This window comes from Alosa sapidissima, chromosome 13 (assembly GCF_018492685.1).
Source record: "Alosa sapidissima isolate fAloSap1 chromosome 13, fAloSap1.pri, whole genome shotgun sequence".
Classification (NCBI taxonomy): domain Eukaryota; kingdom Metazoa; phylum Chordata; class Actinopteri; order Clupeiformes; family Clupeidae; genus Alosa; species Alosa sapidissima.
The window spans coordinates 15,241,015-15,302,987 of record NC_055969.1 but is presented as its reverse complement, the minus strand read 5'-3'; the positions used below and the strand labels follow the sequence as shown (position 1 = coordinate 15,302,987).

At 40.8% G+C, this 61,973-nt stretch overlaps 1 protein-coding gene and 2 long non-coding RNA genes across 5 annotated transcripts; all 3 read right to left on the bottom strand.

Moving 5' to 3' along the window:
• Nucleotides 1-12,003: 12,003 nt before the first annotated feature.
• LOC121680396 lies at nt 12,004-18,928 on the bottom strand. 3 transcript variants are annotated; one of them, XR_006021679.1, is made up of 6 exons: nt 18,850-18,928; nt 17,846-18,112; nt 17,690-17,723; nt 12,577-12,757; nt 12,262-12,362; nt 12,004-12,123 (listed from the first exon to the last, which is right to left on the bottom strand). It is a non-coding gene; the product is annotated as an uncharacterized LOC121680396 (long non-coding RNA). The 3 variants fall into 3 exon arrangements; XR_006021677.1 differs by having other exon boundaries at nt 18,836-18,922; XR_006021678.1 differs by lacking the exon at nt 18,850-18,928 and adding an exon at nt 18,321-18,385 and having other exon boundaries at nt 17,846-18,145.
• Nucleotides 18,929-20,682: 1,754 nt separating this feature from the next.
• Nucleotides 20,683-51,295, bottom strand: LOC121680500. The gene is made up of 17 exons (XM_042059903.1): nt 50,993-51,295; nt 35,467-35,499; nt 34,399-34,750; nt 33,041-33,074; nt 32,189-32,387; nt 31,777-31,923; nt 31,282-31,459; nt 30,989-31,089; nt 30,755-30,905; nt 24,979-24,998; nt 24,430-24,579; nt 23,985-24,159; nt 23,745-23,845; nt 23,202-23,460; nt 21,862-21,899; nt 21,299-21,345; nt 20,683-20,989 (listed from the first exon to the last, which is right to left on the bottom strand). Exons 3-17 carry the CDS (start codon nt 34,694-34,696, stop codon nt 20,698-20,700), a joined length of 2,190 nt encoding a protein of 729 aa, XP_041915837.1. The 5' UTR covers nt 34,697-34,750; nt 35,467-35,499; nt 50,993-51,295; the 3' UTR covers nt 20,683-20,697.
• LOC121680399 lies at nt 28,859-29,400 on the bottom strand. Its single transcript, XR_006021681.1, has 2 exons — nt 29,203-29,400; nt 28,859-29,000 (listed from the first exon to the last, which is right to left on the bottom strand). It is a non-coding gene; the product is annotated as an uncharacterized LOC121680399 (long non-coding RNA).
• Nucleotides 51,296-61,973: the final 10,678 nt, after the last annotated feature.

Sequence of the window (61,973 nt, the reverse complement as noted above, 5' to 3'; positions counted from 1 at the left end):
AAATATGTTCAGTAAGCATATCTGGCATGGATGGGTCCTTTACACCTAATGATTATTTAAAAAGAGATAACTATACTAGATTATAATCATAAAAGTAAACTTTTTTTCTAAACTGGGTTGTTGATGAATCTGATGAATGTGGTTTTAGTAGAATTTCAGCATTTTGTAAACACCTGTAAAACTCTGAACTGAAATTGACTGGAAATGACTTGCGTTCTCTGGGGGATACCAGTATACAGGGACCTCTGCTGTTCCTTCGATCAAAGAGTGTATTTTCCACTCTCTGTGCTGCATTGCTACCATAAAACATTATAGTACAATACTACAATTGTGTTGGCAATTTTTTTTTTGTAATTTCCATATATTCATTTATGCTGCGATGAATGTAACATTTTACGATTAATTTGGGGTCAGAGTGAAATGTGTTTTGATGTTTTGTCTTGTAAGTATAGATTGCTGCAGTAATATTAAATTATTTGTTTTGCAGCCAACTCTTGGCATATATAGGGGCTATGGTTTAAAGAACACAAGCTGGACATATTGTCAACACTTCAGAATCAGAAGTATAGCAATTCTATAATTTATATTTATTTATATTTCACCAATATTGTCTTAAGGTGGCAAAAAGAAACAATTTGGGGCTAACAATCACTGAAGTAGAGACATGAGGTTATTTGAAGACAATTAGACAATTTCATCAAATCCCATTTCCATTGTATCTTGAAAGGTAATTCAAATTCAGGCTTATGTTGTTTTTCTTGGACATTTTGTTTACCTTTACACAGAAGTACAATGGAGTAGAAATGTCAACATGCTCTTTGTAACACCTGTTACAATCGTCTGCCTTTTTTCTTTTTAGTGTTTGCTAAATTATAGACTTCTACAAAAACAGAAATTCCATCTGTCCCCAGGGACAGAATTTCTTCAACAAGGCCCACCCTTCCAGCATAGATAGATAGATAGATAGATAGATAGATAGATAGATAGATAGATACTTTACTGATCCCCAAGGGAATATTCAAGGTCCCAGTAGCTTATTAAAAAATCCAAAATGAACAGTAAAAGACACTAAAGATACTAAAACAAGCATCCACATGAATGTTCAGCAAAAAGGTTATCAAAATCCCACCTTTTGTCTACTTATCTTGTTTGGTTTACACAGTTCTGGCTCTCTAACTGGGAAACAAATAGGTTTGGGCTAAGCCATACACTATTTCAGCCAGTCAGCACATTGCAGTGCATGGTAGAGAGAGAGAGAGAGAGAGAGAGAGACAGACAGAGAGAGTTGTATTTCATTTGGTGGTGAGCTCAAATATCAATGTTTCCCCATAATTGCGGACCGAGCCTGGTAGGCTGAAGACATCAGGCTCCTGGGAAAACTCCTTTAAGTGGCTCTCTGCTCTCCACCTGCAGCAGTTGTCTTTCCACACGGATGGAGGTGGATTGAGTGCCTGGTGGAGTTCACTTTGGCCGAAGCTTCGACAGTCAGCCAACACTACAGCACCAGTGTTCCTGTTGATAGACTACACACAGACATCTTTTCATATTCTTCTAAGTGAACACTGTTTGTGTGTTACCTTACTTCAGAGGGTGCAGTTCAATAAAACTGGCTTTAAGAAGGTCTATTTTGTGTGCAACTGAAAGTGAGATTTTGGGCTATTTTTTTCTTTTTTGCAAGTTGGATCATACAGTCTTTACATATAAACAACAAGTATGTGTCTTCATGGTATTGATAGTGTAATGTCTCTGTGATCTTACTGCACAGCACATATTCAGAACAAAATTCTACTGTCCACTTTTCCTCGATTCCTATTCCATTTATTATATAAAAAACAAATATGTTTTAAGGGACAGGGAAGAACAATGTAGGTTGATACTAGGGCAAATGAATCAAAAGCACAAAGGGTTGGCGTAGGCTGTCAATTGACTATAAGGAATGAAACTGCTCACTTCTGCCCTCTGGTGGGTACATTGATACTATTGTTGACAAAACATGATGCTGCCACCAGGTGAGTAACAACAGTATCACAGCTACTTTGGCGTTACAGTGCCTCCGGTGGATGACAGTTGTACTACTACACTTTCACTTGGTTGAACTCACTCTTGAGTATGGCAGTCTATGGCAAGCCAAATGAACATGTATTCCGATATCTTGATATCAAGCTACAGTGTCCAATACTAGTAGTGAACCTTTTCTGTCAACTAGTTAAAGGCGAACTATGCAGGTTTTTTTTTTTAGCTTAATTTACCTTCACTTAACAGCTTCAGAGTCATTGGAATGGTTATATTACTTTTTTCGGGTTGAATGGTGGCCGTCTCGCCATGAAAAGCCCCCTCCATTTGCATGTATTACTTGGAAAAGTCGCTTGTAATAAGAAATTGAAACTGAAAGAGGGAGTGTAAGGGCAACCTGATATTCATTTTAAAACATTAATCGTTCCTCCCAAAGAATAATTTGTCACCCTTTTTTTGTCTTGATCGCTTAATTATGTTCTGTTTATTAAGTATTAATTTTAGTGCACTCATGAACTAGGAGCATCAGTACATGTTAAATTATATAATATCATAAGATCTTCATTTTAAAACAGAAACCTTTCCAGCCAAAGAATAATTTATTACCCCTTCTGTTTCTTGATCACTGTATGGTGAGAGGTGCGACAACATGATTTCACTAAATTCAATCATTCAACACATTTCAGTTTGTCTAGATGAAGAATTTCGCTCATACAGTGGTTTCTACAGAATTGTGCTTGTACAGTAAGGATTATCTTAAATTATAAGGAATTATTAATTTTCACACCTTCCAAATCCAAGTGGCAAGGCCATTTTAAAGTCACTCCGTGCATATTGCACATTTCTTCAAAAAAGAATATTAGGCTGTACAAAATTGATCTGAACAATTAATTTATTTATTTATTTTCTCCGATTGAGATCTCTTTCTGTAATAATGTAAAGTGACAATAAGTATATCTATCTATCTATCTATCTGTCTGTCTGTCTGTATCTATTATCTAAGGAGAAATCAAAGTGAATTAAACTGTTGCAGCAGGGAGGTTAAGAACCTTTTTAGAGCCTTTATCTGTTTGGTCTTTCAAATGCAAATAAATAAATAAATCATCCTAAAGTGTCTGGGTTTTGTTGATATGATATCAATAATGCCAGGTGACAATGTTGTGCAATTTTGCTAAACAAATTAATTGCAATGACTTGGGTTATTTGGTTACAGTAATATGCTTTTATTCGCTATTTCTGACTAGACTTAGAATTTCAGCCACTTGTTTCGTCCACAGAAAAAACACAGTACACAAGGAATTACAGTAGGATTCATGAATGATGCCTTTATTTATACACGAAATGGCCAGTCCGCTGACAAGCGTGCTGCGGGTCCTTTCCATATAAGCTTTTTTCCCCTCCTCCGGATTTCCACGTTTAGCTTGAATGACTCCTTTCACCTGACCCACCTGGCATATATAGGGGCTATGGTTTAAAGAACACAAGCTGGACATATTGTCATCACTTCAGAATCAGAAGTATAGCAATTCTATAATTTATATTTATTTATATTTCACCAATATTGTCTTAAGGTGGCAAAAAGAAACAATTTGGGGCTACAGTACAATCACTGAAGTGGAGAAATGAGGTTATTTGAAGACAATTAGACAATTTCATCAAATCCACAGGAATTATATTCTAGAAGGACATTGTGGATAAATCTGGAGAATAAGAAGACAAGGGCAGAAACAAAAATAGCTAAGAAAGCTTTCATAGCAAATAATTATTACTGTTGTAATTTTCTTTATGATGATGTTGATAAGTTTTTAAAGGCCTGCTAATTCTTTTAAACTCAACTGTCAAGAAGGTGGTAAACATATGACATCAGTGATGATGTGTTCAGGTGCATCAGTCGATGTATCATTAAGAAAGGTGAAGGAACTTAAAAATGTTAAAAACTTAAAAAAAACAGAAAATCAAGAAAAGTTAATGATAGGTGAAATATGTATATTATGCCATTTTGTAGATGAATGCATTTAAAATATTGGGCTGGACCGTGCATGGACTAAATATAGACCTCATAGAGTAACCTCGTAGGGTACACTATGGGAACCTCTGAAAGAAAACATTAACATCAAGGAATCCTGGAGAGTGGAATAGAGGGAGCAACCTGATGGGAGACTCTGCAGTAACTCTCCCTGGTCCACCCAACCAGAAAACAGTGGACACAGGCAAATAGGCTAAGGGCAGGTCACTGCGGCCAACCTGTACTACGACTACCTGTACGACTATACCTGGGGCTAAAATGATCTATGGTTGTGCTGTCTGGTCACTGCAGTATACCGGCAGGATATGCTACAATCCATGAAGCAGGCAAGACATATAAATTGCCTACGACACCGAATTTGCAAGTTTGAAGACAAACACAACACACAACTACTACTTGCTCCATGCTTGCCCTTAGCCCACTGCATTCCCTTACACCACCAGTTTTACTTTGGTAAGACAATCTGTCTTACTTTGGTATGGAGTAGAGGGTATGCATACATGCATCCTGTTTGACCTGTTGAGAGACCCCACAGTATAACTGCTTGCTTCTACCACCTAAACAGAAAGCAGTGAAAACAGGCAAATAGGCTTAGGGCAGGTTACTGTGGCCAACCTGTACCAATGGGGCTATCGAGAAAGTGCATTATATGTCCAGGGTTTTAAAAGTCTTCTCAAGACACAGACTATCTACTGTTGTGCTGTCCAGTGCAGTACCAGCAGGATATGAATCCACAAAGTAGGTGTGTACATAAGCTGCCCATGACACTGACCTTGCAGGTGTGAAAAATACACAACACACAACTATTACTTGCTCCAGTACTCTGCCCCCACTTACACCACCTGTCTTACTTTTGTATGGAGTAGCGGGGTAAATGCATGCATCCTGTTTGACAAAGCACTTCAGGACCCTGGCCAAAGAAGTTGCCAAACATATTCTCCTCTGCTTGCATATCTTGGGCAACTTATGAAATATGAGAGTGTTATCAGAATAAACTTCAACTCCAAAAAGAACACACAGAAGAACAGGAAGATACCTACCTCCCCCCCCCCCCCCCCCCCAGGTTGACGTGTCAGATCGCAGGTTAAATATTTATTACGACAAATTGTGAAAAAGGGAGATTTACAGATACAGTATCCTATTGAAAGTTGGAAAAGCGTTATCAATTTTATGCAAAGACCAAGAGCTCAACAACCAGTTCTGCTTAAAAGTGCTGAGTGATTTTACAAGGGTTAAGGTTTTTTGGTAGCACTTTGTGTGTGTGTGTGTGTGTGTGTGTGTGTAGATATCAGATTGTTCTTTAATTGTTCTTCTACACCCAATTAAGATCAAACAAGGCATATAAGTTTATCATGTACTATTATATACTTCTCTTTCTTTTTTGAAATACCCTACCCTCATAACAATCCTTCTCTTTTTCGTGAGCATAGTATATGGCCGCACCTTCATAATATAATAGGGATGAATGTTTTCCACTTTTCCTACCCAAAACATCTGGGGGGGCATATAAAACATGCTGGCAAGCTGGATCTGGCCCCCGAGCTGTATCTTTTATACCCCTGTTCTACAGCATGTGAACATGGAATACATTATTACTAAAGGTGTATGTGTTTGTCTGTGTATCTCGGAATAATTACTTTGCTTTATATGTTTGTATGTATCTATTCAGAATACTGATTTTTCAGTCAATTCACACACACAATTCAATGGGATGGAAAGCTTTCTGACCCACTTTCCTGTGATGTGGACAGTGAAGGGGTCAATACAGGTAATATATGAATAGTGTCATGGTAATAAGGGTTTAATCATTATAACAACCCACAAAGTTATCAAGCTGCTTAGGAATGAAAAACCACTAACAAGTCTGGAAAAAGTAGTATTAAACAATTGTATGGTAGCAGAAGCAGGCTTCACTCAGGCATACTAAATTGCATACAATCTTTTTTATTGTTGAACTTACATGCTTTCTTTATCTAGAAGCCATTATAATGTGTGCGTAATAGAGGTGCATGAGTAAATGTTTTACACGAGCTCTTCATTCTGAAACTGACACTCAGATGAACTCTGAGTGACTGAGTGATACAATACAATACAATACAATAGACGGTCAGTTTGCTGGCCATGATCACATCACAAGGAACAATTCATTCCAAATATGAATGTATCAATTACATTCATGTATATATTTACAAATAAATGACAAATCCCAAGATAGATTTAGAACAATAGGCACACAGACGCTGAAGCGATGAAGGATGTATCATAACTAATAACCAAGTCATTGTGTGATTCTGTGGGATTGCTAAGAATACTAAAAGTTCACGTTGCATGTCCTCCAGGTGCAGCTGGCTTGGCCCTGGTTCTTTCATGAATGTAGATAGTCTATTTCCATAACCTCCAAACCTGGAGTTTTCTTGTACTTGTGGGGGTGATCAAGAAAGATAGGGAATGAAATATGAATAGTTTATTACCCCTTCTATGGTTTGGTCACTGTGGATGGAAATTCAGCAATTCAACGCTAAATTTGTTTCTGTGTTAAATTACATTTCTTAATATCTCATCTCAAAGATAGTTTGTGTCTGTAAACTATCATTTGAGTTATTTTGGAGTTTCTGTACTTCAGAGTTCAATAAGGTGTATGATGGTGGTGAAAAAAAAATCTCAAATACACAATCAGAAAGATTTTAGTTGAAAGTGCAGTGAGATTAGAGGAGCTTATAAGTTGATAAGAGTTCACTAGTTCGCCCTTCGGTATGATTGCTAAGCTAGACTAGAGCGTATGGGAGAAGTGCGTGTTTGGCAAGGTAGCTGGCCGTGGTCCTGGAGTGCCTGGAGCGGAGATCGCGATAGAGCGATGACTGCTTGCACCCCCCTGTGTAAGGAGGATGAGCAACGGGGCAATTTGGTGAAATGGAGGAATAGGGGGAGGAGGGGAGATGATTTCGCGAACGCCGGAGCGTGTGACGTAAGGAAAGGGAGGTCGGCTTAAATACCCTGCGGCGGCAGTGGGTGAGTTAATTGCTGTCAATCATCCCGAAGGCTCCACCCGAACTTTGTTTAGAAAACATCATTTTACTAGTTCGCCCTTCGGTATGATTGCTAAGCTAGACTAGAGCGTATGGGAGAAGTGCGTGTTTGGCAAGGTAGCTGGCCGTGGTCCTGGAGTGCCTGGAGCGGAGATCGCGATAGAGCGATGACCGCTTGCACCCCAAAAGATCACAGAGAAAGGCCGCTACCAACTACATTAGTGCTTGCTGAGCGAGTCGTAAATCCGCTAGATTGGAACGGATGTAAGACTGGTAGGCATCCGAGGACCAACGGCCCAGTATTTTAATTTGTTGCTCCGATAAGCCGTTGAGCGCAGCTGTTGTGGCAGCTCCTATCCTAAAGGAGTGTGCGGAGTAGCGATCCGCGGGAAAACCAGATTCGACTAGAATGTTTTTTAAGAGTGTCTGGAATCTGTGGCGAGTGATGGGTAGCCCTTCGTCTGAGACGAAGAGCGGGCTAGTAGACGAAGCTTGAGCTGACCGGTATGAGATATAGTGAGATAGGTATTGGAAAGGCTGAAGATCTGAGGCGGAGTTAAAAATTAATATGGAGTGTCCTTTTCGGAACTGATCGGTTTTACTCTGTTTGATGGTAAATCGAATGGTGTCTTGGTCTAGCTGCTCTAGATCTGCGATGCACGGGTGGACATCGGGAATGAAGAGAGACGAAGACGAACTCGCTACATCTCAGCAGCCCAAAAAAGGCCAGTATAAACATAACGGAGATGGTGAAATCGGAATGTGGTGATATGAACCCTTTGCGAAGGGTAGCAAGGCAGGTGGCGAGAATGCTTGAGGTAATGGGAAGGCGGGAGTCTTGGGGGACTGGCTGTTGCCTACGGATACCTTTGATTAACAAGCCTATCCTGGTGTCGGAGAAGGAAGGGCATTCGGAGCCGTGGAGGAGTTTGTAGACGAAATGAATGCCAGCTAGGTAGACTCTAATGGAAGAGACTTTGATCCCGAGTGAAGTGTGGGCGTAGGTGATAAATGATGATATGGTGACTGCATCGAAACTGGGAAATGGTAGTGAGTGCTTTACATGGAACTGTTTGAAGCACGACCAAGCAGTCCAGTAGGACTGCATGGTCCTGGTTGTGAGGGCTTGGAGGGCTAGGTCGGCCGTGATGGGCTGAAGATAGCTGAGGGGGTGGTTTATAGGAAGATGGTCTCCGAAAAGCTGGGGAGTGGAGTAGGGTACGGGTCCGCTTCTGGAGCCAAGCTTCTGAATCTCTGGAAATTAAGACGAGAAAGAGTCAGCAATTTCATTGTGGCAACCGGGGACGTGCGCGGCTCTTATAATGAACTGGTAGCTGGCTGCTATCCAGATTAGACGCCTAATAAGAGGGGAAAGCGCAGGCGATTTTGAGCGCGAGTTATTTATGACGTGCACTACGGCTTCGTTGTCGCTGTGGATTAGCACGCTCTTGGAGGTCCACTCCTTCCCCCAGAGTAGGGCCACAATGACTACGGGGTAGAGTTCGAACACGGCTGACGATTCCTTTTCCGTTATTAGCTCTCTGAACTCTAGTGGCCAAGGGGATGCAAACCAGCGCCCTTTGAAAAAGCCTCCGAAGCCTATTGAGGGGGCTGCGTCTGTGTACAACTGGAGGTCTTCTGGAGATGATTGGCAGTCGTCGTAGAACATGCACAGACCATTCCATTCATCTAAAAACATCCTCCAGAGTTTGAGATCGGCCAGGCACTGGGCATCTAGATATACGTCTTCGAGAGATGGGGTTGCTGAGGCGCAGTTTAGGAGATGCGAGATGAAAGGGCGGCCCTGGGGAATGATTCGCATGGCGAAATTGAGGTGGCCTAGAAGGGAGAGAACTTCTTGTTTGGTGTGAGATGGTGAGGTTATAAACTCGTTCAACAGTAAAGAGATTCTGTCTTTTTTCTCTTTGGGGAGAGATGAAGAGAATTCTTCGGTATCTAAAATGATGCCGAGGAATTCGAGTCTGGATAAGGGACCGCACGTCTTCTCTTCTGAGAGTGGGACTCCCAGTTTGTTGAATACGTCAATTAGCGTAGAGATGCCTAGGGCCGGTGGGTAGGAATGGGGGATAACTACTAGAAAGTCATCCAGAAGATGAACGAGAAATGGGAGCTTATAGTTATTTAGGAGAATCCAGCACAGGGCTTCTGATAGCGTATCAAAAATGTTGGGACTGCTGCGGCAGCCGAAGGTGAGGCGAACTGCAAAATAGTATCTCCTATGCCATTTGACTCTGAAGAGGTGCCAGAATTCGAGGTCAATGGGCATGACTTTGAAGGCTGAGGTGATGTCCGCTTTAGCTAGCCAGCAACGTCTACCTGCCTTTTTGATCAGAGCGATAGCGTCGTCGACGGAGTGGTAGTGCAGCGAGAACTCTTCTAGTGGAATCAGACTGTTAATGCTGGGAGTGGTACTATTGTGCGGAGCTGAGAGGTCGATGATAAGTCTCTTTTTTCCTGAGTATTTGCGCGTAGCTACGCCTATGGGGTTGATCCTGTAGACTGGGAATGGAGGCTTGGTGAACGGACCGATCATAAAACCAGATTCAACCTCTTTGCTTAGGAGTGAGGTGACTACCTCCGGATCTTTGACGGCAGATTGTAGGTTTTTACAAACGAAAGACTCTGTAGGTCTTGCTAAAACACCTGGATGGAACCCATGCGTCAACCCCAAAGTCAAATAGTCGCAAAATTCCCTATTTGGATTGGACTGAAGTTCTGAATGGAGAGCAGAAACAATGACTGGAGTAGAGAGGTACTTTTTAAACTTTTTATTTATGTTCTTGAGTGTGGAACAGACTGACTTGGCATGGGCGCCTGCAGCGTGAGGAGGCGGTGGCAGGGCCTGTGCTGTGGCTAAAGAATAGTTATGCAGCCGGAACGGGACGTCGTGGTCCGAAGCACTCGCTGAGTGCTGATGATGACCCGCTGCTGCGGGCTGGTCTAGCGCGGGGCCGGGGAAGAAATGGGAAGGGAGAAAAGGAGGGAGGGAGGGAGCGGTCGCTGACGCGACCGGAAGTGGAGCAACCTGGGACAGGGTTGCGGGAAGTGGGACGGGGTAGGAAAGAGGGTTAGGGGGGAGTAGCGGTTGCTATCGGCGCCAGCTGAGACCAGGTGCTCGCTAACTCATAAGAGAGATGGGGGATTAGCGAGGTGAATCTTCGAGCTGACGCTTCTTCGTGAGTATTGTGGCGTGCTGTACAGACGTGGCTCCCGGAATGGAAAGGGGAGGGGGGAAAGGGAGGGAGCAGTCGTCGGAACGACTGGAGGTGGGGCAGCCCTGGACCGAGTCCTGGCTAGGGAAGGTGGATGGGGGAGGCAAAGAAGGGGTGGGGGGAGTAGCGACGCGGTCGCTACCGGGGCCGTCTGGAGAAGTGGGGTCGGATCCGGAACTACGGCGGAGATGCGGCGGGAAGAAAGTCGGCGGGAAGGAGCCTGAGCCGCTGACGTGGCTGTGGCTGAAGCAGCAGAATGATACGCTCTGAAGCGTGTGGTGCCTTAAAGTGCTGTCGGCGTGCCCGGTTCGCGAGGTGGCTGGTGGTGTGTGCTTCATCCGGCTGAATGGCCAGCGGAAGGAACCGCGCGAGGATGCCAGAAGGAGCAGCCTGCTTCCTGGTCCGGAGAAGAAAACAAAGGGAGGGAGTGGGAGGGAGAAAAGACCGGGTTATCAGACTGCGTTAGAAGGCGAAGGAGGTGAAACTTCCTATATATCTGACCTACAGAACGCGATGCCGCGGGAATGGAGAGTGCTGCGGATGCGAGCCACTGTCCAGTGGATCAGGTCATCGTCTTGCTGGCGCTGGGTTCTGGTGCTGCCGCGAGATGAGGCTGCTGAGCGGGAAATGCTGCCCCGGATGGAGGCGGGAGAGGAGCGCCTTCTGTGACCCTGTGTCCTGGGTTCCCTACACTGGCGGCGAGGGGAACGAATAGGATTATTTTCGCCCGGCGGAGGGCCCTGGGTGTCGGGTGTTGGCGGGACGAAGTTGTCATCCAGATCGCTGGAAGAGGCGTGGATTTCCAGTTCCATGAAAGCTGTCTTGTCTATGAGAACAATACTCAGACTGATTTCTCGAACGCCGGAGCGTGTGACGTAAGGAAAAGGAGGTCGGCTTAAATACCCTGCGGCGGCAGTGGGTGAGTTAATTGCTGTCAATCATCCCGAAGACTCCTCCCGAACTTTGTTTAGAAAACATCATTTAAAGTTCTTGTGTGTGTCTGTGCGCCTGTATCTCTTGGAAAGAGCCCTTATTATGAGAAGTTGAAAGTGAAAATGGGAGCACATGGAACGACTTGATAAGAGTTGCTAAAGCTGAATTGATTTTAAAGGAGCGTTTCACCACTGGGAAGATGAATGTGTATTTAATTTGGGTCATTTATGTAGCAACGTGGAGTCATAATTGAAGTCAGTGCCTTCTTGACCGTGAAAAAGGCAAAAAACAGTTTTTGGCCCGTGTGTGAAAGCCAACAACTCCCATAATCCCCTGCCTTTCACCGCTCTTCGCCTGCTCTACCAAGCCACTCCCCCAGGAAGCCTAACTGAATTACAAGCACTGAGGGACTCATTAATTAATGTAACATTTTGGCATTAATAAGGATTCTAAAATTAAAATGATCATTGTTTTATGTTACACTCAATCTTGTGGTATTGAAGGTCCTGTTCTTCATATGGAAATTTTCAAAAATCGCTATTTTGCAAACGTCACCAGCACATAGTTAACGACAAAAACCCTTTACAAATTACAAGTTATGTATGTTTATTCATTTAGCAGACACTTTTATCCAAAGCAACTTACATTTGTCAGTTATATTACAATTCTCCTCAGAGGGTAAAGGGCTTTGCTCAAGGACACAACCCACAACTTTTCAGGCTACTGCCATTGCTGAGTTGCTCACATAGTCATCTGCAATATCAACAATGTGCTTTAGGGCATTCAGAATCAAAGAGTTCACATTATCATCTAGATCTATCTCCTCGTCGTAGTTCTTCACTGGGAATATGCAGTTCATGGGAACACCCAACTTGTTTCTGCACTCTTGCATCTGCAAAAAAACATATATATATATTAGCCATGTACAACATCAGGACACACACACACACACACACACACACACACACACACACACACACACACACACACACATACACACACAGTGTCAAAGAGCACCAAAATAACTCACTCTCCTCTTAATGACCTTGCTGGAGTAGGTGTTCTGCAAGCTTTCCTTCACAAGCGGACAAGCCAAGTCCACATGTGTCATGAGGACCACTTGTGGGATGCCTGTAGAATCAATCCACAAAACACACATAACTGCCCACAGAAACAGACACCAAAAACATATTATGCTCTAATCAGCCCTACTGTATACTGTATAGTTCTCAACATAGAGGTTTATCAAAACTATGGACTCAGCCTCCATTTCTATTAATGATTAAAAAAAGTGAGTTCTACCTCCCTCAACCCCCAATTTACTCTCAGAGTGGCGGATTCTCACCTATTTTACTAGCATGCTCTCTGACATTTCGCATTTTGTTAATAACTTCATCATTTTTTCTGTCTTCCATCAGATGGACGCTGTTTGCTGAGAGAACACTGACCAGACAGTGAATCTTATCATCCAGGGTAGGGTTACTGTTGTAGCATGCGTATTCTTCAGGTAGTGGGAATGAATTAAACTGAACAAACAAGAAAAAAAAGTAAGTCCCCTGCTGAGTCCCCTGGAACTCTCACACACAACAGTCTCTGAAATTGAATGTCCCTTATTTAGCGATCATTGCTTCCTTTCATCTTCCCTCTACTGGAGGAAATTTAGCCTGGCTAACGCCAAACCTCATCTCACTTAGATGGGGTCTGGGAACTACATGTACACTTTCTCGTATTTGAAACATGGTTTATGAATGCCCAGAGCCATTTATTGGACGCTATGAATGTCTATCAAATGCGTCTGTACGTAGGTCATAACCGCTTCGGTGTGTCATCATTGTCTTGCTGCCCCCCCTCTGTTCTGTGATTGGTTCCTTCGTTGAGGTGAAACCAAGTCCATGGAATCCAGGCTGCCTAGCAGTGTGAATAAATTTGCGCGCATAAGGCAGCATGGGAAAACCCAGGCTAGAGGAAATTAGTAACCTCACTAAAACATTATTCAGTCCTCCATCATACATACCCCTCTCACTCTCTATCTCTATTTCCCTCTCACTCTCTCTATTTCTCTCTCACTCTCTCTATTTCTTCCCTATGTGGTGTGTAAAACCTATAGGGTTAAAGATTATTGAAAAAAAAATTAACAAATTATCTGCATTTAAAGTGAACATGAAACACTGATTTTAACAGTCAAAGAAGCTGGATTATAAATAATAAGTAATCAAAAATATGCAATAATACATAATTGGCCTAATAAGTAAACCAAATGGTATAAGTGTGAGTGTAGCACCATCTAGAAATATAATCATATATAGCATGTCTTGTTAAACTCAAACTAGATTCATCAGAAAATCAACCATGCACACTGTGTACTGTGCACATGTGACCTATACACCTTTTAGTCCTACATTGTAATTGTCTTTAATGTGTCCCTTTAATATGCTGATGATGTCCTCGGTTAGTACTCCTCCATCTCCCGTCTCAAGACCCATGATGTCACTGAAGACAAACGACAGAATTCCCATCTGCGTGTCTTTGATATGCCAGGTTTTGTACTGAAATGTCAAAATATAAAATATTACTTCAAAGTCAAATATTTTAAATGACGCAGGTAAAGGCCAATTGACATCAAGGGCTCTATTTTGCACACCAGCGCAATTAACTTTGTATACTCGCGCTTTTGTCTTTCCTATTTTGCAGTCAGCGCATATTGGAATTTTCCCTCTACAGGTACATGTGCGCCCACGGGGGCGTTTCAGCGAAAAGAGGGGGCGTGTTCCGGCGCAAACTGTCCCTGTTGATATTTTGCAGTTTCAGAAAACAATTCCGCCACAGACCAGGAACCACCTGGTCTAAAGTCAGTGCCGCGAATTCAGATGCTATTTTAAGGGCGCATGCATGGCCACAGGCCTGCAGAAATGAATGCTATGCACACTGATCTACAGACATCCTGTGCACAGATGGAAACATTAGCCTTGATAATATTTGTCCGTTTCTCGGCTTTGTTCGTGCATTGGTCAACTAAAAATTTAGTAGCCTATATAGTACATCTACATGCAATATCTTTACAACAACAACGCCTAATTACGACCTATTAATTTGGACAACTTTATACAGCCCTATAAAGGCTAAAGTTACCTTTAGTTTTGTTCCAATTTACCGTTGTGTATGGCTTTAAACATCGTGTGCGCTTTAACATCAGCCTATAAGCATTATTCCAGCTGCGCTAAGGTTTTGACAAGCACCACAAATTTGCCTACCTTGTTGTAGCCCATCTGAAATAACTCCAAAACTTTGCTATGTTCCCTCCATCCTTTCGTTGTTTTCAAAAAACGTTTTATATCCATGATGGCCTTGAAGTCTTGAGTTTGTGAATTCGCTTAAAGGAGAATTCCGGTGTGATATTGACCTAAAGTGTGTTGAAACATGATACCGAGTGTGAACGTATATCTCATAGCCCATCTCGGCTTGTCCCCTGCACTCCAAAATCTGGCGCTAGTTAGCCGATGCTACCAACAGCTTTTTCAATGGTGGTGCTTCGGCATCGGGCTAGCCATGCAAATAAATCACTGTTTTACACCATTTACGAGGCTCAATGTATCTCCACACTTCATTGGTAGACTTCCGAGGGCCCTGACATTTAAAACGAGACATTGAGAACTTTGAAAAAGCACTGGTAGTTTACTTACAAGACGATTTATGCAGACAGTATCTTCACGAAGTTTAGCGTTTGCAGCCATCTTGAATTTAGTCACGATAAGTCAAGCGACAAGTAAGAATGAACAGGTATGATAAGGGATCAGATTCCAAAAATAATTCAGTGGAAATGCATGGATTCCAGTTGCTGCTACTGGAAGAAACTGGAATCCATGCATTTCCACTGAATTATTTTTGAAATCTGATCCCTTATCATACCTGTTCATTCTTACTTGTCACTCGACTTATCGTGACACACTCGGTATCATGTTTCAACACACTTTAGGTCAATATCACACCGGAATTCTCCTTTAAATAAGCTTATTATGTGCTGTTAACCAGCAACCATAGACAGTAAAAGAAAGCAGCAAGTAGCCTTCGCTACAATTTCTGTAGTTGCTGCGTCCATTCATTGTTATTCTCTCTCCTGCTCAAACAAAAGTTGTGCGTGCATTAAGTTGATGATAACGTGTTTACAAACTCTACTTTACATAAAATAAATATTGTAAATAGCCCACTGTCATGCAGTTAATGGGATACTGTGCAGAGTTGGAAAGTTATGTCAACTTGGAAAGTGTTTTTCTTTGCCTGTTGGTAAGGTACAGCCATAGCTTACACCTGCAGGAGCGCTTGCTTGGGCGCCTGTGTTGCGAACACATTTCCACGAATCACGGATGTGTTGATGACATAAATTAGGAAATATTAGAGGACTTAATGAGACGAACTGCATGCCGATTCCATTTAACCCAAATGCCCCAGCAGCAGCACGGAGAGCTTATCTGACAGATCTGCATTGTCTATAGTGAAGTAATGTTAGATTACATTGCAAAAATATCACCATGCATTCATAAGCTCGTGATTCAGTGAGAGTGATCCCAAAACATCGGAAAGTGACATTTCTGTATTACATTTTGTCAAGAGGAAAAATCAATAGCAAACTGTTCACAACTGACTGTAGCACTGTGAACCGTTCCTGGTTGCGCCTGGCAAATCCCCCATCATAATAGCAATCCGCTATGGAACAAGCGTGCCTGTTGTTAAAGGGAATGTGAGATGATGCTCTGATTGGTTTATTGCATGTTACGCCCAAACTACACCCATGAATAATGTAGCTGCTACAGACCACCCCATTTTAGATTTGCGTCGGACACAACAGTCAATTTTCCGCCGGTAAAATAGAAACAGCACCCAAGATCCGCCCACAAAGCGATTTGCGCGAAGTCAATTGCATTAAAGTGCAAGATATAGCCCCAAAGATTGCTAGCTGATGCAAGCTGTTTCAAAAGATTTGACATGTCAAATTGCAGTTGTCAGGTTTTATGAAAATAATTGACCAACTAACTCTTAAAACATGCGCTAGATAGATTAAATAGCCAACAACATAAAGGGAAAGTGTAACTTGCTGTTCATTTGTGCATTACAGATTATATTTCTTGAAGTTATTTTTCTATTTATTTATTTTATTGAAGTTATTTTCTATTTCTATTTATATATTGTTCAAACGACTGCTTTCTCTTTGCCCTCTGCAAATTACATGTAGTTCGGTAGAACACAATTTGAATACATTAAAAATAGGGTAGTGCTTAGTATTTTTATAACTCATAACACTTTTTTGTTAGCCTGGGTGAACCAAGACGGACTTGTTGGCAAACTTGAGTTTGCTCAGCAGGGCAGTCTGGAAATGATACCATTAACGCACATTACCGTATCACCAAAAACCCAGGATCCAAACACAATCCTGTGCAATCAACACACACAATGGCTGCACTGATGGCGACAGGGTTAAACAGATATCGATGTGGATTTGCGATTGCGCAGGAAGTCACGTTTGTTTATGTTTCTGTTCAGATTTATTAGCAGACACTTTTGTCAAAAACAATGTATATTGTAACGATTTAATAGCGACACACACAGTTGTCCAATCAAAAGGTTTATTAGCTGAGAACGAGAGCTCACAGACCAAGACCAAGACCAGAACACAATACACACGGGGCAGGTCAAGCAGACACACACACTACACATACAGGGGAGGACGCAGCCCCCCACACAAAAAGGATCACACACGAGGGAGAACTAAAAGGGAAACATGTTACAATAAAGACGCTAACATTACACTCAAAACTAAGGAGAAATACAGACATAAACCCCCCAAATGTTCGCTCTCGTATCCCAGCATGCCCTGCGTGGGAGAACGCTAACACTGTCTTTTGCGCCGACGTTACAATATTATATTTTAGTCAAGGGCCAAACAAAACCCACTAGAGAGGTAGCTCACACCTCCCTTAAGTTCGTCCACAGTTAGTGCTAGCTCAATCACAAGCCAGCGCCCCAGCTTTGACTTGTTTGTTACTTACAGTTTTCGTGAAAGTACTGCTACTTGAAGCCGCAGCCAGTACCCCCACTCTGACTTTGTCCTGGAAGATGCTGTTGATGGAATTGATGATGCTGGACTTCCCAGCTCCCACAGGCCCATGCAAAAGGAAACGTAGTTGTTTGGGTCCTTGGCCACTAGGTTTATACTCTTGCAGACTTTTCTTTATTGGGAGATTCTTTCTACCAAATGTGGCAAAAAACATGTTCACACATGTATCATCATTTTATCACAATAGAGTATAATAATAAGCACAGAGAGACGTGACAATTAATCCACACAAAGTGCCAAAAGGCACATCAATTACTTAAAATGCCACTTTAACTTATCTGCTATGCACTAAATGTAAATAATACAAGAAAATATTTAATTGTGATCATGATGTCCACAATGGACTTACCCCCAATTAATAGTCCTCCAATCACGGTCAAACTCTGAGAAACAAAGAAAACATTACTCACTCATAAAAACACTCCAGTATACATTGCAGTGTGTGTCACAGTATATTTAATATGATTGACTGGCGGTGGTTATGATGACAAATAAGGTCACATACGGAGTAGAGAGACTGAAGCGGACTCTGAGGCGGTGCCTTTATTATTCCTCAGGGTTATTGTGTATTTCCCTTCATTCTCTTCCTTGGCTTTGCTTATCGTGAGACTCAAGACCTTCCCCTTCTGGATAATGCTGACACGGTCACTATCATATAGCATTTGCCCATCCTTCTCCCACATGGTATCCAATTGGTCTGTATTTGCCTCACATATAAAAAAAATGTCTTTTCCTCTTTTCACCCCCTTGTCACATATGTGAGATTGGAATTCTGTTGGAAAGTTAGAGGACAGATAGATTTATACTTGCATGCTTTCTTAGGCTATTCCCATGTTTACAATCTGACTGCAAATGCTGAAATAAAAGGTGTATGATGTGTATATGTAACGGATGCCAGCTAGCGTAGCTGTGCGTGTGGAACGTTAGTAAACCTCACTCCCCAACGCCACAAGAGTGCTGCTGGCAGGCGAGCTAGTAACCTGGGCTTTTAGCTCAACTGTCAGGACACTCGTCTCCCGATCCAAGGTGCTGCAGTTCGCGGGTTACGCAGGTTATATATACACTGGATACCCCCTTGGATATTTCACCTTTTATTGCTTTAATAAATGGAATCTTTGTCAATTTAATTTGGCCTTTTTTTTAGCCTGGCTAGCGCCACCACTTCTTCAAAATTCTCGTATTTGAAAAAAATGCCCAGATCCGTTTATTGGGTGCCACGGATGTCTATCAAATGCGTCTGTGCATAGCTCATCATCATCTTGCTTTCCCCCTTGTTCTGTGACTGGTTCCCTATCTGAGGCAAAAATTAGGGCGGTAGTTTCCAGGCTGCCTTAGCAGCGTGAATCAAATCGCGCGCAAGGCAGCATGGGAACACCCAGGCTACCTTTTTTACAATAATTGACAAAAACCCCTCTGTAATGTCAAAGTGAAAGAAAAAATAATGTAATGAAAAATATATAATGCAAAATAAGCAATTGTATAAATATTCACCCACCCTGAGTGACTGACCTAAATCAACAGTGGTCCAGCCAATTGGTGACAATAGTCTAGCAATTAGTGAAATGGAGATCGCATTCATATTCCTATGTGAATTCGAGTGAATGTGAATAAGTAGCATAGTAATTAGGGATGTCAAACTATTTTTTTAATTGTGATTAATCGCTGAATTTCTATAGTTAATCGCAATTAATCGCATAATTTATCACATGATTAAAATTCTATTAGTTTGCATTTCTGAACTTTCCAGAAATCCATATTAACAATGTAAAACAATTCTTACTAGGGTTATCTTGATTGGGAATCAAATGAACGCAATGAAAGTTACTTTATTTAAAATCAATTTTCAAAAGATTTGCAGCGTTACACAATGTAGGCTATTCTTCATAAATATAGCTGATATAAACTGAAATAAATGCTACAGCAGAAGTGCATGCACGAAATGTACACACATTATAAAGGGCATATAACAAACAAAAAATACTCCAAATAGCCTTTATACAGTATATTCATTATCTTTGAGTTCAGTTGAAAATAAAGAATTTTTTATATGGAGAAATATGCACAAGTGCATATGCAAATGTAAGCTAGGCCAACAGCACCTTTCAATGAAGTGCATAACAAACAGAAATAGCCTAGTCCATATCACCATTAACTATGTTCAGCTCACGTTTAACAGCATATGATCGTAAACAATATTTAGCTCGTAGATTATAGCTTGAACTTGAAGTGTTTCGTGATATTTTAATTTCATGTGGACTGAGTCGAACACTGGCGCTGACATGAGTGCACTGTCACTTGCCTGTCACTGTCAAGTTTTTAACTGGCAAACACTGGATGAACAATGGATTTTATGATGCAGCACCCCCGACAAAATAAAACGGAATCGCAATTTACACGGCAGCAAAGTGCAATGCTGGTGTGCAGAGTTAATCTAATGTCTTAAATTAAAATACCGAAATTGTTACTGTATCGTTATTGTGGCCCACAAACTGCGATACATACAGAACCGTGGGCACACTATACACGGGTTTCCCGCTTACCAACAAAACTAGATGCGCGCGCAGCCGTGAGGCAGAAGACGCTTGGCGGCCGTCCACAACAGTTACAGTATACCCCTGTTGTCTCAATGATAATAACATCTCATTTCAGACTATATTTCAAAGTTTGACGTTCATTTGGATTATTAATATAACATCGTATTTTGTCATTTTTGGCGAAGACATGCATTCCATTAGGGATATTGAACATATTTAACATTCTCTAACCATCGTGATTTCGAATTGGTGCAGTTTTCAGCACAGAAACTCATTTTATTCTTTTGCTCTTTTGCATTGCTCTATGCTGTTCTATGGTGCTTTCTGCCTCTTGGTTGCGCACGCATGTTTTCGTGACGGAAAACCCGTGGATGGCGCTGTATTGATATTTTGTAACGAGTGTTTTGAAATAAGGGAGCCATCCTTCACAACAGTGGCACGAATGAGCCTGAATGATGGAGAGACCAAGAGATCACCTCAAACAAAGTCAAAAGTAGGCTAGGTCAAGTTAACCAACAATTGAGATATATTATGGCAATTTTAAAATCATATGATGATTAACGCGATGGCGAGCCCAGAAAAAACTGTGTTAAAAATGCAAACAGTCATCATCAAAATCGGTGGTCCTAAAAGCGGGCGTTTCCGACCGATTGATAGGAGAGTGTGTGAATATGTGACTGAAAAACGTGATGATGGAATGCCCATTACCAGAGCTGTCATACATCTGAAGGCTTTTGAGATGGCTAAAGAGCTAAACACATAGCCTGGCGGGCCATCCTATATCATTGAAATGTATAGTCTGGAATCGAACCATTCACCTCGCTTAATCCAAGGGGCGGGCAGAGAATTGTCTTTCAAACTGCCTAGGCATGCAATAGGCCAGCGCTACGACCATATCCGTATCCGGTCGGCAAAACAGCAAACTGATGCCAGACTCTGCAGCAACCAGAGCCCCTGCACAGATCTGGCCCTGAAAGACACTGTTGATGGAGTTGATGAAGCTGGACTTCCCAGCTCCCACCGGCCCGTGCAGCAGGATACGCAGGTGTTTGAGTTCGGAATTCAGCAGATGGAATTCTCCCAGTTTCTTTTCCATACTGTTTCTACTGCCGATGCTAGAGGTGGATGATATTAAAGGCAGAGTTCAAGAACCCCTGACACTTATTATGTAAAACTGTGTTGAAGATTTTACTAAACACATTCATCATTGACCTGACATAATCATCTTTCATTGATACACTGTCCTTATCCAGGTTATTACAATTATTAATTGCAGTATTTAAGTACACATTTAATTTACACATGATATGGTGATGGTCACATTTACAACCACTGCCTTCATCACTACCAATACTACCATCAACATCCTCGTCATCATCATTATCATCCTCATTGAAAAGAAAAACAAGATAAAAATAACTTACTCCCAGTTTATTTTCCGCCATTCAAGGTCGAATTCTCTATCTGCTGAGTATCACAAACACAACATATTCAGATACAAACAGACACACACTTACAAACACACACACCCACACACACACACACACCACACACACACACACACACACACACACACACACACACACACACACACACCCACAAACTGTCAACTCTTTTGAGGACAGGACGGCAGAGCAGTGAGCAAAACAGCCGACACACAAGTGCTACACACATAACACACTACACTGCCAATTTCCGTTTCAGCTTGTGTGTGTGTGTGTGTGTGTGTGTGTGTGTGTGTGTGTGTGTGTGTAGACACTCACCAGTAGATGTTAAAACAGGGTTCAAGTCCATTACAACTCCTGAGACAAAAAAAAAAAACAGTCATCATTGAGAGCACACATATACCACACAACAGCATAAACAGCACACATGCGTACACATTGACTAATATTGGACAAACAACCAGACAAGAGACATACAGACACAAACTATTACAACTCCAAAAACAAAACAAAAAACAACAGCCATCATTGAGAGCACACATATGCCAGTTTAAAGAATCCATCTCATCCTGAAGGCTCTCTGCAAAAAGACACAAAAATGTTTGCAGTGCTAAAATACACAAATCACAGATCACACGCACAAACCCCTGAAACATGAACATATATGCACATAATGGTATCAAAGAATCAAATCAAAGCACATTCTCAGGACAATGTGATAATCAAGAGGACAATGTGATAATCAGCCTTAATTAAGCCTTAAAGGTTGTATCAGCGATTCCAGGCACAAAAAAGGCCCAAACATAAATGATCACATTCATCTAATCTTTCCTAACGATCCGCTAGCTGTCTGCCCCATAAGCAGGCTGTAAAAAACGCATCTCTGTAGGCACCCTAGGCTCCGAGATCTGTACACAAAAACAATTGCTACCAACAAGGGTTGGCAACCCCTCAAAGGCAAAATAAAGTGTTTCAACCAATAACCGACGAGATGCACGTTTAGGAGAGTTTTAATTGCACGGGAGGGAGGGGGAGGGAGTAGCGAGCTAGCTCTCTGTTTTGTTTGAACATCAACAGAAGTGACGTATCCCCGCTATTGCTGATACAACCTTTAACCAAGGGTCTGTCCAGAACAAAAGGCAGGTGTCTGCTGTCTCGCTGCCTTCAGCTCTCTAACAAGTCACTTGCCGTAGCAGGCATCAAGGTACCAGCTATGAACTTTGTTTCGGACAGCCTAGCAAGATAGCGACACAGAACACCGTTGCCAGGATACAGAAAGCAGAATAACATAAAGTTCGACTGCAGCAACAGCTGATCACAATTAAATAGAAATTTGGACTTCGAAGGCAGCATGAAGGACACATCTACGCTGCCTTCAATATTCGGCAGCATTTCATAGAAATATTTGATTCGGACATGCCTCGATGCCTAGCTCCCCTGTTAGATATCCAAATGAAAAATAATGATTTTTTTTTTTAGTTTCGGACACAGCCAAAGTCTCCCAGCCTGTAAAATTACACTGATCCAGAATGCGGTGACACTATATGGTCTTTTACCAGAGCCGTCTATCTCTATCTTCAAAAACCTCTTGAAGACCCAGTTCTTCCGAGAGTTCCTCCTCTCCTAACACCATTAACAACCTAACACAATTTACCATGACCGACCCCTCTTATCTCCATCCCTTGAATTTCCCTCAATCAGAAAGGCTTTCTATTACAAAATGTGTGTTCCCTGTACCTGCAAAATTACACCAAAACGAAAATGGAATAGGTGTGTGACTGTGTATGCATCTTCAATTTGTTTCCTGTCCTTGTAAAATTACACCGAAATGAAACTCGAATAGATGTATGTATGTACAGTATCTTCACCGCAACAGACTTACCAGAACACGAGTCCTCGGACTGCTCATCAGCTGATGGCTCTGATGGCTCCTCTGACTCTGACTGCTGTGTGTGTGTCTCTAGAGGCTGGATGTGTGTCTCCAGGCTATCCACATAGTCACAAGCGAAGCTCACAGTGTGCTTCAGAGCATCCAGTATCAAACTGTCCATGTTACTGTCCAGTTTGTTCTCCTCATGGTAGTTTTTCACCGGGAAGATGCAGTTCATGGGGACCCCAAGCCTGTTACTGCACTCTTGCATCTAAACACACACACACACACACATTCTATTTGTCAGTTTAAATAAAAAAACAGAGCACATAACGAGAGCATGATGGATAAACAATGCTTGAATACAAAACAGTCAACAATATAACAATATAATCTATAGATATAATCATGCAGGTCTTAGATCAGTTATAAAATAAACACACATATGCATGCAGCTGCACATATTCTCTTGATTTCTCTCTCTCACACACACACATACATTTATAGATATACAGTATACTGTATGTATATAAACACTCAACCACAAAAACATACTTTCTGCTTTATGTGTTTGCTTGTGTAGATGCGCTGCAGGTCATTCTTAACGAGAGGACAGGCCAAGTCCACACAGGTCATAAAAACCACCTGAGGAATCCCTGTAGATGCAACATACCCACACAGGTACACATGACAATATTTCTCAAATTAATATACTAATCATTTTAATTTAAGACATTTTAAAAACAGAACATTTTTGCCATCCTATGACAGAAGTATATAAACAGGGGATCTTACCCATTTCACTTGCATGCTTTCTGATATCCTGCATTTTGTTAATAACGTAATTGTCCATCAGGGTGATTTTATCAGCTTGGAGCACACTGACCAAGCAGTGAACCTTTTTATCCACAGTTGGTCTGTGGTTGTGGTATTTTGGGTCTCTTTCAGACAGTGGGCATCTAGAGTTAAACTGAGCAAACCACAGCAAGCAACATGCACTCAGTTATTGTTTGTTTGGTGTGTGTGTGTGTGCGCTGGTTTGCGGGTCTGCAGGACAGCATGTGTCTGTGTGTGTGTGTGTGTGTGTGTGTGTGTGTCTGTGTGTGTGTGTGTGTGTGTGTGTGTGTTCACATGTATGTGGAAATCTGTGCTGATCATTCATTGCACTAACATACATGCAGAACTAGTCAAAGAATGTGTATCATTATTTATAGTTGTTTTAATGTGTGTGTGTGCATACCTTGTAATTATCTCTGACATGTCCTTTTAAGGAACTGATGATGTCATCAGGATGCACACCTTCATCATCTTCTTTCTCCAGACCCATGATGTCATTAAAGACAACTGGCAAAGCTCGGTTTTGCTGGTCTCTAATTTGATAGGTTTTGAACTGAAAGGCAATACAACAAAAACAGCAAAAAAATCAAATAAATGTATCTCTTTTCGAGCAATATTAATTTTTAAGAGGTGCAGTCTTTGACCCTTGCAACAGGTTTAAGCTCAACATACAATTTAATACACCCCTCCCTTCTGGGCAAATACAGTAAGTAACTTGGTCTCCAAATAGCGATGGATGTATGCACTTACGAATGTTCTCTAAGATTGATCTTTTTCCATGTTTCCCGAACATGCTTGTAGCGTCAACACGCATGAACTGCTCTTAAGAGGAGCTGTCCACATGAATAGTTGACATCAGGTGACGTAACGTGACAGTTGAACACAGTTTGAACTTCGGACCTACATATTAATTGACTTAAATACAAAAATATAAAAACATTGACATCTGTACATAACCATCCCCTGGTATGCCTACACATGATACACAGGAAGAGGTTGAGTAAGATAGCGAGGAAATTTGTAAATAATATTGGCTTACAACTGATTTTGCTGCAGCACAGATTGTGTAAACTAAGCCACATTATCCTTACTCTGCTCTTAGCTTTTTTATTTTAGAAAAGATACATTTGGAATCAGAAACTATTCTGCCAATGTCTCTTTTGATCATTTAAAAGCAAGTGTGTCCTTTTTAATCACATTTTTATGAGCATGAAATGCTATGTGTATGTGTATGTTTTTCAAGCTAAAAGCTGATTCGTTGTAATTTCCCTGTATGACCTGCTGGTGACCTCAGTGAGAAGTTACTGTAATGTTAGGATGGTCTAAGTCATCTACGACTAATTGGGATCACACATAAATGTTTTCGCAACGTTCTTAAGTAACGATGGTTTCGGAAAATGGTCTGGAAATTGAAGACATTTATAAGAGGGACTTTATAAGAGGGACTTTACGAACTACTTAGACTTGCGATGCTTTCAGGAAACTGGACCCTGAGCACCTGAGGAAACATTGTTGATTGGCCGGAAGAATGTTAGGAATAGCTCCGAGCTACTCGGTCCCTGTCCTCTTTTTTTTGAGCGCACACACTGGACAGACAGCTAAGTGAAAGGTGAGGAAAATCTCACTGAATTACAGTTTTTTCTCATTCGCTTTGGTGCTTTTCTCACATCACTATTAACATTTGCACAGTGGTTAGTGCATTTCTCAAAACAATTACCGGTAGTGCAAACTGCAAAAGCACGTCACTTGCTCAAAATGGATAGTCCATTCCTCAAAAGCAAGTATTTATGTCAATGAAACTGCCAGTGTCATCAAAATGAGTAGTCTTGACACCATCGTTTATGAACAAGATAGTCAAATGGCTTTGTCATGTTTTCATTATGGCAGTTTATTCTCTCAGTGTTTTTCCATACAAAAAAAGGTCAGAACTCGGTGACACTACCTGAATATACTCAAGACAGCACTATACTTGTACAGCCATTTGAAAACTACAGTAAAGTTAGAAATTGCTGGAGTTAAGAGAGTAAGTGAGTACAAGACACTGAATATGTACATTTCACAGTTTTACTGTATATGCTCTTTGCAATTCTACAGCATTGTGACATAATTTGTATATAACTAGTTCACCAATTTTGTATGTAATGACTCAAGCAATGAAATGAAGACTATTAGTTTTATTGGGAACGACTATTCAGCATCCATAATATAGTTCATTTTGACTTACATGACAAAGCAACTGATACATATCCAAAAGCATTTGCAATTTGTTCAGAGGAAGGAGAAATTGCTACTATGATGTGCACAAATGACTAAATGTTGTGGAGGTTGAACTAATAGTTATGAGAATTTTCATTCTGATCTGAGAAAAGCACCAAAGCAACTGAGAAAAACTGTAAACCAAAAGAGTGCTGATTTATACTTTTAAAAGTGGTTGGGAGATAGTAGGCACTTTAATACAAAATGACAGAGGCTCACTGTGACAGAGCGCAGTGCGTCTGTCACTGGCAAAGGCGGCTTTCCCGCCGCAACGGGAACAATGACTTTACAAACATTTGCACAAAGACGGCGCTATAAAATCATGTTGCGATGTTGATTTGTTTGATAACATGTTGTGAATGGTACAGACCTGAGGCGTGTCAAGACGGGGGTTAAGTTAAACTAGAAATTGGTTTTAAGTTGAACATACAGGGAATCAAAGCCGCGATATGCGGTATAGAGGTTGAAGCGTATCTATTTATCAGTAATGTAAGCGTTCTCTAAAACCGCGCATTATAACATCAATGCTTACTAGCTGGGAGATGGAAGTGCTTTGTCCGAGTGTATGTATGATTGTGTGTATGTACTTGCCTGTTCGCGGTGCTTCAGTTGCTTTCTGGGTGCAGGGGAGCAAACTGGAGTATTGGGCAAGGGACACTTTTCTGTGCATCTTTCGCGCCCAGACGTGGGAACGCTTATTGGCGCAGGTGTGTTTAGAGTGGTAATATTATTTGGTGCTTAGTGAGGTTTATTATGACATTGTATGGAAATATCATGAACGATTGTTAGTAATGTGTATTGCCTATGTCATGTGTTAACCAAAGTGTGGTGAATTTGAATTAATTGATTTGTTGCTATGCATGGTTTAGTCCAGTGTTTTAAATGGTGTCTGCATAGCGCAGTCAGGGGGGAGGATTCCTCCTCAGGAGTGAGAGGTCCTGCTGAAAGGCATTATGTTTGATGTAAACGCTGGGGGACAAGAAAGTCAGATTCTTACATTGGAAGCTGAAAATATTCAACTGGTTCTCAACTATTCGGTCAGGTGACTGAAATCAGTTTATGCTTCTGCTTCTGATTGTTATTTTTGATGGTGTAAGCACTGGATAAAAGCATTTGCTAAGCACCATAACCATATCTAAAACTAATATATAAAGTAGCCTACTATAGCCTTCAAAATGCTACAAAATAACATCTTAATATGTGCTACATTTCCAAATAATTCAGTTGTATTAATTTGTCATATTTTGTTTGAGAGAAATGTGATGCTTTAATGTTTCCAGGCAAATTCGTCCAATTAAGGTTTATCGATCTTGATATCATACCTGGTTTTGTACTGGATCCTCCCATGACTAATTCTGTGAAGATGGAAAAATGTCATTGCTTTAGAATGTTAAACAAACTCAACACACATTATTTAAAGCAATAGGTTAAGCATCTGATTGTGATCCCAGGGACCACTGTTCTGACCCAGCAACCTAAGGACCAGCGTTAAATAAAAATAGGCCAAGTGATTCCCAAAGTGAACATATTATTTAAAGGAGAATTCCGGTGTGATATTGACCTAAAGTGTATTGAAACATGATACCGAGTGTGAACGTATGTCTCATAGCCCATCTCGGCTTGTCCCCTGCACTCCAAAATCTGGCGCTAGTTAGCCGATGCTACCAACAGCTTTTTCAATAGTGGTGCTTCGGCATCGGGCTAGCCATGCAAATAAATCACTGTTTTACACCCATTTACGAGGCTCAATGTATCTCCACACTTCATTGGTAGACTTCCGAGGGCCCTGACATTTAAAACCAGACATTGAGAACTTTGAAAAAGCACTGGTAGTTTACTTACAAGACGATTTATACAGACAGTATCTTCACAAAGTTTAGCGTTTGCAGCCATCTTGAATTTAGTGAAGATAAGTCGAGCAACGAGTAAGAACGAACAGGTATGATAAGGGATCAGATTCCAAAAATAATTCAGTGGAAATGCATGGATTCCATGCATTTCCACTGAATTATTTTTGGAATCTGATCCCTTATCTGATCCTGATCAGATTCCAAAAATAATTCAGTGGAAATGCATGGATTCCAGTAAGGAATGTAGTCATGAAGATCAAGTGGGTTCCAGTTTACTTAAGCAGGTAAAAGCAATCGAGAAAAACTGTAGTAGGCTACATACATGCAACTGATTTTAAATGTCTGCTGTGTTTTTAATGATGTCATGTTGGTCAAAATACATAATTCTGGTTCCCTGTTGAATAGTCATCGACCTACCCCATAAAACAAATCAGCCTTATTTCATTGCTTGTGTCATTACATGCAAATGTGCTGAACTAGCTGCCATAACTACCGGTAGTTGTCATAGTCTGTCTAACTTAACTGTTTGTGACCTGACAGTCAGGAAGATGTACAGTGGTACACAGCTCTGACAAAGGGGTGTTTTACTGTATATTGGTAATTTATCATTTGCATAATGCTGCAAAAGCCTGTGCTTTCTTAATAGTCACAATGTCTGTCAACAGAAAAAAAATGTTGAAATGTGCTGTTGTGCAAATGTTAATGATTCAAGAAATGCACCAAAGCGACAGAAAAACAGTAATTTAATTCTCACATACATGTACAAGAGGACTAGTAACAAACACACATCCACAAGAAACTCAGCTTCTACAGCCTACACCTCACCCATACCACATTACTGTGCAAGCAGACCCGAAGCAAAGTTCACCTGTTGAAGATAACTTTGTTGATATAACTTTGTTGATGGCAGTTATTTGGTACAAGATCTTAGCACAATTCAATGCAAAACAGAAACAAGCACAAATAAATGATCGAAATAGGCTACCATTTGGTCTACATGAAGAAGAAACGCATGAGTCTGAGAGTAGTGTGTGAGTAAGACTTGGAGATCATATCACACACACACACACCTGCTAATGCAGACTGTGAGAGGTTTTGTCACTACAATGTCAATAGGTGTCCACATTCCTCTTGGGCTGTGGAGGCAAACATGCAGGATTAAATTGTTTCATCCACAGAATACCACAGTGCTGCTACCCTGCATTGAGTGACCTACCACTCAAGTGAAAGGAATGACTCTAGTGTGTGTGAGTGAGAGAGAGAAGCAATTTTACTTTGCTTGTCTGCTTTTAGTAATTTGTTCATTTGAAGATACACCCATGATGGAAGGATGGATAGATAGATAGACAGATAGATATATAGATAGATGACCGGCAGAGAAGATTAAGATTTTAACTTCTGATGGATCACTCCTCAACAGTAATAGGCTACTGTAACCTTTGCTGTAGAGTCTTTTAGCAGGAGTGTTAATCTTATTTCTGTTGTAATTAGTAGGAAAAAGGCATATCACAGTGTTGTGTTAGCAAATATGTATCAATTAATCTTATAAATGGCTGATTAGCACTTATATCTTAGGACTTAGGCTGTTTCAACCCTTATTACTAATCATATAGCTATAATTATCCCTTATTATTGGAATTGATGCGATATTCAAACTTGTGATACATTTTGCAACTGTATGGGCAAGTTTAATAGATTTAGGTGTGCACCAGCTCACACCTGTGTAGAACTGCTTAATTTTTCTGTTTTAATGATGCTGTTTATTACTTACCAGTAATCCATAACCCAGTAATGGTTAGGGTTAGTGTTAATGTAAGAGCACACGTAGATCAACAGATCAGTGTGTGTGTGTGTGTGTGTGTGGCAACAGACTGTAAGTGAAAAGGAAAGTACCACAAAGATAATTCACATGAACATACAGAGTAATGCTAGAGCAATACACTCATGGAGATACACAACAATACAGCGTGAGAGTGAACATTTTCCACACCGGTCTCCATCAGAGAACCGGGGTTATATTCATATAGCTTTATGTTCTGTTGTTTTACTGACTAATTATCAGATTGGAGTGGAAATGCGATTTAAGTGACTGACTATGGACTTGGGAGTTGGATACTTATTTGTGAATCCTCCCTTGTATCCTGTCTCTTCCATCTACTAAAAATGTGGAGAAAATGAGGAAGGACAACAACAGTCTATAAAAAAGCAAAAGAGTACAATGCAGTAGACATTATAATGCAAAAGAAAAACATCAAGTGTTGTTCATATAAACAAACCTTTTAAAAACATGTTAAAGCATTTTAAAAAAGAAGTTTCAATTATTATAAACAAATATAATTAAATTAGGAATTTATTGGACTTCATTTAAATGAATTAGGAAATTATATACCGGTACGTGTTTTATATGAAATATAAGTTCAAATATTGTTGACATATTCTCTTCAGATCAAATCGGAGCAGAACATTAGGAGAAAATCATCCAAGAGAATCAAAGTTTTTTCAGTTACACACAGTTACACACAGGACACAGGACAAAATTAGTGTGACATTTTAATTACTCATATGTAATATTTTGAATCATGATACACCACAAAATCACTTTTACTATTACAAGTTATTTGCTCACATAGTCATCTGCAAAAGCAACTGCTTGCTTAAGAGCATTCAGAATTAAACAATTCACATTATCATTCAGATGTATCTCCTCATGGTAGTTCTTCACTGGGAAGATGCAGTTCATGGGAACACCCAACGTGTTACTGCACACTTCCATCTGCATAAACAAACATTATGTTAATATGTTATGTTCAGCAACAACGCACACACATACACACACAGTGCACCAAAGGAACTCACTTTGTTCTTGATGGACTTGCTGGAGTAGGTGTTATTTAAGTTGTCCTTCACAAGCGGACATACCAAGTCCACATGTGTCATGAAGACCACTTGTGGGATGCCTGCAGAATCAAACACATATAAAGACACTCATACAATCACACCTCACCCAGAAACAGACACACAAAATACATGATGTGCTCTAATCAGCCCTATATGTAGTTCTCAACATAGAATTCTGTCAACCAGACTCCATTTTCATTAGTTGCATCTCCCAAAATTCCCCATTTACTAGTAGAATGGCAGATTCTTACCTAAGCCACTGGCATGCTCTCTGACATCTCTCATCTTCTTCATTAAATCATCATTTTCTTCTCTCAGATGGATGGTGCTTGCTGAGAGAACACTGACCAGACAGTGAACCTTATCATCCAGAGTAGGGCTACTGTTGTAGCTTGTGTCTTCTTTGGACAGCGGGGCTGTTGAATTAAACTAAACAAACCAGAATACATACACACATATATTTCTGTGTGTGTATGTGTGTGTCTCTGTCTGTGTGTGTGTGTGTTGTGTCTGTGTGTGTGTGTGTGTGTGTGTGTGTGTGTGGTCACGTGGAAAAACTGTAATAATATACAACATAAATTGTCTGCATTTAATGTGTCACTGACACTCTTTTCAAACTCCATACTATCCAAACTATACTGGTATTCCTTAGATGCCGAATGATCTGAAAATCAACCATGCATACCGCATACTGTGCACTTGACCTATTCACATGGTTGTTTTAAAAATGTGTACTTGATGCCTACCTTGTAATTCTCTTGAATGTGTCCCTCTAATATACTGATGATGTCATCAGTGTGTATCCCTCCATCAAATTTCTCAAGTCCCATGATGTCACTGAAGACAAACGGCAGAAGCCCCATCTGCTTGTCTTTGATTTGCCAGGTTTTGTACTGAAAAGTAAAACAAGAAGACCAAATATCACATCCTAAACTTATAAAATACTTTAAAGTGAATTTATTATACTGCACTGTCAAAAAACCCATTAAAGAAAATAATATTTAGTGGTAGAAAATTCAGAGAGAGAACAGTGCTGCATACTCTGGGTTATTTTAGTTTGATTTTCATGCATCATGTTTAATGCAAACTAAAATAATCATATTAAAATCTCTGCCCCTCTTAGTGGTGCAGTACTACCCAAAGATTACTTGCACTCACAACTTTAGTGAAGCTCAAATCACTTGAAGTGGCTGCCAGTGCCCCCACTTTGACTTGGTCCTGGAAGATGCTGTTGATGGAGTTGATGATGCTGGACTTCCCTGCCCCCACAGGCCCATGCAGCAGGAAACGCAGATGTTTGGGTCCTTGGCCACTGAGTTTATACTCTTGCAGACTTTTCTTTACTGAGACACTCTTTCTATCAAATGTGTCAATAGGCATGTTCACACATTATTTTGTGATAATAGTATAATAAGCACAGAGAGACATTGGAATTTATCCACACAAAGTGCCAAGAAGCACATCAATTACTTGAAATCCCACTTTATTACACCTCGGCCTTCCCAACATTCGGAGGTCTGTTAAATCTATATAACTACCGCTGCAAAGTATATAATGACCACTGTCAATGGTTGTCATGGTTTTGTGCTTTTGATTCACGTCTTTCATATCATTCTGTAAGAAGTCTGTTCACTTATTGCAATGGAATTTCATTGAAAGTGAAAGTCAGCTAGTAAGACGTTGCCACGCAACACCTGAAACTGTCAAGTTCTATCTGTGTGGCAAACTATTTATTTTGTCAGCGGAAGCCACGAAACGGATTAATTTTCAATCAAGACCCGCAGCCATATAATAAGCGGGATAATGTATTGTCCGCCGACAATACATTATCCCTTACTTAACTTCTTCTCAATAATGTATTTGAAAAGTTATAATATACTGTATGAAAATATGTCATTATGATCATGATTGGCCTCCACTGACAGTGAACACAATAAGGTCTGCACTGGCCAGAGTATTTTTATGTTGTATTTCATGAAGATGGATGTGGGTGAGAGGTTGAGAACTTACCCCCAATTAATAGTCCTCCAATCTCTGTCAAATTCTGAGAAACAAAGCCAATATAACTCACTCAAAGTAGAATGTCTCCATTATACAGTAATACAGCTATTAGTGAAAGTATACTTAGTAATATACTGCACCCTCTGCATTTATCGCAACATTCATATTATGTGTTGTTTTTGCTAAAACTATTTATTTCTATTTTTTTCTCTGAATAAATTTGCTTATCTTTAACCCTTGTGTTACCCTCAAATCTTACCGACATGCTTTATCCTTGGGGTCAATTTGACCCCAGCTAAATAAACCCTCAGACAATAGTTATAATTCATATTTTTACCCAGTCCCCCCCCCACACCCCTTTATTACATTACATTACATTACATTACATTTAGCAGACACTTCTTGACCAAAGTGACTTACATATGTCAGCTATATTACAAGGGATCACATTGTCCCCAGAGCAACTTGGCGTTAAGTGCCTTGCTCAAGGGCACAACGGTGGAAGCTGGGAATTGAACCCACTACTTTCAGGCTACTGCACGCTAGCCCAGCTCCTTAACCACTACACTACCACCGCTTTATGAACCTTGGAACCCTGGCTGGCAATATTGCCCATCCAGTGTCAGCAGCCCAAAGGCTTGCTGTTGCTTCCCGTTTTGACTTATACAGTCCTGCCAAAATGACTTATATGTAATATGTATTTGTGTATGTAATAATGATAATAACAATATGTTCTTATACTATTACAATAATAATATCCATAATGTGTCAAATATTCATGTATCTTGTTTCATACAGCTGGGGTCAAACTGACCCCAAGGAACATCAATATACAAAATATTTGTACAGGACATTGAAAACATATTATTGTACAAATTTCATGCTAACTCTGTTGTACCCTTCAATTGAGGAAAAGTCATGAAACATGAAGCAAAAAAAAAAAAGTGAACCATATATTTTATGATGTTAAACGTTGCTTGGGGTCAAAATTGACCCCAAGGATAACAGGAGGGTTAAAGGAGAAATCCGCCCTATTTTTACCTGAATCTTGATCGCTAGATGTCACTGTCACATGTCAGAGTCCTGTCAATAGGGAAGGGCACAATGTTGGAAGGCAGGAATTGAACCCGCAACTTTTTTAGGCTACTGCATGTTAGTGACAGTACTCTGTGAAATCTAGCGATCAAGATTCAGGTAAAAATCGGCCAGATTTCTCCTTTAAGATTGGATTTTTCCCTCATTGTTTTCACTGTGAGATTAAGACAAATTGCCAGAAGTATTGCTTTTTACTCAACTATACCAGGGGTGCCACAAATGTATGTGCACTATTAACTGAGATGTAGGCTAGATGTCAAATGATTACATACGAGGTAGAGAGACTGAAGAGGACTCTGAGGCGGTGCCAGTATCATTCCTCAGGGTTATAGTGTATTTCCCTTCATCCTCTTCCTTGGCTTTGCTTATCGTGAGACTCAAGTCTTTTCCGCTCTTACTAATGCTGACACGGTCACCATCATATAGCCTTTGCCCATTCTTCTCCCAGATGACTTTCAATTGGTCTGTATTTGCCTCACATCGGAAAACAATGTCCTCTCCTCTTTTCACCTTCTTGTCACATATGTGAGATTGAAATTCTGTTGGAATGTTAGATGGCAAACAGCTCATGCATGAATACTTGCTTACTCCACCTTTACATCCTGACAGTAATTTACTGTAATGCTGAAACACAAAACGTTTATGACTAAAGGTCAACATTACATTTCTATCCAAAGCGACTTACAAAGTACATTGTCCCCAGAGCAACTCAGGATTATTTGCCTTGATCAAGGGCACAACGCTGGAAGCTGGGAATTAAACCCGCAACTTTTTTTAGGCTACTGCATGCTAGCCCAGCTCCTTTGCTACCACTGCTCCAAAAGCAATTAATCTAGGAGTACAGCAGATCCGTCCATTTGGATAAAATTATAAAGTACTGTATATGCAAACACCTGGCAGTCAATGTTGAAATCAACCCCCCCCCTCCCCCCAACACACACACACACAAACACACACACATACACACAAATCACACCCTGAATACAAGCATGCACCCCCTTACAAAAAAATAGCTGCATTATTTCAAGTGTCAGAACAGCAGTTTTCTGAATAATATAAAATATTTGCAGTTCTTATACAGGAAATGCAGTATTTTGGACACAAAAATTGCATTGTAGTGCAAAGTACTGTACTGCAGAAATGCAGTATTTTGTCATTTTTGACATGAAAATATAAGTGCATTGTAGCCTACTTAAAAACTACTAAAAAACTGCAGTTATTTTTTGGAAGACTTTAAAAGAAATAGCTGAGGAAGAATGTTTGTTGTATAAATAAATGCATCCATGTATATTGAGCAGGCTTTTAAAATGTAGGCAAGGCCCTTTTCTACTGTGATATACCTGGTTTTGGAAGAGATGATCCCATGATAGACACTGAAACAATAAAATATCACTGGTTAGGCCTTTTAAGTAGGTTAGGCCTATGTATTTATGCACACTTTTACAGGTATAGCTTACGCTTAGTTTTGTACATGAGCCCCCATCGGGCACACCTCTTTTTATGGTCACTGTATGCACACTGTATTTTATATGAATATTTTGTAAAAAAAAAAAAAACATTATTTCCTATATGAATGGTCCTCTTTTTTCAATACCTCCCAAGTCATGTGACCTAGTGACTACAAACCAATGCAGAATAGTTATCCTATATGGGACTCATCGGGCACACCTCTTTTTATAGTCAATGTATGCACACTGTATTTTATATGAATATTTTAAAGAAAATACATTATTTACCATAAGAAACGGTCTCCTTTTTTTCAATACCTCACAAGCCATGTGACCTAGTGACTCCAAACCAATGCAGAATAGTTATCCTATATGGGACTCATCGGGCACACCTCTTTTTATGGTCACTGTATGCACACTGTATTTTATATGAATATTTTGTAAAAAAAAAAAAACATTATTTCCTATATGAATGGTCCTCTTTTTTCAATACCTCCCAAGTCATGTGACCTAGTGACTACAAACCAATGCAAAATAGTTATCCTATATGGGACTCATCGGGCACACCTCTTTTTATGGTAACTGTATGCACACTGTGGGACTGTTGCACCGACACTGGATTTTAGGGTCCCCCCACCTGCTAAATCCCACTTTAACCACTGACTATAGGCCTAACTTAAAAAAAAACTGGGTTCATAATCCACAGTGCAGGTTGACAGAAATCCTGAGGACCAGTAGGTGGCGAACATGAGCTTGAATAATACTGACCAAATGTACATGAAGAAAAAGTTAGACCACATGGGAGAGGAGTTGAATTAACAGTGTTGTTGATGATGGGGCGGTTCAAACGTGGTCATAAAAACAAAGAGAAAGACCTCTGGCGAGAGGCAGGAGGAAGAGACAATGTCGTCAAATCTTTAATTTTTCACAAATTTGGTGAGAATGTCTCAGCAGAACAGTGGTCCTCTGTGACACTTGCTCTATTTAAGAAAGATAAGAAAAACCTTCAAAAGTGGTTGAAGGTCATTTGGAAACAGGACCGGCAAGGAGTCCGCACTGATGTGTTGCAAACAGGTAGGTTCCCAACTAAAATGTATGTTGTAGGTAGAATTGTAACTGTCCAAGACTGTGATGCTACTGTAGCTAACGGCTAGGTGCAGGTAGTGATGCTTCAGTATAGACTATTTCTAGCTGTTTAGATCAGTGGGGGATGCCTTCTAGCACTGTCAAATTGTCTGAGCATTTAACACTCCAAAAAGGAGTGAACCAGACTTTAAACCTATTGAGAACATCAACAAAGTACAAAAATCCTCATGCTAGACAAATTAACTGCTTATTAACTGCCCATCCACCCCTCCAATGTGGCACCTAAATTGAGCTAGAGTAAATGAAAGAACTACTTGAGACCAGAGATTAAGACATATTTTTGTAGTCATCCTTCTGCTGCCCTGTCAGCCAATATGTTTTAAAATGTCATAATCTGAGGGAAGCAACATGGGTTTGTAAAACACACCTATTACTGTTCTCTACTGATTTTGTGTGATACTACTACTTATGTTTGAATGAATGATTTATTGGTCATTCGTCATAACCAAAGGTTAGGGGCAGAATCCTCTGCTATATACAATTTTCTTTTCATGACACAGACCAAAATGTGTTAGTTCCATTGTTTCATTGTGCTGTTCTGTTATGAATCTTTCACCATAAATCAATAGAATCACATTTATTTCAGTGGGAAAACTACTTAAGAGTAGTTGTAGTGGTGCGCATCCCCATCGGTGAGATGCAGGGCAAATGGAACTAGAACTCAAAAAGAATGAAATGCCTGAAGTCTGCTAAAAACTCCCATACATTTATTATGTGCTGCAACGTTTCGACCCAGCCAGGTTGAAACGTTACAGCACATAATAAATGTACAGTATGGGACTTTTTAGCAGACTGCGGGCATTTCATTTTTTTTTTTAAAAACTACTTAAGAGGCCAACATGAGTAAGACAAGTATTTTTGCAAGCTGACAACCTGGCTAGAGTTAAGGGGTTTTAAACATTAATACTGAATAGGTTACCAGCTTGTACCCAGAGGTGTTGCAATGTCAGTTTTGGCCCCTAGACTAAAGTAATGTCACTGTCATTCCAGTTGCAGTGCAAATCAACTCAGTTACAGTTCTGGGTCCAGGGCCCACGCACTTAAGTCTCAAAAAGTCTGAAAAAATTCTCCAACAACTCCAATACAATTTTGATCATCTTTGAGGGACCGCTTTGACCATGCAGGATCATCCAGACCAAACGTGATGATTGTGTTACCTACTACTCCTATTTATGTACCAGCATGCAAAATTTGAGCCTCCTACATGGTTTAGTTCCTGTGCTATGGGCTTGTGAACCCCCCCCCCCCCCCCCTCAATAAAACTGGCTGTATCTTGGAAAGTATTGATCTTAGGTATGAGCTACACCAGGCGCGTAACTGAAGCGTTCCGTTCGCAACGTGTAAAATCAATATTAAATGCAGTGTTTCCCCTAGAATTTTTTCCAGCAGTGGTGCTGTTGATCATAGGAAGCCCCCCCCCCCCCCCCCAAAAAAAGAGAAACATTTGAAAAAATGACTCCTTAAATTGTGACTTCAGGTGGATTTTGTGAAAGAAATGGACAGATTGAGTTACAAATTATGACATAACCATCAACACAAGCATGATTATTGCAGTACTTGAACAGGATTATTCATGTTTTTCTTTCACCTTTTTCATTTACATTATTAGTATTAGCCACTGTACAACTGTACACTGTAGGCCACTGTACAAACTATTACTATTTAGAATATACAGTGCTGTGCATAAGTTAAGACATTTATATATAATGTATTTATTTATGATACATGATGCATTAAAAATAATTGATGTCCTATTTTTTTTTAATTAAGGCATTAAGACAAAAGGCAAAATATGTTTTTATTCCTCCCTTTAGTCAATTTCAGCATGGGTGTCTTAACTTTTGCACAGCACTGTATAAACTATATAGACTTCTCTTCCATGCCATTACACTGTATTGGTGCTGTGCAAGTCGAATTGAGTGCCTGTCACTTTAATGGCCCGTGACGCTGGCTTGATTCTCACGGTTTTAAGCTAACTTAGTAGCGTTGCTGTGCATGGTGCATAAGAATATGTGGATGAAATTAATTATGTTTCCCATGTCATTTGGTAAAATAAATGGTCAAACATTCGAAGAAAATTCACTTGGATTATAGCAGATAAGTGTCTTGTATCATATCTATAATTTTGATGAGCTCTACAGGAATTACAAACTATCTCAGATGTAAATGAAAGCATTGCCTGTATCACAAACAGAAACTAAACAATGCGTGGATTTATCTGGGAATAGGCTACTGAAGGTAGGGGCGAGCTATCTCGCTGGCGTGTTTAATTTGGTTCCTTGGTTAACATAATGTAGGCTACGTTTTTTTGCACAAAATTGCGTCTGCTAATAAACTTAAACATAAACACAAACAAGCGTGATCTCCTGTGGAATCCCTGACTGCGCCTTCAACGTTAGCCTACTATTATTTGTTGACATGAAACCTGAACGAACGGCAGCTGTTCCTGAAGTTCACTTGCGTCTATTTTTTTTTTTTTAATTAGGCAACTCTTTTTGCAGTGGCACTTGAATTCCAGGAGCGGCGCTGCACCGCTGATGAATACATTGTAGGGGAAACACTGAGATGAATGGTCTATTTTTTTCGAACGTACGTCCCACTGTCACGTCTGGTGTAGCTACTTCCATTGATTAAAATGGAAGCTAATTGTTGCAACAGATGCAATGCGAACGGAACGCTTCAGTTACGCGCCTGGTGTAGCTCAGCCCTTACATCTTCTATTTTACAGTAGTTCTCCTGGGTAACATAGGTACACCTTTTTTTCATAATTGTTTGAGACCTAAATGTGTGGGCCCTGGTTGAATTAACGTGTAATGACCCATGAATAACACTACTTGAATTTCTTTTTGGATATCATCATATTAAGGGAGAGAAGGCAATGAGAGAGAGACAGGTAATACAGACGTCAAGGTTCAGACACATGAAGGGACAACACAGACACCCCCAACAGTTAAAGGAGACAGGGCAAGTGACAGTGAAGACGGACAAAACTCTGAGACAAAGACAAGGGACAGAGAAGTACAAAGAGCTGTGCAGTCCAGTGAAGAGTGATGGCACAACTGAAAGAGACGGCACAGGGACAACACAGACACCCCCAACAGTTAAAGGAGACAGGGCAAGTGACAGTGAAGACGGACAAAACTCTGAGACAAAGACAAGGGACAGAGAAGTACAAAGAGCTGTGCAGTCCAGTGAAGAGAGTGATGGCACAACTGAAGGGAGCGAACAACAGTTCAATACATCCATACAAAGCTCTGTACCAAATGAAGAAGACAGAAAGTTTACTAGATCTATTAAAAGAGAAATGGAAGCTTAGCGTTAAATTCTGTCAGGAAGACTCAATGCATGCGTCACTCATTCATTCATTACTTCCGAACAAACACCAGTCTGCATCAGCCTTTATAATCACTTTACTTTGCACCTGCCTGTTGCTTTCAGGTGCCGATTTTCGATGTTCCGTATCCATGCACGGGTAGCTAGTCATTCACTTCGCCACAACTTTAACATGTGATGCAGTCACAGACCAGTAGCTTAGCCTACCTTACGTTCGCTTCAACTGAGTTGGACGCATCTCACCAAAGTCTCGGGGGTTTCCATTAATGTAGCATAGTAGCTTGTAAACGTCGGAGAGTAAGGTAGGCCAAATTGTTGCCACTGTTCGGGTTGTCCGCCCGGTCTTATCAACGGAAAGAGACAAGTTCCGCGGCTTGAAGGTTCTCTTTCACCCTAGTCTCGTGTTAGATCCTAGTTGCTTAAGAGGTTAACGTCGTATCGCTAACAACGCAAATATGGTTGCTAAACTTTTCTGACGAAAACCGTCAGACTTATCAGGCTACGCTGTTAACATACATGTACGGAACCTTTTAAAAAACTCAGTTAGGCTACTCCAGTTATCGACACTCGCGATGGTTTCCTTGCCAAAGTTGCCATGATACAGCTTTGCTAGGTCCACATCCTAGGCAAATTGTCTCGCTGGTCAGGCTGTTGTGTATGGAAGGCCAACAAAAGTACTCTTCCTTCTTGGCTGCAGTGTTAGTCGCAGAGATGCTGTTGGTATTGTCTGCAGGGCGGTAGGCTACTAATGTCATTAACCCATAATATTTCCGATGCACCTGAAGGCCATATTAATCTTATTTTCATTATCTCATGTCTGGCTGATCATTATTGTCTGTCATTGTCTGTTACTGTCATTGGTTATGTGTCTACAGAATATGTAGGCCCATACATTGTGTTCGTTGATTTAACTAATGGCAACGTAATGTATCATGGCTGTTTATTTGTCTGCGTGCTAGGTCCTTTTGAAAATGCTATGTCTCCTCTCTAACCACTCCATTCCTCCTTGAAGGTCTTCAGGCTGTAGGGACTAGAACAAGATCTTTCCTCAAACTCTTCTCTGCCAAAAGAGCAACACCTCTAGCAGGCACAAACTCTCCTTCAGGCCAATACTGCACTCACCCTTATACTTTTTCCAACTTTGCTTGTCGTCATTCGTAATCTCCCATTACGTCACGGCAGCCGCAAGCACAGGGATGGCATTCCTTCCCATTTCTTCATTACTTAACATCTTAATAATCTTTCAATTTCAGGAGCAGCTCCTCTTCGTTTAATGTAAATGCCTCTCTCTCTTTAATTTAAGGGTATGCATCTGTCGGCAGTGGAGTACTGACCCTCACCGTAACTATCTACTTCATGCAGGGATGCGGGGCTGGTTCACGTAGGCCTATAGCCAAAACGTTCATCAGTGCTTTGGTTCATATTTAATCTTACTTCATCCAGGTCATGTGATGTCAACTTATTTACCTCCTCATCTAAGCTATACGCTAAGCCTTCATGTCTTTATCCCACCACAGTAGGAGCAGCAGAATAGTGAACTTGCATTGTTAAATCATTAGATTTTGCAATTCACTATCGAATATCCATATGTCCTCGAATCTCAATCACATAATTCAATCACTCAATCGTCATATAATCAAATCAATCAGCAATTATTAGGCTACATCACCAATTCACTCTAACTATTTAATTTACAAGGTCTGTGATGCTGGTTCACATATTCTAAACACCCACTTACTCTTGGGTCTGGAGCAGTGCTTTGTTACTCATTTAATCTTATTTCACCCAGTCAGCATGATGAGGATTACTCTTCCATCTCTTGTCTTTATTTTAGTTATATGCTAAACCATCCTCAGCGACCATCCATAAGTGCTAGTGTACTCCAGCTATATATCTGTTGACTGTATTTTGTCTTGTCCTGTTGTGTCCTTAGGTCTGCTGCTGGTTAGTTAACCCTGGCTCTCTTTTCACTCCCTATCAATTCACTCCTTGAATGTGTTCCTCATGGCTTTCTATGGGTTCATGCGCTCTGGGGAATTTTGTTCTGACAGCCAGGTTTTAACCCTTCTCAGGATCTGGCTTGCTCAGCCATCCTCTTCTCCTCCCACTTCTATAGTGTAATTCTGAAACATTCTAAAATGGACACCTCAGGTCTTTGTCATTATCAGAGATTCTAAAGTAAATAACTCTTCTGTCCCTATACTTCTATGATCAACCATCTTAAACTTCGCCCACACACTTCTCCTAATGCACCTCTCTTTCTTCTACCCACTGGGTTATTTATGTCTAAACAATGGTTCAGAATCCACTTGTCGACAGCGGTTGGTAGCTGCGGGCTCTCAACCTCCCAATATACGGGCCATTCCTTTCGCATCGGTGCTGCAACGTCAGCAGCCGCTCTAGGATTAACTGCATCCTTAATCAAGTTGCTCGGAAGATGGTCTTCGTCGGCTTACGAGTCCTATATAAGACCTTAGGATCAAGCCCTAGATGCGCAAATAGCGGTAAGCTACCTTGCAAAGGTCTGGTGGTGGTTATTCGGCTCAGCTAAAGCATTATATTAATTACGTTGGACCAGAGCCACTCTTCTCCAGTCACTATGCACAGCCGGCACTTTAGGCACAGAATAAAGCGTTAATACATTGTAGTCACTACGCACCACCGCCCTTGGTCTAGCTTCTGCAAGTAAAACCTCGGGTAATCTCACGTCACAACAGTTAATTTATTTTATCCTACCATCACCCCACTTCACTCATCATATACATATGCAACTCGACTCGGCAGTCGACTTGAGTCGCAATCATCAATCGTTATCGAACCGAACGATCATTAAGCACTTTCCACAGGGATTTGCACCACATTGCATTACATTCTTGCCGTGCAAGAACCGAGCTTACGAAAGCTCTGAGCTTGTGCAAGCTCCTCGACTTCGCTGCAATCGCTGCAGACCATGCTGGTCATTTTCTTCTTTTCACCAGAGAGTGCTCAAGCTTTCTATCTGTTTCTCTATACCTTTTCTCTCTGAACTTATTACCCATGGACAATGTCTATTTCATGTTTTCCTGTCTCGTTTAGCTAACGTTACCTATGCTGCTCATCTTATTTTGGGGGGCCTTTCCAAGAGCAAGGTGCAAAAGCATGGCTCACTCTTTTCATCTTGCCCTTGGATCTGCTTTAGCTCCATTCCGTTGCAGGATGCGGCTTGCTCATGGAAACAGTCATCACATTTAGGGGTCGTACTTAAATCGGATATAATCTGTCATGGACACTACACCGTGCTGTTATTTTGGGTAAGTCAACATAATAATTCATTAATCTGAACCTTGCTTTGTTTACATTTCTATCCTAATAGTAGGCCTATACGTCGTGCTATTTAGCTTTCTTTAACATGGCTTTACCTCTGCCGGATGGACAGTAGTTGTTAATTTAATTTGCTGTACATCTTGTCCTTGCAGCTTCTGTTCACCATTGAACCGTAACAAATGGATTTCACAAACTGTAATATTTTGCATCAACTTGCTTATCAATTAAGAGCTAGCTACTCTATTTGCTTGTCACAAGGCTCACAAGAATCTATGGACTGTATGGTTACTGAGTTATTAATTACTAAAGACTCACTCAGCAGTAATGAGCATTTTGTAATCAATGTACTTCCTCTTGCAAATGTCTGGTGGTGGTTATCTGAATTTAATCATATTACTCATCTCTTCGTTTCTGGTGCCCGTACTGGCTTGGTTGCATTTGTGCAGGTCATAATCTTCTTTAACTGCAAGCGCTATTTCGTCTGCACTAACCTGAGCTTCTGCAACTGCAAGCTCATTGTCCCCCGAGCAACTGCAAGCTCTATCCCGCTGCACTAACCCTGAGCATCTGCAACTGCGAGCTCTATTCTGCTGCACTGACCCTGAGCATCTGCAACTGCAGGCTCATCGCCCTGCACGTTGTTAGTTAACCCTTAAGCTAAGCTTCTGCAAGCACTAGTCACTCAAGCAGTCTTGTTCAATGGGTTGAACATCTGCAAGCTCAATTCCCTTCCATAACTTTAAATCAATCATAGAATTTGAGTCACAGGTGGCTGAATCCATCATCATAATCATCCTCATCCTCATCAAATCATCAGTTTATTTTATTAAGTTAATTAAGTATATTCTTCATGTGTCTCTGCTGTCTGTCTCGCTTTCTCTGATTCATCTCCCGAGCTCAACCGGATAATACAACATGCACTGTTTAATATTGTTATGCTCTATTTCAGAGAGGATAACCATCTAAGCATTCTGGTGGGTATCTTTATTTCTTATTCTTTGGGGGTAGGCTCCGCCCCTGCCGTCTCATACCGGCAGGATCTGCAAGGGTCTGCACACTCGGTGACCTGGACGGAGGACGGGGCCTATGCCAAAGACTGTCTTATTGTTGCTTATGCCTTTTTGTATATCCTTTGATGGATTAAAACGTGTGTTAACTTTCATTGTACCTCCCTGAGTCTTTCTGATAGAAATGGAAGCTTAGCGTTAAATTCTGTCAGGAAGACTCAATGCATGCGTCACTCATTCATTCATTACTTCCGACCAATCACCAGTCTGCATCAGCCTTTATAATCACTTTACTTTGCACCTGCCTGTTGCTTTCAGGTGCCGATTTTCGATGTTCCCACCCTCCCTCCCTAACCACCACCAGTTTGGCCTTGTCCAGATGTCCAGGGGGTAGGCTCCGCCCCTGCCGTCTCATACCGGCAGGATCTGCAAGGGTCTGCACACTCGGTGACCTGGACCGAGGACGGGGCCTATGCCAAAGACTGTCTTATTGTTGCTTATGCCTTTTGTATATCCTTTGATGGATTAAAACGTGTGTTAACTTTCATTGTACCTCCCTGAGTCTTTCTGATAGAAATACATTTTCAATAACTGCAGTGATGGAAGCCTTCCCTCAGTTCCCCGAAATGAAGTTTGAAACCTCAAGGAAAGCCATGGAAGAAGCAAAGAGAGATATGGCTCTCCAAGTCCTTGAGGCATCAGGTATACAATATAGTATTTACTGTACAACATATTTGCATAACTCTAGGCACTCCACATACTATTCAGATTAAATGTATCATGAAAATACACTTTCTTTCAGTCTTTGATTAGGAAACATGCTCAATGTGTGGAGCTGACAAGCCCCCTGGACTTGCACTTCCTGTTACAGACTGGGTGAGTTGTTGTGAGCTGCAGTTAGGTGCCTTGGCCCCTAAACTCTGAAACTCCCTTCCCCAACATCTTCATGACTGTCTTTGTCTTCCTTTATTCAAAGTCCATCTCAAGACCTTTCTGTTTAATGATCCCTTCTCCTCCACACCCAACACATAGCTCTATTTTTCCTCCTACGCGCCTTTTGTTTTGTTTTGCATTGTTTTTGTTTGCTATATAAATGTAATTTTATTATTATTATTATTATTATTATTATTATTATTATTTACCATTGTGAACCAAATTGCCCCGTGGGGACATTTCATTTAAATTCAATTCCCCTGGAGGGTGAGGTAACACAAAATTAACGAGTAACATAAGGTATTACTGTGCGCAGGGAGTAACTAATTAAAGTAATGAATTACATTTTTTAGAAGTAACATAAGCAATATGTAATAAACTACTTTTTTCAGTAACTTCCCCAACGCTGGTGACATACCAGTTAAACTTAAGTGTCGTACCAACTGACAAAATCATGTACATGAATAACTCATTGATTTTTGTTTTTTCAATTAAACAGATCCAGTGTGATAAATGTGACCGGTGGTTCCATACCATGTGCTTGATGGACAACAAGGCGTTAGAGGAAGTCAAGAAGGCTAAGGTAAGAGTGGAGTGCAGGTAGATGCCTCATCAGGTGTCTATCTGCATGCCTCACTTATTTTAATGCACACATTGAGGAGGCATACATCTTACACAGGGTAAGTGTGGTGTGCATGGGGAAATCCTGACAGATATTCACCATGCATGCCCACTTCTTTTAATGCTACCCCTCAACCTAGCCATTCACATACTGTACATATTTAGGTCAAGAGTGGCGTGTTGGGTGAAGGTCTGAGGGCGAGGTGTGGTTGGTCGTGGTAGTGGGGGATGTGTGCATATGCTGGGGGCCTGGGGCGATGGGTAGCACGCAGGTCCTCCCCTCTGTCAGCTCGTCGCAGTGTAACTGCGGGGGCTGGGTGGAACTGTGGCCATTAATGGGTGCCCAGGTTGGCCAGGTCAGTCAGGCAATCAACCAGGCAATCCGTTATTCCTATTATTATACTTATCATTAATAGAATAATTACAACTCCTCTCCTCTGAAACCCTCCCTCTCTATGTTCCAGCTTCTCTCCTCCTGGCCCAACAGCAAGCCAGCCTTATACATATACACACACACACACACACACACATACATACAGTACTCACTACCCCTCACCCCCCATCCCCATCCCAACACCACCTCATTCACACTCTCAGAGCTACCATCCGCACCCCCCCCCCCCCATCCCCCCTTCTTTTCATTCCGGTCATCAATTTCATCCCTGATAATCATATCTGTAATCATCCTGGACGCAAATCATCCTTAGCCTTTCTGTTATTAATGTTATGTTGTGTTATGTTTGTGGAAGACCAAGTCAATGTGATGTCTTGTTAAGTTACAGTATGTGTTTATGTAATGTACATCTGTTTGTCGTATGTAGTATTCATGCGCATGTCGTAGTGTTGCATTTTCTGTAATGTCAATGATGTTTGCAAATAAAAAAATAAAAAAAAGAGGAAGTCAAGAAAAAGCAATGGCTGTGTGTGTTATGCCGATAACAAGGTTGAAGAAAAAACTATTTCCGTTGGGAAGTAATATATTTTCTTTCTTTTCAAATATAAGCAAGCAATGTGGGGGTGAAGTAGTTTGACAGGCTTGGGCTTGCCTTTGGCCTTTCGTTTGGTTTGGCATTGGCTTTGGGCATGGATTGTCTTGGTTTTGGCTTGTTTATGTTTGGGTCTGCTAAAGCATTCAATGTAGGGGCACATAACTTGCTGATTTTGGAACATTGTGCCTTGTCCAAGTGCCAGGTTTTGTTTTGATATGTCGATTCATTGCTGAGATGTGAACACAGTTCCTGTTTAGTGACTTCACTGTCATATTTTATAACATCTCTTGGGCAAATAAACGTGGTATTGAGCAATCTGACAAATAACTTTTCTGTGGCATGGTCTGAAGATCATCTTGAGTGTCAAGTTTTTTTTTTTTTTTATTACAGGAAGGTCTGAATCAAAAATATAATTTGCAAAACTCCATTGGGTAAGTTAACATAATGAAATGGTCAATGAAAAACAGAGCAGTTATACAGTTAAACAGAACAGTTATAGTTATAGTATAACTATTCTGCATTGGTTTGGAGTCACTAGGTCACATGGCTTGGGAGGTATTGAAAAAAGGAGACCGTTTCTTATGGTAAATAATGTATTTTCTTTAAAATATTCATATAAAATACAGTGTGCATACAGTGACTATAAAAAGAGGTGTGCCCAATGAGTCCCATATAGGATAACTATTCTGCATTGGTTTGGAGTCACTAGGTCACATGGCTTGGGAGGTATTGAAAAAAGGAGACCATTCCTTATGGGAAATAAGGTATTTTCTTTAAAATATTCATATAAAATACTGTGTGCATATAGTGACTATAAAAAGAGGTGTGTCTGATGAGTCCCATATAGGATAACTATTTTGAATTGGTTTGGAGTCACTAGGTCACATGATGTCAAAGCTATTGACAAAAAATACCTATAAAGGTAATTCAGAAGGTACTTTTTAGACGGTCCCTAAGGTCGGCTGGGAGCAAGTAGAAAGGTCATCTGTTTGTACATTGTCTGCAAACACGGGGTGAAACCTGCCGCATAATTTTTTTTTGAATATCTGTCGAATATCAAATATCAAACTAACTTCACCTCGGTTTGCAGTGCTGTGTTATATTCGCAGAATTCACATGAAAAAATATATAAATAGGCTTAAAAATCCGTTACCAAGTGTTAACGCATCATTTAAATGTTTAACTTCTGAACAGAAAACCGTAACTGTGCTCAATTGAAAATCAAAATAAGCATCAATAACCCATTTACTGTGCCTTCCTAAAGAATGGATAACGGATTTTTGAGCCTATTTTTATATTTGTCCATGTGAATTCTGCAAATAGAACACAGCACTGCAGCATTACGGACCCCTAATACCATCTGATCTAGTTCTCTCGCATCAGTCACTGACAGTAGAATGTACGACGGAGTATTAGGGCCACACATGAAGAGAAAAAAATATTTTTGCCATGGCGAGATTAAACTCGACATGTTGACTTTAAAGTCGACATGTCGACATTAAACTCGACATTTCGAGAATAAAGTTGAAATATCATATCTACTTTAATCTCGACGTGTCGACTTTAAAGTCGACATGCTGACATTAAACTCGCAATAGGCCCTACTGTTTAAACATAGCCTACACAGTTTAAGCTATGTAGCCTACACTAATACACAATATGTTACATGAAAAATGGGCTTCAAATAGGTGTTATTTCAGATAGATTGCAGATATTCAGATAGATTGCGTCTTGTCTGTTAACTATCATTGCCGTCATCGTGAAGTACTGTCTCGCGGTTATGGAAATACTATGCCGTTTAGGTCCGTGTAACGCTTTGCAGTGCTATGTTCTATTTGCAGAATTCACATGAAAAAATATAAAAATAGTCTTAAAAATCCGTTATCCATTCTTTAGGACGGCACAGTAAATGGGTTATTGTTGCTTATTTTGATTTTCAATTGAGCACAGTTACGGTTTTCTGTTCAGAAGTTAAAAATTGAAATGATGCGTCAATTTTCTAATTTTCCTTTTTTGCCCTTGTGATTGGACTGAACCACGAACACCGGGGGGAGAACACCATCTAGCTGGGCCAGGCTAGATGGTGGAAGGGAGCGCCGCCTGAAGTTGTTTGTGATTTTGACTCATTACTTTAGAGATTAATGACAAACTTTTTGGGAGAAGGCACGTTAAACATAACTTTCAGCCTATGTTGAACATATCTACAGTAGCCTATATTTGAATACCATGGCCATGCCATAGCAAATATTTCCCCAAAGCAGAATGCTTTGCCATCGACGTCAGTCTTGGCTATACCGGGCTATACTACCCCGAGCACTGTTTGACATGGTATTTTTGCTTATTTAACGCTTTACGCTAGACTAGGTTTCATTAGGCTAAACGAAGACACAACGGTGAGCCTAATTTATCCGTTTATCCATTTATTAATTTCAACAGCAAATAGCCTACATTGGCCTGTAGGCTACTAGGGCTCACGTAGGCCTACTCATAAGTGTCAGGACGCAGCAATGTCTCCCTCTGCATCTGAAGTTCTGATCTCGAGCTGACATTATCAATCGCTTGGCACCTTGATGCAAGCGGAACTGTGTTTGATAGCCCTCCATCTCTACATCTATTTTTTACAGTCTATGCTCTACATCCGCTGATAAAATGTGATCACCAACACCGCGCGCCAATATCTATCAGGTCACCCACCCCTACGCGTGGTTCAGCCCAACAAAAACAGTAAAAAAAAAAAAGGGGCCAAAATCCAATATTAACTGAATTTTACTTTTGTTTCCAATCCAGTTTCTGTTTTCTTTATCTTGCGTGACTAATGACACATTTAGAAAATAGCAGCAATTATCTATTTGCTGACCAGTTAAAACAAATTGAAAATTGGATTATTGAACATATTTTTTATTTGGACCCGATGGATGGAACAAATAGAACAAAGCACTGCAAAGCGTTACACGGACCCGTTTAGGCTAAATAGCTAGAAAACTATATGTATCCAATGATATAATGTTTCTATACAAAATGTTATTTCACTCTGTTTTACGTGTTTAAGGCTACTGCACATCCAAATAACTGCCCTTCATGACCCATGGGCGTCACTCTCCATAGGATAACATGGCAAAACTCATTTTTCTAAAACTGCTTTTCCATGTCTCACCTGCAATACGTAGCCTATAGGAGGCTAGAAACACAGGTATAGGCTAAGCATATATACTATTTTAATCCCGTGAGAAAATATGTGTGCATGCACTTTATTTATGCACTTTGTGTGCATATGTGTGCAAGTAGGCTACTAGCCTACATGGGGTGGTCGGGAGGACAGCTTCATTTGTCCCTCCATAGACATTCAGCAATGGGCTGTTTTGCATCCATTACAAACAAGCAACGTGAAAGTCTAGGATTGGGGAGAGCGCCTAGTATGCCTCTAGTGCATAAGCATGAAGTTGAACATTTAGATGCAACAACTAAATGTTTAGAACAACACTTTAATAATAGGCCTACAATAAATAAATAAACCGCTATGACGTTTAGGCTACTTTTGACCATCGCATTTATCGCCTGTAACTCCGTGATAAGGACCTAACAGCAACGTATTTGGCTGAGCAACGTAGGTTAATATGTTCTATGTTTTGTCCACATGATATAGGCCTATGTCTAATCATTGTTGCACTCGAACACTCTGAATCATTGTTGCACTTGTAGCATTGTTTCATTCGTCCTCCCTTTCAATCGTCCCGAGCGGTCGTTCTCTCTCCAAACTAACTTTATTCTCAAAATGTTGAGTTTAATGTCGACACGTCGAAATTAAAGTCGACATGATATTTCAACTTTATTCTCGAAATGTTGAGTTTAATGTCGACATGGCGACATTTAAGTCGATACGTCAAGATTAAAGTCGATATTACATTTCAACTTTATTCTCGAAATGTCGAGTTTAATGTTGACATGGCGACTTTAAAGTCAACATGTCGAGTTTAATCTCGTCATGGCAAAAATATTTTTTTCCTTCATGTGTGGCCCTAATACTCCGTCGTAAGAATGCATCGGGAATAGCACCTATCAAAAATACTTTTCTTTCATTCGACTTACCTCAATTAAGCGAGACCTTACACAGTTGAAGAATGAAAGCCGAGAACTAGCCCATCAATGTGAGTTTTCCACTGTTGACTGTCACGGTGACTAAGCGCTTCCCACAATCCCGGGAAAACGAAAGTGGAAGTTAAAGCGAATAAACATGCCTTGGCTTAAGCACTGTTTACCGAACTGTGTTCCATGATGGCTGCGTAGATTTGCCGCAGAAAGCTTCCAAATAAAATAAGTTATTGCCGTTGAGAATAGTAAGCAATCGGTGGAATCTGGAGGCTATTTAACAGTGTGTCCATGAGAGGACCAGGACGTCACCGATTTTGATGAACTTTTAGATGGCCAGTTTAAAGGGTCCACCTAAAAACTCAAAAAGCCAAAATAGTACAAAATTTGAAACAACCCAGGGGGAGTTAGGCCCCCGTCCTTGTTTTAGGCCAAAAAAACTCAAAAAAAGGCCCAAAATTGCATAAAATGTTGACATCCCTCCTGCTGTCAGATTTAAACACAGCAAAGTAACACTCCATGGCATCAAAGGTCCATCCAAGGTTAGTTTAAAACTGGAGTTACAAGGCTTAAGGTGTGACGGGTGTCAGTCTAGGACTGCACATGTCCACTATGTCACATGCTTTTTGGCGAATACCCAAAAAATAGCAATATTCATACCTGAATATCTCCGATGAGCAACCTCCTTTTTTCAAAATTCTTTCTGCACATGAAAGGGCCATCTGTGGACTTCATAAATCAAAAGAAAAATGCTCGGCCTTTTTATTATTATTTTCGTGGTAACCGCCTAACTAGTGTGATCCAGCCAGTGATTTCAAATACATATCTACTTTAATGATTGGTTGAAAAATAATGTTTAGGTCATTTATGGTAACCTGACTTACGCCAGATGAATTTCGTTCCGCTTAGCTCCGCCTAGCTTCACTCACATCCATCTGGAACCTCTTCCATTGAGAGTGATTTCTGCAACCGATATTATGGTACAGCCAATCAGGACGCAGGGAGGGAGTTTTATAGATGTGACATAGCGTAGAAGCGACTGTGAGACTGTTATCAGCGTCACGGGTTGGCTTCGATGTGAGTGGTTGAAGTAGCACGTCAATAGATGACGGACAAGTGGCTTATTCAATCATATGCAAGCATTTTTTGATTAGGCCCAGCCTTCTGAAGCAACACTTCAATGGATCAGTTCCAGATGGATGAGTGGAGCTAGGCGGAACAAAATTCATCTGGCGAGAGTCAGGTTACATTTATGGTGGACAAATGGAGATATATTATCATCAATCATATATATATGGAATAAATCTAAAAATCCCTGACATAATTTCAAATGTGATACAAACATTCACACTGGGCCTTTCTGAAACCAATCCCTACCCACTCCCCTCAGTTACGGTGTGCACTCAGGTGGGAATCACCCTTACAGCTAAATCGAGTTCTCCATGTAAATGGGAAAATGTTGGAGTTCTTTTATCACTTTTGGGTGCTATAGGCTAGTTGGAACTGCTCACCTAATGAACCAAGCTATGCTAACAGTGGGTGTTTGAGGTACTGCACGCACAGAGATGAGAAGGGTATGTATCATCTTATCTAACTCTGGCAGAGACAGTAAGATAATTTCCCAAAATGTTGGCGTGTTCCTTTAACACTTGGTTAGGAGTGCAAGTGGCTAGGGAGAGAGTGTAGCTAGCTTCGGAAAGGGCCTTTCACTTAGCCTAGAAATCTAGACGCGCCCCTAGCGGCAGCAAATTACATTTGCTGCCAGGGCTAGTCTAGCAACTCTCCGTTGGCTTGTGAGCTCCAGAAATCGAAACTTAATCAGGCCATTGAAATCGTGTATAGAGTCGTTAGGTGGGCTTAACATAATGATTGATGGCAGAGTTGCAACGCTTTGGCTTGAATTCCCTGCTACTTGAAAACAAATAAGATGGATGTTGCTGCTGGCGAACAGTGTGACACGAGTTAAGCTTTTATTATGTTGGCAAACGTTTGAACTAGCCAACTAGCTCCGCTGGTGGGAAACGCATGGGATTCATAGCGCTGCCGCTGTCCTATTGCGTGCAGAGGGAATTTGAAAGACAACTGATTATCCCGCCCCTCGGACTGAGCACTGCGAACGGTGAGTGCCCAGACCCGTGCCAGGCTACCTTTCACTCACAGATAACAAATTAATTTGAATTTGATGGTCAAAGGTCATAGTTCAAGGTCATTGTGACCTCACATTCTTGTGAGGAATGCCTATAGGAAGTTTTTTTTTCTTTCAAATTTGGCACACACAGTCACTTACACTCAAAGATGAACTGATTAGATTTGAGTGGTCAATGTTACTGTGACCTCTCAAAAAACTTCATGGGTCTACTGTATTTTTACACTTTGAACACAATATCCTGGAAACACCTTGAGGGAGTTATGTCAAATTTAGCACAATTTAGGCCCTGTACACACATACCCAGATATTTTATGTTTGGGTCTTTAGTCCACACGTAAACAGTGTTTTAGCCCACACAGACATTTTTTTAAAACCTTCTAAAGAGAATGCTGGTTTACTTGGATCTGTGGACATCCAAAATGGAGATTTTTACAAACAAGTATATAAGTATATACTCTTTTGATCCCATGAGGGAAATTTGGTCTCTGCATTTATCCCAATCCACGAATTAGTGAAACACATACAGTACACAGTGAACACACAGTGAGGTGAAGCACACACTAATCCCGACACAGTGAGCTGCCTGCTACAGCGGCGCTCGGGGAGCAGTGAGGGGTTAGGTGCCTTGTTCAATCCTTCGGTTACAAGGTCGAAGCACTAACCAGTAGGCCACGGCTGCCCCCGTGGACAAGGACATGATGGTTACTTTGGGTATTGAGTGTTTGTATATATAACAAGTCAGTCAGTACTCTCCTGGGCTTTACTTGTTTTGCAGCCTACGGTACCTCGATGTCCATCCATGTCTGTCAAAACATGTCTGCAAACCCTGCTTATTAGTACAAGTTGTTTTAAAGCAGAGACTCTGACATGGTATAACCACCTACTGTAGCTTCATGTTAGGGTCCCACAAGGAAACGTGTCTGAAACATTGAAAACATGATAATGTACATTACTTGTGAATCTGTTTCCATTGCATGCCATATGACCAGTGGTTAAAGTGGGATTTGGCAGGTGGGGGAACCCTAAAATCCAGTGTCGGTGCAACGGGGAAAAATGACTCACCGTTGGACAACATATTGAGTATCGTGGTGTAGCAATACTTTTTGGACAAGAATTGATAGCTAATTGATAGTACAGAGGGGGTCACCTCTGTACATGCGAAAATATACTCCCCATTTATTTTAACAATATCATCGCGCTGTATCGTTGGTATACAAGGATACAAGGAAGTTTATTGTCACATGCATATAGTTACTGGAAGTAAGAAATGCAGTGAAATTATGTCTGGTGTCAGCCTATTTGTGCATTAATGGGGGGGGGGGGGGTAAAGAGTGCAGTAGAAGAGGGGTTTAGTAGATTAAAGGAACCGTATGTAAGAAATGTAATTCAATTAATCATAAAATGGCCCCGGTTTGTCACTAGACATTAGGAAATCATGCTAATTCCAAATACTTATATCACTCACAACAGTAGTCCGGCCAGAATATCGTAATTTAAAAAAGTGAAGTTGCAGCCCTCAACTGATGTTGATGTTTACATATTTGTGTTTTAGCCTGATCTGCCACCCTCCACCTATCTAGTAATCACAAAGTCAGTAGTGTTTTGGCATCTGGGTTGCCAGCTCTGCTCTAATTACCACATCTGCACTGTACACCGCTCTACAGTATTTTGAAAGTGATTGTAGTACCAGTTTTGGCCAAAATCCTACATACGGTTCCTTTAAGTGGCAAGGGCTGCATAAAAAAGGTGGGGGAGGATTGGGATTGGGTGGGGGGCACCAACAAGGAGCACCCAAGAGCAACAGGGGCAAAGAAGAACTCCCTTACCAAGGAAGAAACCTTGGGCAGATCCACGGCTCAAGGGGCTAACCCAACTGCCAGGGGTCTTGGTGTGTGTGTTGGGGGGATGACAGGGGAGATGGGATAGTGTGCTGTGTATGTGGGGAGAGGGCAGTGTGCAATATGTGTGTTGGGGAAGCTTCCTCATGAGACAATGTGCTGTGTATTGGGGGGGGGGGGGCAGTGTGCTGTAAGTATGTTGGGGATGTGTGTTGGAGAAGCTTCCTGATGAAATAATGTGCTGTGTATGTAGGGGGGGGGGGGGGGGGGGGACGACTTACTATTGCAAGCAGAGTACTGTATGTATGATGTATGTGAGTGATGACAGTGAAGATGTGTGTGTGGGCGGGAGGGGAGTGGAGCAGTGACTGTATGTGTGTGTGTGTGTGTGTGTGTGTGTGGGCAGTGTGCTGTAAGTATGTTGGGGATGTGTGTTGGAGAAGCTTCCTGATGAAATAATGTGCTGTGTATGTAGAGGGGGGGGGGGGGGGGGGCAGGGACTTACTATTGCAAGCAGAGTACTGTATGTATGATGTATGTGAGTGATGACACTGACAGTGAAGATGTGTGTGTGGGCGGGAGGGGAGTGGAGCAGTGACTGTGTGTGTGTGTGTGTGTAGTGTGTAGGTGGGGGCAGTGTGCTGTAAGTATGTAGAGGATGTGTGTTGGAGAAGATCCTGAAGACAATGTGCTGTGTATGTAGGGGGGGGGGGCAGTGTGCAGCAAGTATGTAGAGGAGGCTTACTGTAGCAAGCAGTGTGCTGTATGTATGTGAAGTGATGACAGTGATTATGTAAGTGTGTATGTTGGGGATGGGGGTGGGGGGGGCAGAAAGGCTAGGCTTGATTGCCTCATTGATTGCCACATGGGTAGATGGAGGAGAAATCAAAAATAATAAAAAAAATAAATAAATAAATAAAAAAAAAAATATGATATGGTATGATGGTATGAAAGAATATATTTATTATTGAATTATCCGAGGTGGCGGAACTGCGTTCCTCCGACTTTAACTCCTGCATATGACTGTTGTCTGCTGTGTTGGGCTAATGGAACAGTGCTAATGGAGTAATGCCAAGCTAGATTAACATTTTCCCATGTTAAAACCATTTATCACATGAAAAATAACAATGTTATTATCATGTGATAATAACAACTACATGTACCGCATAGCGGTACAAAATATGACCGCCGCTCAGTCCTGTACATCCGTTCCGCGACAATAATTCACACTTCAATTTGTCTCCATATTTTACTCCATCCCCCACTCTTGAAACTTTTGTGTATGCTTGTTTGGCATGTCTGAGTGTGTGTGTGCGGCTGCACAGAAAGTAGCCTACTGGTGCTGAAAAGGTGACTAGATTGTAGAATAGCCAAAGAAGATGTAGCATTGTTATAAAATGTTTAAAATCTCTAAACAATCACAAGTAGGGCAGTTCATCACAGTTCATCCATTGCAACTGGATTGATGAAAGGTCACTTACACCTGTAGGCTTACATTGTATTTGGGAAAAGCAAAAGGTATCAGCATAATTTTATTTATTTATTTATTTATTTATTTATAAACAAAAACATCTCTGTCAGTTCCATGCCGTTTTCAACAGATAGGGTAATTTTTGGATGGATGGATTTTTTGTGAATGTTTCTTCTTCTACATAAGATTTTAGTCATCTTTAGTTCATGTAATACTTTATTGTCAATGCACAAATTAAGTAACAGTAGTCTGAAACGTTATTGTTAATGCACAAATTAAGTAACAGTAGTCTGAAACGAAATGCTGTTTTACATCTAACCAGTGGTGCAAATAACTGATGTCCAAATGGGCCTTGATGGAATGCGTCGCTAGACTGTTCATACAACGGGCCAAAGTTGAAGAGCTGTTGTCCGTTATTGTTCGTGCAAATATAGGCTGATTCATGTTCCCTTGCATTGTGTAACTGAGGTCCATGGCTAGTCTGGCTTTCACCAGACCAAGCTCAATCTTTTAAGAAATAAAAAAAAAAATAGCGGGCAGATCAGGCTGGGTTCTCCCAGCCTAGTCCATAGGCACCCGATATTGTTTCATTTTCCGATTGAGATATCCACGCTCTGGCTATTCTAAATGCAAAAATGCATCAGGGAGTTATGACAAAACTGTAACTAACAAACTAGATCCTCATAGAAAGCTGTTAGCTTCCCTAAGCTACAGGTAGGATTATAAGGTAGGCCTATTTACAACATAAATTGTCAATAGGCTATGCTGGCGACACAAATAAAATCTCCTTTGGAAACCAATGGCTTACGCCTTACAGTATCAAGCGGACTTAAACTGCCATATCGTGGCGAAAAGTTGTAATAAAATTCACGCAGCTCCATGAGTCAAGGAAAGCGCGAATGAAGTAGCCACTTTTAAATGGGACCCACTACACAGTAGCTTAAGGTGTGTTGCTAAAGCAGCCATAATGAAATGAAGGTGTCATTGTTTGGATACTTCACACACACGTGCTTTTTAATTTCACAGACTACAACTACCCAGCTGGAATCAAAGCACATCAATTCCCCTCTCACACCCTGCACGCACTTAAAACAAAATAAACAGGCGTCTCAGTCTCGCGCTTATAGGCAAACCGGTGTAACGTTGGTAAATCTTCCATTGCATGATTTTTGTAGCACGTGCAACAAATGACAGTGGAAAGATACAATTACAGTGCTGCTATCAATTTGCTTGGTATAACCGCATTTATAGTTTTCTACAAATGCAATCAATCAAATTGGCCTCCATCACTCAACCAACGCTAAAGGTAACATTACCTAGGTCCTTATTGATATTATAAGATGAATGTACCTGCAGTAAAAACCAAGCATGTCCGATAAACATCCTCAGATTTATTTCGGCTTCAAGAAGAAATGGGAATTACATTTCATGTGAACATCATCCTATCCTTATTAGACGTTCTCTGCGGTAAACTACAGTCCTACGCTTCGCTAAACAACGCTTCGTCCATTGTTTTTCCAACCCACTTTTAACTTCCAACAAAATTACGTCTCACTGCAACGATGCGCCATCTAGTGGACAAACGACTACTTATCGCCAATACTGGAAATGCAGCCATGATGATGATGATGAATATTTATTTTGGCTTTCTTTTAATCCTACTGAATTTGTAATTATGTATCGGCCGTTCTAATACCGATAGTATGTGGGTGCCTGTGTGTGTGTGCATGTGTATATGTGTGCACCGCCTTCTACAGGCCAATGAGTGTACAGTCACTAAATGTACACATAACCTATTTTTTTTTAGACCCCCCCATGGACGAAATTCTACGAAACTTGGCATACCCCCAGAGAATGCCAGCTCAATCATACACATAAAATTTGGTGCAGTTCTGAACATCTTAACTGAAGATAGGGGCGATTAAAGCAGAATAATATTGCATTTTAATTTTTTACCGGGGGGGGGGGGGGGGGTGCAAATCACAAATGAGTGATTATGGGCCAGATTGATGTGGGCCCTTGAGACCAACATACCATAAAAGATTCTTCATCCTCAGTGCCACGGTTCAGGTAGTTATTTAGGAAAAACTGCTTTTTTTGCGGTTCGGGGGGCCCAGCACGGAGGGGGGAGTGGCCCCCGGGGACGAAACAAAATTTTTCCGTAAAAGTCTAGTGGGGCTACATACCCACCAAATTTCATGTGCCCCGGTGGTTCGGTGTCCCGGGTATCGTTGACCAAAAATTCAGGAAGTAGATGACGAAAAAAAAACAAAACAAAAAAAACTTTGACAATCCCTATATGACCGCTTTGCTAGCGGCGGTCATAATAATAACAATACTCTGTGTTTCCAGGATATCATGTTCAAGTTGGTTCAAAAATATTTTTTAGTGAATAGTGAAATAGTTTTTTTTTTGTGAGGTCACAGTAATAATGACCTTTCACCACCAAAATATAATCAGCCACAAAACTTCTGTCAGACTTTTTTTGAGGAGAGTCACTGAAAGGAGCTGTAACAAATATCGGAGGCTGCTGAAAAGACAAGCCAATGGCTATGGCACTATTTGGTATGCTATTTGGGGTCATGTTGTAACCTGAGTTGACTGAGACGCTGACCTGTGTTTCTGGAGTGGTAGTTGTTGGGCTTGCGTGTCGTCTGTGTATGTTGTTGACCAGATCATAAGTGTCCACAGTAATGAAGAGGAATGACTGGAGAATTTATGATATTGCTTGGTATGTTGGTATGTTGCTGATCGGATCATAAATGGCCATAGCAACAAACAGGAATGACTGAAGAATTTGTGACATTGGTTGGTAGTTGGTATCTAAATATTTGTTGGTATTTGTTGGCTTGCGGTTTGACTGGGTATGTTAATGATCAGATAATAAACCACCACAGCAATGAAGAGAATTGACTGAAGAATGTGTAGGTATTTGTGGGTGCCCACATCAAGGGCTTACAGTTGGTCTGGTTATGTTGCTGATTGGATCAGAAACTGTGAGAGCAAAGAAGAGGAATGACCAAAGACTTTGGTGGTACTTCTTGGTGCCCTCATTAAGGGTTGGTGTTTTGTTTGTTGTATAGTTGCTGATGGGATCATAAATGGCCACAGGAAAAAAGATGATTAACTGAAGAATTTGTTGGTATTTGTGGGTTCCCGCAGCTTGGCTGTGTTGCTGATCGGATCATAAACGGCCATAGCAAAAAAGACAAATTACCAAAAAATGTGTTGGTATTGGTTGGTAGACAACCTATCATGAGTGTGGAGGGAGCTGGGTCTGAGATGCCACATACCACTGTTGAGCCTTCTGGAGGTCACTGATGAATGACGAAGACAAAAGTGCAAGTGAATATTTGTACCAAATTTTAAAAAAAAAACATTCCTACAGGCATTTACGATATACAATTTTCTCAAGAATGCAAGGTCCTTGACCTCAACCTTTGACCACTAGATTCAAATATTTGTTATCTGTGAGTCAAAGTGAATATTTGTATCACATATGAAATTATATGAGGGATTTTTTGAGATTTATCCACCACAAAGGGATATACATAAGGTCACAATGACCTTGACCTTTGATCTTTGGCTACCAAAATGTTACAAGTTATTATTTGAATCCAAGTGACTGTTTCTAGCCCTGAGATATGTTGGAGATATCACATTTGCAAATATTGGACCTACGGGTATACTGGTGTATGTCACCCTACCTTAAGGAATATATTGCACTCAGGACATTAAATCTAGCTTGGATTTGATCAGTAGACATGATTAATGATAATATATCTCCATTTGTCCACCATAAATGACCTAAACATTATGTTTCAACCAATCATTGAAATAGATATGTATTTAAAATCACTGGCTGGATCACACTATTACAGCGACAAAAATAATAAAAAGGCCGACCATTTTTCTTTTGATTTATAAAGTCCACAGATGGCCCTTTCATGTGAAGAAAGAATTTTGAAAAAAGGAGGTTGCTCATCGGAGATATTCAGGTATGAATATTGCTATTTTTTGGGTATTCGCCAAAAGGCATGTGACATAGTGGATACGTGCAGTCCTGGACTGACACCAGTCACACCTTACGCCTTGTAACTCCAGTTTTAAACTAACCTTGGATGCACCTTTGATGGCATGAATTGTTACTTTGCTGTGTTTAAATCTGACAGCAGGAGGGATGTCAACATTTTATGCAATTTTGGGCCTTTTTTTGAGGTTTTTTGCTGTAGGCTGTAGGCTTTTTGAGTTTTTAGGTGGACCCTTCAAACTGTCCAAGTTTCATCAAAATCGGTGACGTAGCATGTATCACCCCCGCCTGGTCCTCTCATGGACACACTCTTAATTCATATAAGCCTCGTTAATTGGTCAATAAATGCTGCAGCTGCAGCGTAAGAGGATAGGCTAATGGTCGGACATATCTACCATGGAGAATAACAACATTACCTGTCGAGATTGGGTTCTCGACTGTTGTAGAAAGAAATGGCTGATCTTTAATGCAAAATCTACATTGCCCATTATCAGACAGCAAACATTTATCCAATGTTCCAAAGGCAATCTGTTTACTAATCTGATATCATTTAAAAAGGCAAGGTGAGAAAGGAGAACCCTTTTGCAATTATGTACTGTAAGCACATAATGTAATCTGAAAACTGCCCTGATTATAAAAAATAATGCAACTGATCTCAGCTGGTATCTGTCTATAACGGAGTGGAATGGAAATTTCTAAGTGACCCCGGTAGTGTATGTACATATACCACATATATGACAAAATCATAATCATACAAATATCATACAAATCATACAAAAATCAAACAAACTCAGATTCTACAGCCTACAGCTCAGCCATAGGCTACCATATTATTGTACAAGCAATCCCAAAGCAAACAGTTCACCTGTTTAGGATAAGATAAGATAGCCTAGGCTAGCCTACTTTATGTATGCAACACATTGTTAATGGTAATTGTTTGGTTCAAGACAATTCAGTGCAAAATAGAAACAATTACAAATAAATTAACTAAATATCGTTTAGGCTACATGACGAAGAAGCACATGAAAATAGTGTGTAAGTGGGATTGGGATTGAGTGTCATATCACAAACACACACACACACACACACACACACACACACACACACACACACACACACCTCCCCCAGAATTTGTTTAATTTGTTTGATGTGATTTCCTGTATTCTGGTGCATTTTGGGGATGGCCAATACTTTAAGTCAATCAGATTCATAGCCTACATCCTGATGTGTTGATATTGAGGCAATGATTCCATGCAATGGCTTAGGCTTCAGGGCCTCCTGACCCCTTGGGCCCCTGGTAATCCATCCCTGGAATTGTGCACAACCCTGACACACTGACACATGCACACACACATATGCTACTGATGCAGACTGTGGTTTTGTCACTCTAATGTCCATAGGTGGCGCCACATCCACATTTTTCTTTGGCTGTGTGAATTCCAGCACTGGGAGGAAAACTGCTGCCATCCTGTGTTCAGTGATCTGCCACTCAA

Bases quoted from the DNA above. Each gene is read 5' to 3' on its own strand.
- LOC121680500 (XM_042059903.1), bottom strand. From the start codon at position 34,696: ATGAGCTGTTTGCCATCTAACATTCCAACAGAATTTCAATCTCACATA. The intron at 33,075-34,398 runs GTATGTAATCAT...TTTGTTTCTCAG, and splicing joins CTCTTCAGTCTCTCTACCTC to AATTTGACAGAGATTGGAGG. The intron at 21,346-21,861 runs ATGTGTGCTCTC...TGTTTGTGATAC, and splicing joins TGGATTCTTTAAACTGGCAT to TCAGCAGATAGAGAATTCGA.